The sequence below is a fragment of the Falco cherrug genome, chromosome 5 (assembly GCF_023634085.1).
Source record: "Falco cherrug isolate bFalChe1 chromosome 5, bFalChe1.pri, whole genome shotgun sequence".
NCBI lineage: Eukaryota > Metazoa > Chordata > Aves > Falconiformes > Falconidae > Falco > Falco cherrug.
Genome location: NC_073701.1, coordinates 26,612,347 through 26,684,435, shown reverse-complemented (window position 1 = coordinate 26,684,435; position 72,089 = coordinate 26,612,347). Strand labels below are relative to the sequence as shown.

The following is a 72,089-nucleotide window of genomic DNA, read 5'->3' as shown; positions in this document are numbered from 1 at the left end:
AATTGCCAATAAAAAAACAGAGTAGGACACTGAGAAATAAAAAACAAATCTTGAAACACCTTGCCTCCACCCCTCCCTTCTTCCTGGGCTTAACTTCACTCCTGATTTCTCTACCTCCTCTCCACCAGTGGCGCAGGGAGATGGGGAATGGGGGTTGCGGTCAGTTCGTTACACGCTGTCTCTGCCACTCCTTCCTCCTCACATTCTTCCCCTTCATATTCTTCCCCTGCTCCAGCGCGGGTTCCCTCCCACAGGAGACAGTTCTCCACAAAGTTCTCCAACGTGGGTCCTTCCCACAGGCTGCAGATCTCCATGAACTGCTCAGATGTAGGTCCTTTCCATGTGTTCTTTCCACAGGTTGCAGTCCTTCAGGCACAGACTGCTTCAGCATGGGTCTCCCATGGGGTCACAGGTCCTGCCAGAAGCCTGTTCCAGTGTGGGCTCTCTATGGGCTGCCTCCTTTGGGCACATCCACCTGCTCTGCCATGGGCTCCTCCATGGGCTGCAGGTGGGGATCTGCTCCACCATTAGCCTCCATGGGCTGCAGGGGGGCAGCCTGCCTCACCATGGGCTTCACCACGGACTGCAGGGGAAACTCTGCTCCAGCACCTGGAGCACCTCCTGCCTCCTTCTGCACTGACCTGGGTGTATGCAGAGTTGTTGCTCTCAGGTAGCCTCACTCCTCTCTTCCAGCTGCTGTTGGGCAGCAGGTTTTTTGCTTCTTCTTAAGTATGTTATCCCAGAAATGCTACCACTGTCACTGATGGGCTCAGCCTTGGCCAGCAGCAGGTCCATCTTGGAGCCTGCTAGCATTGGCTCCAATTGACATAGGAGAAGCTTCCAGTACCTACCTTCTCACAGAAGCCACCCCTGTAGCTCTCTTAATGTAAGATTTATTTACTTTTAAAAGTAAAAAGAGAAAAAAGTAAGTATTAATAGTGAAAAACAAGAAGAATTTGAAAAATAGATGTTAGTTAAATCCTTACAAACAGTAAACAAAACATGGCCTTAGGAGAAGGAACAGACTATAAATATGTCAAGCTCAGGCACAAGAAGATAAGCTCATGGAGAACCAAATGGCTGATGAGACTAAACAGATAATTGCTACAACTATGCGTGAACTAGCCTAATTAGCATACTGAAAAGATCCATCCTGGAGCAAAGACAGCCTTCTACTAACAAAGCCCCCTCCCCACAGAATATGCATGGTGAAAAAAAAGAACACTACTTTTACATGGAGATGAGACTTGTAAGAACCAATGAGAATTAAGTGTGACTAAATATAATTGTAAATAATTGTTCAAAGTGTATAAAAACTTTTGTTATGTGTTAAAAGGTATGCTAGTTTTGTGGATTACCACTGAGCACCCACCTCTGCACAGAAATGCAATAACCAAATATCTTGACTCTGTGTGGATCAGCTCCTGCACACTGGGTGAAGAACCTGGATTTGGGATAATACTGCTGCCAAAACTTTACCATGCAAAGCCAATACACATGGGAATATATGGCTCTGTTAAGCATTTCATACCCAAATTTACTCTGCATTTTATCCCACTTGTTCAATGTTGTTGACCTGTAATTTACTGCCAAATCCTGCATGTCTTGGCCAGATTAAGGCAAACTCATTCTCACTAAAACAGGACATTGCTCTCAAAATGGCCACATTGATTGCCTCATTGCCAAATCTGTACGTACTTACAGAGTGACAGAATCTGGTGCTTCAAATGTATAACCAGAAATACCTTTTGCAGTAATCATGTAGAACGGATCAATCTTACTCTTCCAGTTTGGGGCAAAACATTGGTGCTAAAGATCAGTAGTGGAAAGCTGTTGCTAATGAACAGGTTAGTGATAGATTGATTTTGCAGTGTTATTTAGCAGAGATTGCATCTGGATGGACCTAAATTTGGGGCAAAAATTGTATAGCTCTAGGATTAAAATCACTGCCCTGGGATAAGTAGTTCTAGCCCCCAAACAGAGGTGTAAATAACAGGGCATCAAGGTCTCTGCTGGGCTCCTTGCAGTTGGTCTCAAAGCTCGTTGCAGAGCACCCTACCACCTTTCAAAAATAAGAAGACAGGTTCAGATTTTTACTCTCTTACTTGATTGGTATTATGTATTTGTGACTGGATTATTCACTGCAGAATATTTTCTGTTCTGTAGCTGGAGTATTATAACAATGTCCTATTTTCTAGCCACCGACAATTAGCAGTTTAGTTAATTTTGCTAAACTAGCATTCAGCTAGGTAGCCAGAGAGCTCATGTAACAACTGTTGCCAGTCCCCTTCAGTGTTTACTTCAACTGCAAAATCCTTCATGTGATTTGTTTTTTGTTCCAAAAACTGGTCAAGGAAATAATTTGCTTCAGTTTAATAATTGGAGGATAAGAAGCCTTCAAAAGCCACTCATTTGCTTGCTCTCATTGTCCTCTCCTTGTTAATAACACTTTGCATATGGAGCCAGGTCTACAGAGTTCTGATCACTGCATGGCTCAGTACGTCCATACTGTCATCATTTTGGGACTTGGACTACAATGAAGAGTCAACAGTCCTGACTTAGACCCTGAGATCCATTTTTGACAGAAAAGGAGGATAAACTACAACATCTTTAATTTAAATAATACCATACATGTGCAAGTAAAGAAAATGCAAGTATAAAGAAAACCTTCATTTTCCTTTTTTTGTGATGCATTTATATTATGGCCCAGTTTCATGGGAACAATATCTTCTGTGAAAGAGCAGGAGCTGAAATAAATGTTATTTTTGAAGTGCTACATTTTAGGCAACCTTCACTTTCTTTACATTCTGAAGAAATGCACTAGACTCCTGTATATGTCCGTACTTCAGAAAGTGGTGGAGGAAGGCACTATTAATAGAGCTGAAAGTCTCCATATAAAGAAGCAAGCTTCAAAAGCAGAAGCTCTGCAAACTTTCTGCCTGCATAGTGATATGTACCAGTAAAAGGCTGGATCAGATTGCTTTGATGCTGTGATTTAAAGTTCTATTTAGGAAATACATAAAAACATGTATGTACTATAGATTCTGATTCTAAGCCTAAAATATGACCTTCTGAAGAAAAAGTTCTTACTTTCTCACTCTTTAATTTCTCTTTTTTTTTTTTTTTTTTCTTATCTCACACTAGATATGGTTTGGAAAAATTTAAGGACAGAGAGGTCCTTGTGTAGCTAGTAACAGAGTTATTTGGATGCAAACTTCAATCAGGAAGGTGGTTAGAAGCTGGTAGATGGAGAATGCACATTCTGCTCTTGCCATGTTTCTTGAACTCTTTCCCAAAGCATCAAATACTGGCTGCTGTCAGAAGGTAGACACGGAGCTAGATGGACACTGGTATTAAGCAGTTTGACAGTGCTGTGATTACATTCTTTTGTTATCCTTATCATGCCTGTACGGGCATCATTAGGCTAATATGAGTATGCACAAATAATGTGCTTTTTTTTTTTTTTCCTGCTGAAATGTTTGGAGTGATTTGTAGCAATAAAGGCATGTACAATGCCACAGTGTAGTCAGATATAATTCAAACATAGGAAAGATTACACATGCCTAATATCTATTCTGGAGGTGTAAAAATCAGCTCAACCCAATTCTTTTCTCTCCAGAGCCTGGAAAAAGCATAACCTATTCTAGAATCAATGTTATTTTAGTTCTGTTCTAGGAAATAGGGAACAGGAAGACTGGTTTCCTATGGAACTGTCAGATAGAATTGAAACTCCAAGTATTTATTAGGATAAATCTAATGTTTATGACCTGTGGAAACATCTTAAAAAGCTTTCCTCCAGAAAGTATTATTTCAAGGCAAGCTCTAAACAGAAAAATAAAAGATAAGAAAATGTGTGTGTGAGTAACAGACATATTTATTCATTATACAAGAACTTAAGACATATATTCTTGAGGTACATGTCAGCAAAAAGTTGATGCTACCAAAAATTCTGCCTGAGCACTGGGAAATAAAAGGTGCCAGACTTAACACAAGACTGATTTGATATAGCTTGGTAATTGTTCTGCTATATGCTTACCACTGATAAACTGAGCCATTCAATCGCTAAATCTCTTGAATATGGACTGGATAAAAAGCTTACTTTTTTTTAAAGCAGTGCAAAGGCCATAGTTCTGCAAATAGCTTTGTGCTGATGAGCTACTGTACCTATGCAGAAATACAGCATCAAAGCATCATGTAGAAAAATTTGCAGGGTAAGTTCTCTGCTCTTTTGCCAATACATTTTGCTTAAGAATTAAGATTAAATTAAAATTTATCCATATAATGAATGTCGTTTCCAACTTCTATAATTCCTTGTGACACCTAAAAAACCCATGCTGTTGTGGTATCCATCAAAGCTTGGGCACATTTGGAAACTTTTATGGGAGCAGGCAGTTACAGTTTCTTCTGCATTCCCACTTTTATTCATTTATCTAAGTAGGTATGGCACCTTAATCAAAAAATCCACATAAGACAGTTTACAGCTACATAAGAGAGTTTACAGCTGCGTTTGGATGAGGGCAATGACATTCAAAGTTAAATAGGAACAGATATTTTGAAAAATAATATTTTCAACAGTGTAAAATGTGTTGTATTAAAAAAAAGAAAGATAAAATCTTCTTCTTTGGTATTTTATTGTGTGGCTACAGTGCATGCCATTATGAAAAGGACAATGATTCCTCCAGCCATTATTAACATTTTATTTTTCAAGTAAAAATAATCACTTTTCCTGTGGTTATTAATATTTTAGCATTATAAATGTTTATTAAAACAATCAAAACCTGTGTTTTCTGTTGCTGAAAAAGTATGCAGATCAAATTAGTCCTGGGCAAAGAGTGTAAAACCATTTCTAAGAAGGTTAATTTGTTCTCACAGTGCTTATAATCATGAACCTTTTTGTGTCTGACTTTTACAGCAAACTTGCTTTTTGACAGAAATATATAAATCATTGAATTTTCAATGACCACTGGAGAATATGTGTGGAATACAAACTGTGAATTTATAAACATAAATATTCCATTCCCATCATCAGTTAATCAGGATATGAAGCTTACCATCTGATCCAAGACACATTTTAAATCAACCAACACAGCACAAATTGCAACTTTCAAATGCTTCTGATAAACTGCTTCTGCATAGTTTATGGACCAAGAAATACTAATGAGAATTTTTAAGATGTCTGAAGTATATAGATTTTGGGTTGTTTTGGCACTGCTTATATTGCAAGCAATACAGCACACTAGGAGAGCCCCACGGGGTGAAACCATTGGTGCTGAGAACCAGTACCTCACATCACATTTTTCAGGTTTAAGCTGGCCTCCTGGTGAATGAATGACTAATGAGTACTCATTAGTGGCTGCAGCATGTTAAGCACACTCCTGGATCTCTTCTTCCAGGTTCTTTTCTTTAGGAAGGAATACAAATCTTAGCTCTCAGACCACCCCAAGATGCAAACCAAGGCACAGAGGAAGGGGACAGCTGAAATTGCACTCCCAATCTGAAACAAAGACAGGGCTGTAGGTGCACCTTATGTGGGCATTGTTTGTTGTCAGAATTCATAATGTAAGATGCTTCTATGCAAAATAGAACCACAAATACTCAGAATTTCTATTTAGTATTTTAGTACTCTGAAGTATCATTGTGGGAGTCTAAAATACTAGCACATATACATAAAATACTACACACACATATATATTTCAAAGAGCGTAACCATGTAGATGTATTCCTTTTCAGTTCAGTTTTCTTCAAACATAACACATATATTTCCTTTTCAGTTCAGTTTTCTTCAAACATAACACATATATTTATAAAACATTAAAATGATTTTGTGATAAAGACTTTTTTCCCCCAATAAAGCTAGAGCACAGACCGGCTTCCTTTTCTGAGAAATGGTGTGTTACTTTAATTTCACAGTATGTACTTTTTTGACATGGAGGAGAGATTATATAATAAACTTTCTTCTAGGAAGATCTTTAAAGTCAATATCTAAATCACCAGGGTTATACATTTAAAAAAATAAAAGCCTTGAATTATGTCACACAGATACAGGACTGGTTAAACCTCTGGAGTTAGCAGTATAGTAGATTAGCTTTCTAGCTTTTTACCCCTACAGAAGTAGCTTCAGATCCTGGTGCCAGTTTAGCTCAGAAATAAAATGAGTTTGCAATCTTCCTGTTAATACCTAGTGGTTAGTCTCAAGGAACTGGTGCCTGGTTCTGGATGATTACCCGTTCTAGTTTAATAGAAACTTATCACTAGCATAGCAGGGGTAGTGCAGTATTAGTGAAGTGCATTACATGGCAAAATAAATTCACAGCATCTATAGCTAAAGTCAATACTTCTAGTCACAGAGTCTCAAAAATGGTGTGCTAATGATTCACCTCAGCATGGCCATTTTTCAAGAAGTCATGCCCAGTAAAGAATTTGCATGCAGATGGAATTTCTTCCTCCTCCAGCAGATCAAATTTGAATCATGCTTTGGGAAACGTAGAAGAAAATTTACTGTCTTGATGTACCTCTTCTGTAGATGAACAGTAACAGTTTTAGCATTCCACAAGGATAGAAAATGTATTAAACGGTATAAAACTATAATTTGAAGAAATAATTTAAAATCTGTGAGTGATGTTTCTTTTTACTTAGATACAGACAGACCAACACACCTTATTTTCTATATTTAATCCAGACACTAATCTCCATGTAAGCATGGAAGCCCTTCCTCAACAAAAACTAAACCGTATGTTCATGGAACACTTGTGCACACACGAAGGCTGTGGGCTTAGGTAAGTACTAATTTGCAGAGCATTCGTTTTATCAGCTACAGATACATCTTCCAAGTTCAGATATTTGTAGCTGATAAAATAAAATTAAAAAAAAAAAGAACCAAACACCAAAAAAACCCAAAAAAACACAGCTTCCATTTTCTATTTATAGAACAAAATGGATCTCTTACATAACAATTGTATGAAAGGCATCAGAAGTTTTCATTCCTTAAATTTGTTACGTTTCACATCCCCTTGGAAGTGTCTTCTAAGTGACAAAGGTCACTTCTTTTCTTGAATGTTATTTAAAATATTAGCATTTTTATAAAAGCTCATTTGAATTGGCAGTATTTCTTCATGAAATGTAATATAATCAAATTGCTTATCCAGATCTACACTTCATCACTCTTTTTATACTGGTGCGATAGCTGCATTCATTAGAGTTATACTAGTACAAAGGCTAGACAAAAACAGTGAGGAATCAGGACCCTATCCTCTATTAACAGATCAGGTTTTGCTGGAAACAAAGCCTGAATGTTTTCTACTTTGCATATTTTAAATTATCTGTACCAAAAAAGGGAATAATGTCTATTGCCAAGACCTATACACACTATTCATTATGTCAGGAAAGAGAGGACAGGCTTAGTTCATTAAAAAGTTGTTAAATTTTTTATTAGGCCCTGGCTAGTTAATCCATAAAAATGAAAAAAACATTTTTTCTCAAAGTTTAATAGCTTGCTTGTATCATGCTGTGAAAAACGTAAGAAGGTGCACAAGAGACAGCTCAAGTTTTGAAAAGTTTTTTCTTTCCATACAGTTGCTTATCATATGAAACAGATGTAAATATATAGTAGTCTTGCTTAAGACACAGGAGTATTTTTAATGAATAACTTTTATTATGTTTAGTGTCTTTTATATATTATTTTGATCTATGATTTGTTCTGAGTGCCCTCTACTGAAAAGTAAGATGAAGTGATTAATTATTTAGCACCCAAAGATACAATGCCTACAAAACACATTAGACAGTTGTACATTATTAAAAGGCATATGTAGCGATATATGAAAGGCTTTAGAGCAAATTTACTATTTCAAAGATTAGTGCTTTGTGCATATGTGTACATACATACATTAAAAAAGTAATGTTTGTTCCTTCTGCTTCCAATTTTCTAAAAATATTTTTAAAATTATTTAGGATTATATAACAGCAGAAATCAAGTACATTTGTTGAGTAACAGGCATTTCTTGAGAGCTTGCTCCAAAAGCCCTGGAAGTCCGTAAGAATCTTCTCATTAGTTCAAGTGGCTTTGGATTGGTCCTGAGTAGGTATTGTATAATATTAATCAGTTACACAGACAACTTCAGGACTGTTCTGCTACTACAATAATACATTAAAGAAAGCAAAAGCAGCAGGTGGTTGAAATTAGGACACTGAGAAACCAGTTATAGATACATATATGGATGTTATGTGTACATATATATAAAATATGCATATATCTCTCTCTACAAGAGTTAAAATAAGATGTTCATCTTGAATGTTAATTGAATTCTTACTATTCAACAAGACTCCCATCAACTATGAACTGTCGTGGTTCCACTCAATCAAGAGTAAACAAAATTCATACTTTAAAGTGTTGTATTACTGTATTTTCTTAAGTGTTGAATGCATCATTTTGTATAGTGTTTACTTCAGTATTTTTAAAAAACTCTCAGAACCTATAGGCATATACAATGTTTTATTGGGATAGTATAGATATGCATTCCCAGTACGTGTTTTAAAGGAGCCAAGTCATCTATGATACAGCCTAACATTGCTCCCAGCCAAAGGACACACAGATTTTTGGTTGAGATGATTGATAAAAGTGCAAATTATGATGCTTCCTCAGCCTACTGTTTACTAAGTGTGGGTAAGAGTCAAAGCTATCTGGTACTGCCAATCACAATGAATGGGCTAGAGATCCTCTGCCAACAGAACGTAATCCCAAACTCTCTCCATCATACTGTAATAATTATGACATGTTACCAGCTCTTGAATCAAAACTAAATGCCTCTGAACCTTATCAGCCAACTTCATTAATTCTCTCTCTACTCAATACACTGTTCACCAATATGTTGGTGTCAATTTCAGCCTCCTGTTCTAGCCAGCTTTTATACTTTAGCTCCTGTATTATAATTACCTTTTAAGCAAAGTCTGCTGCTTATTTTGGTGTTTTGGGTTTTTTACTAGTCAGAGCAGGCATAACTTCATGCATTCATTTATCTTTTATTTCCCCAGTTTACATACCTTTTCTTTGATTCTATCATTTCAAATGTTTTTTTCTTAGTTCCCCTAAAGAACTTCTTCTGGTTGGTAATTCTCACTTAAGTAGATGATTGACTGCAACTCATATTCATGCCTGTCTTTTTTCTATTTTACACTTTATTTTAATTAGATTTTAATTTTATTTACCAAATATCACATAAGTATTGGGTATTGCAAATTTTTCTAAATATTTTATAATAGAAACTTCAAATGTCAGTCTCCATTACATCTGCATGCTGGTGTTTCCATGAAAACCACTTTCAGTTCATGAGTTTCAGCATCACTTCCACAAAAAAAGCCAGTCTAAAATGATTAGTCCACTAACTCCCAGTCTTACTGTTCTCTCTAATGAGCTCAAATTACGTTACTATTTAGAATTTATATAATGTTATCTTATTTATGATGTGGAAAAATTGTTACAAAGATAATTACTGTTTTTTTCCTCATACACAACATGTATCATATATATATAAATGCATTTGAAGTGTGCAGATACATTCGTTTTATTCTTTTATTAAGGCTGTTCCAGTCCAGCCTATTCCAGTTCATTCTTTGAACAGAGTTACCGCTTCTTAGAGGGCATCTCCATATTAATTATAAGTAATTCCACATAACCACACAGCAATACCAGCTGGATACATGGATATGCTTTGTGGGTCAGATTCTCACCTTCAGTCCAAACTGTCTGTTATTCAGGTAGCTTAACAGACTATGGAATTTTTGGTTCTTTCTAATTGCTCTAACACACTGCCATGTAAGACCATGCAACACTTAGAATAGGTTCAGGGAAAAGAACAGGCTCCCAAAGAAGATTTGCCATGCAATTACAAAGCAATGAATGGTGGGCACTCTACACGTCTCAGAGCTTCCAATTTTAACATGTGCTGCCCACAGGGGCCTGTGCATATGCAGGAAATTATTACTTTTTGACTGTAGGCTCATGAGACCTGCATGAATCAACTGTTCATCACATAGACAGCTATTCATTGCCAGGGAGCTTTAGAAGGTTTGTGGTCTCAGTCACGTTTTGTAAGAGACCAAACCCTGGTCGTGTATGACAGAGCTACCAGAGCATGTTTTCTCTTACATTAGCTCTCTCAAGCAACTTAGAGAGTGTCTGTTTCCTGGTGAGGATGGGCAGTATGCAAATACCATGTCAGGACTTAATAATCTAGTTGCTGTGTCAATCTTATGACCCACAATGTAGTCTCTGCATATTCTTTTGAGTCCCAGTCACACCGTCCTGGACTGAGGTACGGCTGCTTCAGAGGAGGGGAAGTTAGATAAAGAAAACATAAATGGTTTTAGTCCTCCCTCCCAAATCAGTCCCATTCCTACCCCATTTCCAGCCCTACCACCAATCTGCTATTCTGCCTTTCTATGGTGGTCTGCCAAAGCAGAAGTTGTGTGCAGGAGGTGACTGGAAGTGTTCTAGCTTCCCAGAAGATAAGTAGCTGAAGGAGGAGGTTGTGCAAGGGGCTTTAGAACTATGTTGGCCTGTGGCTTCCATCACAGGTGATGTTCATCAGGGAACAAATCCAAGCATTTCCATGAGATCAGACTGTGTGAAAAACCGGGATGCTAGTGAAAGGGAAATTGTTTTCCCCAGAACCTGTTGGCTATATAGTTTCATGGAATACTGCAACATCTTGATGCTTTCTACAGGTGCCATTATCTTAAAAGACTGAAATTCTAAATCACTGCATTGGACTTATTGTCCTGCACTGGAATTCATATGCCTGTCTGACCAGGTCATTCCTTCACCATCAGAGGAGAAGAATAGGTATGCTAAGGGACAAATTTATCTCATCTTGAGATAAAAAAGAAGGCACAGATAAATTGCAGTATGGTACCCACTTCTGTCCATAAGCTATAAACAGATGACAGTTGACATGCATCTATACTACAGCTATCTAAATACAGGTAAGATGAACCCTACCCATAAATTCTCCTACAGTCTTCTTTTACAGGCCTAGGTCTTAAGCATTCACGAGCTGTGATTTCTATCTTTAGGTGATGGACTGGCACAATGGAGTCACAATCTGTTAATGTATTTTTAAAAAGCTTTTAGGCTGCTCTGAAATAGAGCAACCTCAAAACCTCACGACAACCTGAACAGAGTACCGGTCTCACAACTAGACCTACAAGCAAATTATTTGCAGGCTTCTTTCCATTAAATCAAGTGATGACTAGATACAGAGAAGAGTTTGGCCATATTTTTATCTTTATATCTTTTACTGATGTCTACAGTGGCAGACTCAGAATTTGTGTAGAAGCTTTTAAGTTTATGAAAAAGCTTGCTTTTAACTTTTTCTCCTTTTGCTTTAAAACCTGAATTTTTAAAGTTCATCTTCTGAGAGTTTTCTCCCCAAGGGCATCATTCACTGTTAAGAAAGGAACACTAAACACTCAGCTTCACAGTTACTTGGCACTGATTGTACCCTAAAACTGTGGCTTGATTTCTGAATTTTACAGTGAATGGGAGGATGCTGTAATTAGAGTACTCCAGAGGTTTTTTTCTCAGTCAGTTAATATATGACTGATTCAAATCATCATTACATTGTTTTATCATTATATTTATTGCCTTTGAGTGTGTGCATTGTAAACCACTTGGGAAAAACTTACATTTTTAAGATAAAAAGTACTAGTGACAACTAATTTGGAAAAAATGTAGGAGTCCTCTACACCCTCTGCAACTCTGTCATGTTCCTTCTGAAATAGGTATTTTGTGAATGAAATACATATTACGAAACCTTCCTGTAAGGACACAGAGACCAGATATTAGGAGAAGCTGCTTGTACAGGTTAGTGAACCACATGCTTTAGAGGCTCAGAATGTTTGGCTCTGCTCCCACCCTTTTAAATATATGCCTCACCATATATGTTCCTATATATACACAGTGATTGAATGACAAGCTTGAAATCCTGATATGAAGTCTTTATAAGACTATTCATGATTCAGCCACATCTGAAACATGTTGGTTTACATGCTTGAATTGTTACTATGGGTATACTGTCCTATATCCTGATCCATTCCGACATTTGCATATGCATCACTGGACTCCATCCGTGTCATGGACTAGTGTAACAGTGTATTCAAACAAGCTGAAAAAATCAAATTTTTCCATAAATATAAAAAAAAAAAATACCCATAGTGCACGTAAAATAAAATAGCCTTGATAAAGCCTTCACAATTACTAATAGCTGTGACCCGTAGGCAGGTTCTGCTGCTGTCAGTGTCCTCAGTGCTCACACACTAGATCAAGAAATTTTAAAATATTGTACATTGCAACATGATAGTTAATTCAAGATGGGTAACCAGAGTTTTGGGTGGGATGGAAGAAATCAGCATTCCTGTCATTTATTTATGCCACTTGCAAAACCTCAGCTGGTGTATGAGGAGGAGTCCACTATGAAATCTGACTCCTCTCAGGCCAGGTGAAAGAGAAAATGCAACCCTTCAAAGAGGTGCAGCACACTTCTTCCAGTGCACCAAGCTTGCCCGTTTTGTCAGTCAGTGCTGGAAGAAAAACTGATACCATGGCCCTACCTGCTCTCTTCCCATCCCTTCTGGGAACCCATGTGCACTGCCAGCCCCCATCCCTACCAAAGCCTTCAGTCACTAGCAACTGTACCCTGCTTGCTAATGAAAGACCCTATAAACAGGTCTCTGCATGTCTTTGAGCATTATTTCTGGCTTATCCCCCTGACTGTAAACTAAAGGGAGAGCAGTGATTAAGGGTTAGGAAGAAATCCCTGAAATGAATGATTACACAAAAATGAAGTTGTGTCAATTAGAATTACCAGAGATTAGTTCTTTTCTCTCACTGAAAATAATTAAATTACAAACTATTAGAGAATAGAAAACATCCTTCTGAGCCTAACAGAATTTATTTACCATTACCTAGGTGGAAAACAGGCTGTCTCAGAATCAGCACATGATATGTCACTTTAGGATTAGGCACATTACTACAGTCCCATGGTCTAGCCAAGTATAATGCAGCAGTTTGTTAAAGCACAAAAGATTTTAACAACACAGCAGGGAAAATCTGATTAATTTCAATTACTTAAGGGGACCATTTTTGTTGACGATGGCCAAGGAGTACTGCATGTCTGCAACCACCTCCAGAACTTCAAAAAGCATATCTCACTATGCAAATAGCAAACCTGGTTTGTAGGATGTGTCTGACACCCTGTTAGGGTAGCTCTCCTTTTTCCCCAGAAGAATAAGGGCAGGTGGCAAGGAGAGGAGGAACACGGCAGGGTGAAACTGATCCACAGCGGTGTATTGAATGGCACCATCTTGTAAAAATTGTTTTTCTGAGTTCATTTTCCAGCATCTGTTGTGAACAGGAAAGTAAATCGTGAGCCATTGGTTAAAAGCTGAGAACTAAGCTCAGTTCTGACACAAATGGACACAATTTCTGTTGTGAGTAAATGGCATTGTACCCACTGAAGTCAAAGCTGAATTTGGCCAGTAACATATACCACGCTCAGAACTAGTGATGACAGAGATAATTAAGAAATAATGACAATGGAATAGAACAATGTCACAGGATAAAGGTCTCCTGCACCCAACAAATGCTGAAATGAGGCTCATTTATCACAAATGTATGTCGAGGCAGAGCTGGTGTCTTTTAAAGGCACGAAGCTTTACTCTTTTGACAAGGCTGAGTAGTAATTATTTGTTTCTATTATGTGGAACTAAATGATTGATATAGATGTAATAATTTTATTCAGTGGCTATTGACAGTGTAGATGAACAGGTGTTCATTTCATAAATAGTTGATCTATTTTATTCTAATTAGCTTAGGAGATGTAGCAAGAGAGTGCAGTCCTTCAAAACAAATGTGTTTGCTGTATTTGCACTACCACAATTTATTTCAGTGAGTTTTGTACTGCTCCATTAGGACCTAATCATAAATTCATCAAATAGTGTTGCTGTCAGAGGGGGATACAACATAATGGGCCACAAAATCCTTAATTTATTAGGCTTTATAATGAAATATTTTGGAAGCAAAATTTGGAGCTGTTATAGGAGGCACTCTACCATGAAACGATCAAGTACAGAGGAACAAAACTGGAACAAAAATTATCATCAACAAACAAACTACTTCTGTCTGGGTTCAGGTTGATAATAGGTTTTGGAAATCAATAAGGCTCGTAGCCATCTCACTAGAAGGCACACAGAGGCATAAATTCATTAGATGCAGGTGAACAGCCCAAATTCATCAGTAAAATCCGGCTGCATTGAGCTATTCTAGTAGCAAAACATACCTTGTTTCACCAAAGCTTATGGTTGGCTTGTATTACCAGAAACAGAGTATTCTGAGGAAGCTGGCTTTGAGGAAAAAATCTGAAAAGTCTGCCGAGAAAGAAAAAAATCATTATTCTATTATTCTGAGTTTGTCAAACCCACCTACTTCGCAAATCATGAAATTATTTCAGCATGACTTCTTACCCACAGTTGAAGAAACCTCTCTAATGCTAGTCACAACCTCATTCCTCAGTAAGTGAAGCTAAGAGAAAGAAGTGAAGGTATTAGGAAGACAAAAGGCGACAGAGATTGTTAACTTGCTGCCATTCGATAGAGTATGTCCTTTTGAGGCACCATGTCACACACACATGCTCAAGCACTTTGCTTCTCTGGGACCTTGCCTTTCTTCTGTTTCAACAAGTAGGTGAAAAATGATAAAAATGAGAGGCTATGTGATTCAGGTAATACAGCCAGCTGTCACAGAGTGGTGACAAGGAAGCCCTTCAACTGAGGAATGGCAGATATAAAAGGCTTATTAGCCTCAGAAATACTTTATTTGGTAAAAAACAATATCAGAGGAGGAAACGCTCCAGACCACTCTTCTCACCTTATCCAACATGTAATTAGCCCTCACACAACAGGAGTCACTGCTACCTTTCTGCACTGTCTGTCACCAACCCGGAGCCACCTCCTCACAGCTCAAAACATCTCCAACGACTGTCTCACCCCATTTAGGACTGAAGATTAGCCTGATGAGGTTTTCTAAGCACCCTCTACTTCTGTCTATTAATAATTATGACCTTTTATGACCAACTTGTCAGGGCCCCAAAGGTACTTCCAGGACAGACCACCCCATCATGCTCTGGAGATCCCCTCACCCTGCCCATGGCCCAGGACCCCATCTCAGCCCCCCAGGCTGTCATCCCATGCCCATCTCCAGCTCCCCAGAGCCCTGCCCTACCTGGCCATGGGCCACACAAGCTGGGCCCTGCTGTGGGGCCGTGTCCTGGCCAGGCCTCAAACCATCCCCATCCCCAGGGAGGTGCCGTATGCCCGGGTCTGGGGCTGCCCCCAGTGCCCCCCACCTCCCCTCCTCCTGGCTGGGGACTGGGACAGGCCTTGGCTGCCAGGCCCTGCCCTGCTGCCACCCACATCCAGAACCACCATCACTCCTGGCTCCATGGTCCTCAGGGAGATGCTGACCCTTCCCACAGCCTGGCAGCTGCACACTAGTTCATTTTCTGGCCATTAATCAACGAATGTTCACAGCTCCTTTGCACGTAACTGATTAGGTAGGCCTAAAAAGCATCATAGGGAACAAATGGTGTGCCAGGCCATCCCCAGACAGCCAAGATGAGCACTCAGGATCTGCTGGCTTCCTGATCAAGTGCTTCACTATTCTGCTGAAATAGCCACAGAAAAGATCATACCACATATTTATGACTTTGCGGGGGGTGTGGGGTGAGGAAGAAGTATGTTATTTAATTACCAGTGGTAGCTGAAAAGAAAATAATTCACAGTTGATTCAGGACTCCGAGACATCAAAAACTTTCCCATTCCTCACATCACTTACAAAGCATTAGTTGGAATAAAATAGAATAGTAATCGCTTTGTTCTCTTTCCCTAACCAATTATTCTTGAGGAATTCTAACATCTTATATCTCCATAAATTATTCCATTCCATACATCTTTCAAAAAATATTTCCACGAAACTGCAAATGTTATTTGCCACCGACTCTCAGAAGTTGCTTCAGCTATCTGTAGGACTCTTTTTGCTCAAATTTGTAGTCTTAAGTATCAACTACACCAAATGTGTGTGTGGGGAAAAGTAATGGTTACTCACTTTTCTGATAATCATGGAAGCATCTGTTTGGACCAAATGTGGGGGGCTTTCTTTACATTTTTTATTCATAGTGAATTAGAAGTAGGAAAAAGCAACCCAGATGAGGGTTCGATTGTACCAGGTACTATGAAAGTATGGAATTGAGAAGAGCAAATTGAGAAGAATGGGGAAATTTAAACTTTTTTGTCTTACTTCTAAAACTAAGATGGTGTTCCCATTCGTGCGGCCAAACCTTACGTAGGCAAGAGAAGTAAAGAATACCAGAAAGAGTTACTGTCCTCATGTTATAGTTTGTAACTCAGAGAAGTTAAAGGTCTCCATCAAAGTCACAGGGACAGCCTGAAGACTGTTGGAAAATGAAAAGGGCCCTTCATTGCTGTAGCCATGAGGCCTCAGTCATCTTCCAAGGAGGCAGTTCTGAATATTCAAAAAGCTGGAAGCTCTCTCTCAGCCTATTCAATATTCGCTCTGTTGACAAAATTATGCCAAGCATTTACCTTTTCACGTTACAAGAGGGAAGGGTGTGATTTAATGCATTAGCCTTTCACCTCATGAGTGGAGGCCCAGTTCCGAACAATATGATCTCATCTTCATTCATTCAGAATGCAAAGAACAGCAGCATTCCCATATCCAGCTGACATAATGTTTCAGTCTGTTATTACAGGCACCTTTACATAGCTCATGGCACCCTTCCTCTCTAATTTGCAGGTTAGGAATGTTCCTCCTTGACTGTCTCCTGGATTGCTGTATAACTGTAATAATGCCTGTCAGACAGCTCTTTTTTTCTTCTTCTTTTTTTTTTTTTTTTTTGTTACATTAGAAGTGAAAGGCACTTCTTACTCAAAATTAGAGGGTTAAAAATATGCAGCTAGAGTAAAGCAATCTTTAATGTTTCCAGATTTATTTTGCTGTTTAAAATGGATTTTAATGTTAAGGAGATGCTATCAGGGAAAAAATGTATTTCTAACTGTTACAAACAAAAACTGGTTAGGCCTACCTAACCAGTTACATGCAAAGGAGCTGTGAACATTCATTGATTTGTATTTGTAATTTGTTTCCAAAAGCTGAATGCTGAAATGTTTCTTTTCCCCTACCTCTGTTGTTTTTTTGTATCCTTATTTAATTCTAAATCAAGACACCAAGGCAAAACTCTCAGCTGAAGTAAAAAGAAATACTTGAAAGTTCCAGCTAAGACTAGGGTGCCACTTTACTAAAAATAGAGTAAGTGCTTATGAAAAAAAGTGAACAGGTACAATGTACAAGAAGCACAGAGGGGAGCTGTGGAAGACTGCGCAAGTGAAGAGCAAATCATGGTTCTCCCTGGGGATACCTACAAAGCCTCCATTTGGCCATGCCCAGCAGTACCCTCAGAGCCAGTCTCTCCTTGCAAGCATGGCTACAGAGACTATTTTCTTTCACAGACATCTTGGCATTGTACATTGCCACTCTAGCTGAATTTCAGACAGAAATTCACTTCAGAAAGTGGTCAAAACCTATGAACTGTGCAGTATACCATTACTACATCTGTTCTTACACCTGCTTATCAACACCTGCAGCAAAGAGTACTTTTGACTCCATAGTCACAAGACCAGCCCTTCCTCTTTTGCAAATTACTAGGTCTTCACTCATTTACATCACATAGTTTGTGGCCTTACACTTAATAATGCAGCTTAACTCTGAAAGACATCTGAACCTTGTCTGCTTTTAGGCTACCCATATTGACTAAACTTCAGAAATCCTAACACAGCATTTGTTAAAGAATACATCTTGCAAAACCAGGTATTTATCCCATGTTTTCCCAGTCCAAAGAGTAGTACCCTAATCACTGGTTGGATATTGCACAGACAATATGAGCATGTGAATACATGCAATGAATGTGAAAAAGGAAATTTTCTCCCTTAGTCAACATGAATCAAGAAAAAGCAGTCAAGCCAGTTTGAACTTGGTAATGACCAGCAGTCAGCAGAGCAAGTGTGGGTAAGCTCTGGTGTGGTCCCAGCAGCTGGAACCCACGAGGCATGAGTCTGCTGTGTCCTAACAGAACACATGCAGTGAGATAGCCTGAGAGCACTTCCAAAGGGGAAATGGTCTTTGTGGATAAAAGGGCACATGATGCAACTGCATATTCATTTAAAAACTGCCAGGCCATTGAAAATCCAGGCAGTAGGAGAAGAAGCTAGAAAAAAAACTTTAATATCCTTTCATATGCAGAAAAAGTAGTTTTCCACTGAAAGAACACATTGGATTCTGAATTCACATTTCAGACCAAACTCCTCAAAAAAAAAAAAAAAAAAAAGTGAAGAATTTCCTTCATCAATAACTTGACCCCAGCAACAAAAGATATATCTGGATCTCGTTTTGGACAGAATTGTCAGCATATCTCACCAGCAGAATCATTAATCTCCTAGTGAAACTCATCTCATTGTACTTAGGATGAGAAAAAGCATTCTTGTTGATGAATTAAAGTTTATATCCATGCCACTTACTGAAGAACAGGGTGATGGTGATGCATTTGATGAAGATTCAATGATACTGCTCACTGTGGCTGGTATTTTTTGTATACCTAAAACCGTTTTTTAAAGTACTTAGGACAGCTAAAAGAGATACAACCTGGGTACCTGTCTCCAGACATCTACCTGAAAATCTCAGTCTTCAATTATTTATTTTTTATTATTATTAATGTAGAATATATCTGTTTGTGCTTTTCTATGTCTATGTACTCATCAATACTATCAATAATAATATCAATAAGGTTGCATGATCTTCACTGAACTGAAGTTCTTGTGTGCAAAGGTGGACAGTATAAGAATGCACCAAAGTCTTACTACGTAAGTAAACAAGCAGGGTAGCAAACTGATTTATGTGTAGAACTTTGGCTCTTATAATAAATGGCAAAACTGCCAGTAACTTCAGAGACAAAAAGATAAAAACTCACTCATGGACTGCATGACACATCCATGGGCACAAAGACAGTCTGCAGGAAGGTTCAGAAATAGAAGAGCTTAGGTCTTAGCCTTTAAATGAAGGCCTCACTTTCATTAAAATTAATTTCTGTTTAAGATCCTTCCTTCATCAGTCTGTACATGTATCTCCTGTTAGCTTCTGCTAGAGCTCTGAGTGTCTCAAAGATAAACAGACTGCTTAATTATTAGTTGGTGGTGCATGACAGAATTTTGGGAACAGGACTGTAAATGTCACACAAACAGTAAATATGTTCATATTTTGAAGTTTGGAAGTAAGCATCAGTAGCCTTCACTGTAAGGAAAATATGTACATACCTTTTTATTGCTAGCAAGCCTAATTTAATGAGATCATTATACAGATTTAAGTCCCTGTGAGGGTTAAATGAGTCTTCCAACAGTACTACAACACAGCTGTGTGCCCTGACTAGTTACAGTCTAAACATTCTAGGATGTGCCAGAATATTTTGCAGAAATAACACAGTTTTGACAATGCAAGTCTCAGGAAATGCACTGAATAGTGTATGATTTCTTTGGTAGCATCTTATGTTTCTGAAATACCTGCTGTATCTGTGAAAAACCTTTATGGAACACAATGTCTGTTGATGTTACAGTTTGTATACAAGAGTCTATTACTTTCCTAAGATTCTAAAAAATACATGTGCATGAATTCACATGCATAAATGCATGAGCTTTCAAAATGCCAAGAGGATGCTTTTTAGAACTATCATCTTGTGGTTTTTACAAGCATCTATACCATATGAAGTATCTAACTTCAGAATTAAAACTGGGATAAACATTTCTGTATTATTTCATAATTTACAGGTATTGATTGATGGTTACAAAGTTTTCAAATGTTCAATTTTGTGGTTTGTTAGAGAGTTATTAATTTTCAGGTAACAGATAAAACATTTGAAATCTGGAGGAAAAAAAGCACAGCACTACACAAGTTAACTTCTCATGCTTATGAAACCAAGACACCCTGGCAGCAGACTACAGGCAGTGCTGTTAAGCAAACTGCTAGCAGACTGCCTTTCAACTATGTCTAATTAGAATGAAGCATTGGAAGACATACATATGCTGTAAAAGTAGATGCATTTTTCTTCACAAACATGAAAATGTATCAGAATTTCAGTAGGTATACGAACAAAGCAACAGCTTAAGTCTTGCTCGGCTATGCAGCTGACAATTGAAACAACCACTAGCAGTAGCATACACTGCACTGAAATTTAGAAGTATGTTCACGCACACGCAGTACCCGTAAGTTTTCTATCTCAGAAAATAACCAACAAAAAACTCCAAACCAAACAAAACCAACTTTAGAGAACTTGTTGAGGAAACAGACCGGACAGTCGTAAGGTTACTCTAAGGCCTGTACAATTTACAGAAATACTCGAGGTAAACTACTCCCTAACTCCTGCGGAAAGGTGCAGTGGGGACGGTGGTTTGGCTAACGGAGTTATCCGACTTTGCTCGGCAGACCCGTACTGAAGATTGCACTGCCCAGGTCACCTCAGAAACCACGTTCCGGGAACAACGACCGGAGCGGTGGGGAATAAACCCTGCTCCGTGCCTCCGGCGCGGTGAGCGAGCGGGGAGCCCCGCACGGAGCGCACCGCTGCTCAGCGGGGCGCGGGGCTCCTGCCGGGGGCGGAGGGCAGGACCCCGCCGGCCGGCACCCGCGCAGTCCCCGCTCTGCCTCGCTCGCCCCCGAGCAGCCTCCGACCGAGGCCGCCGCGCCGCGCTCCCGGCGGGGCCCTCACCCCGGGAGCCGTCCCGGCGCCGCCGCCCCTCGCCTGGCCGCGGGGCGGGGGAAGAAAAAGTTTCCCCGGGGGACGCGAGTCGTGTGTCCCCCCCGCGCCCGCTGCCATTGGCCGAGCCGCCTACCGAAGCCCGCTAGGCACAAAAGGCGTTGCTAAGTGGATGCTTATATCCCCCCCCCCCCCTTTTTTATTTTCTCCCCTCCCCCCCCTTTTTTGTCTTCCCCCCCCCCCCCCTCCCCCTTCACTACTTCTGCGGTTCACTCGCACCGCGCCGCCGCTCCGCCCCGCTCCGCTCCCCGCGGGAGGCTGCGCGGGTCGGGCGCGGAGCCGTCCCGCGCCGGCCATGGCCTAGCGGGCGGCCGGGGCAGAAGATGAGTTTCCCCGCGGAGGACGGCGTGGGCAGCCTCTGCCACAAGGCGCTGCAGATCATCTCGGAGCTCTGCCTGGGCGGGCAGGTGGAGCGGGAGAAGTGCGCCGGCATCTTCCCCCTGGAGACCGCCCGCCAGGGCATCGGCGGCACAGGTACCGACCCCGGCCCCGCCGCCGCGGGGCTCGTCCTGCCGCCGCCGCGGGGCGGACAGCGCCGTCGTGGGCGGCCGGAGAGCGCAACTTTTTCCTTTGCCTTCCCTGCGTGCGGAGGGGGCGGAGGGGGGGGCAGTCACGCAGCCCGCTTTAATATCCTCTCCCTCTCGCAGCCCGCGCAGGCTCCCGGGAAGCAGCGAGGGAAGCGCCGGGACCGCCGAGCCGCCGCCTGGGGTGGGGGCCAGCGACCCGGGGGCGACGGGGCGAAACGTGGGGCCGCGGGCGGGGGTGCAGGAGTGGGGACGGGGAGATCCGGGAGGCGCCGAGGGGAGAGGGGTCGCCGCCGACGTGCGAGCTCTGCCGTCGGCTGGAGCCGCGCCGCCGGAGCCGGCCCCGTTCCCCCGCTGCTCGTGCGTTTGCCCCCCGCAGCCCCGCTCCGACAAAGTTGTCCCCGCGGTGGGAGTTCTTCTGCATGCGACGCGCGGACCCCTGCTGTTGCATGCGTCTGTGGGGCCGCGCGTGCGGCGAGCGGGGCAGAGGGTTGTGCGTGGTAGTCTTGTCACGGGTGGGCAGCGTTTCCGCGCGACGGGTGGCCCACGCGTGGGCTGCGCCGGCCGCCCCTCGGCTCCCCCCGGCCGCCCCAGCGCGCGGCCGGCGGGGCCGCGGCAACAGGTTGCGCGGAGGCGCGGGCGGCTCCGCGGGGGGCGGTGGGGCTGGCGGGGGGCTGCTGGGGGGCGGCCGCCGCTGCTCGGCGCGCAGCCCGGGCTCGGGGCGCAGGTCACCGAGCCCCAGGTCCGAGTAGCCCGACATGGAACCTGACGGAGCGCCCGGCGCTCCCTGAGCAGGGTTTGCGGCGTTCCGCATCCCCTCCGCTGATGCCTGCGGCGGCGGGAGAGCGCTCTGCCGGGCGGTGGGAACTTATAGAGTCAGGGCAGCCGTCCGGTCCAGGACCGTCCGGGAAAATTGCATGTGTCTGTGTGTGTGTGTGTGTGGAGTCGAAACGAAGATTTTGACTCCTAACGGTGGTACCTTTGGTCTGTGATTCCTGGCTTGTCTGGATTTCGGAACCGGCGCTGCGCCTCGGCGGAACTCGTACGGCACTCGGCACTCTTCGCTCTCCGTGGTACTTGTTTTTAGGACGGGGCTTGAAAATTAGTCCAGGTTCAGTGCTTAATTTCTGCCAGAAGGGGTTGGTAGCCTGTTCTGTCTGCCCATAAATACAAATGGACAGCTTGCATTATGGCCAACAAAGAAATACCAAGCGTACAGTGCAAATTAAATACATTAACACCAAGTCCTGAAAAGCCGCAGGTCCTCAGCATGGGACCCAGCGGCGCTGTAGCTGTTGCCGCAGCTGCTGCGTTTTTTCCTTTTCCCTTTCTTCCAATGTCCACAGATGTTACGGCAAATTCCGGGTTACTTGTAGTACCTTAGAACAAAAACCTGTTGTCTGAAAGGGGAGCGATTTTTCTTTCAGACCCGGGTACCCGCACGGTTCTCCCAGGGCTTTGCGCTTGAGGCCGGAGCCGAGTTTGCAGCCGGTGAAGGCGGGCGCGGCCCGGGGCGGCAGGGCGGGGGGGAGGGGGGGGCGGCCAGGGGGGCTCGGTCCGCCGCGGGCGCCGCTTGCCCCGCGTCCCTGCCGCCGGCGCAGCCGGCGGGCGAGGGGTTTGCAGCCTGCTCCCACCGGAACGGGTCGCGGGTTTGTAAATGACGGCTACGGGGGACCTTCCGACCGCGCACTGCGTTGGTTGGCTTGGTCCGAATCGTAGAAGGTTGCATAGAAATAAATTGCCCTACGGAGCCTGAAAATTTGGCTCCGAAAAGATTAGTTTACATGATTTTTAGGGAGTACTGTACAGGGAGTCAGTATTAGGTGTCATATAAAACCAAAGTTGATGTATAAGCACGTGAGGTGTGTAGGATACAGAAGAGTCCCACGAGGTAAACGAAAGTTTGCTGTTTAGAAAATGTGAATCTTCAGCACTTGCCTTGCACCATGTACAGTAACGGGAGCTTCTTTTTAAACATTTCTTCAGTCAACAATCATCTTGGTTTATTTGTAAACCCTAACGACCTTGCAATTGTTGGATTAGAAAAAAACCTGATAGTTAACAGACCGGGGGCTTGAACCACTGCATCCCACATCTCAGCTGAGTTCCTAAATCTCACTGTTTTCCCCCTTAGAATGAAACCATTCTTAGATGATGCATGTCAACTTCATCAGCACACTCATATTAAACATTGTCTCATTAGTAACACTGCTAATAAGCATATATTAATGGTTTCTGATTCTGGAGGAGGAACACACTGTCATTGTTGATAATTTACAATATTTTAATATGTAAACACTTGGATAAACAAGATATAAATATCACTTGCCTTAATTTTATGAACTGAAAGATTGTAAATACTGTTTAGGTCGAGAGAAATGTGGTCATTGAAAGGTGAACCGTGCCATGTCTCTTCTCCTCTTCTTCTGTTCTTCAAATGCACATAGAGTTCATTTTAACATCTCTATGAATAATGTGGTCCACAGTGTTGAACATCCATAGTCCCTGTTTATCAATGGTAGAAATGTTAAGCGCTCTTCAACATCATTCTGAGTATGAAGCCACAAATGTTTGTGTTTTTCTGAAATATGTGTGTCTCATATGTAGGGTGGTAGTATTGGCATGAGAATCCATGTCATGTAGCTGTATCCTTCTATGACTGAGTAAATTCTGCACAGTTGTGGCATCATGAAGCTGTAGCTGTATTGTAGAGAGGAGGAATGGCTAATTTAGCCCTATTGGTTCTGCTGTGTGTCCCAAACAATGATGCGGGAAGCATATGCCTACACTGGGTGATACGCATCATGGAACCAGTTCGGTTATTTCTCCCTGGGGCTCCAGCCATAGAAGTGTGCTGGGAATGAGTTCCTGCAACAAGCTCTGAAGAGTGTGAAGAAGAAACTACTGTAGTAAGTGTAAGAAGAAACTTGAGTTGTGAGGAGGACTTCTGGAAGATGTGGAGAAGCTAAAAGATTGTGAGTGGGCTATTACAGAGTAATGGTTGATCATTGTATCTTGTTATGTTGCAGAATGACAGCTAAACTTCCAATGAAAATCTAAACAGCAAATAGTCCAGGAGGCAGTATAAAGAGGAGAGAAAAGACAAAAAAAAAAAAAAAAAAAGTTGACTATATAATGATAGCGTATTCTCTCTTTAAATGGTGGGTTCATTCAGTACCTAAAAGTGCCACAAAGGTAGCATAGGTAAAAATCATTATTGAGATTTCATTGGAGGACATCTAAAATATGAGGAGACCCATATTTGGAAAGGAAAGAATACCGCATGAAAAAAAAAATCAGAAAATAAAAGAGTATATGGTAAAAAGGAAAGCAGACCAGTTTTATTTAATATAAGAATAAAAATGTGCCCTAGAAGTTGAAAACAGTAACAAGGGCAACTAAAACTGCCTGTGATGTGGTTATACTGGTGGGTGTGATGATTGCTTTCTGTTCAGCTAGACTGTGAAAAGCAGCCAAGCTTCTCAGAGGAATCAACTACTTGAGACAAAAGATGCACCACCCAGTCACAGGCTTAATGCAAAATATGAGGCAATATTGACCCCGTGACCCAAGAAGTTTCACTGGCAAGCAGAGAAGCTGGGTACTGATTTTTTTGATAGAGTCCATGTCTAGGTATGAGAATGAAGTATATATAACAAGGACAACAGAATCAAACACAAAGAAGAGGGGGCCAGAAACACAGAATAAAAAATGGAGAGCATGGCTTTGGGAAGGCAGAATGCAACAAAATGAAACAACAAAGCAGAAAGGAGAGCTTTTCAGATTTGCTGCTAACAAAATAACAACAAAAAACCCCAACCCTCCATGTGTTTGATTCCTCTTATTCTCAGAGAAATTAAGAGTTTGGACATTCTTTGTGGAAAAACAGTATTACATCAAAGAAATGGCTGATTATTCAATACTTTTTTCCTTCTCAGTGTCAACGCTGTCACCTTAGGACCCTCAATTACTGCTCACTGCTTAGGTCGAGAAGGGGTAATCATGGTTAGTGTAATGGATAATTAATCTATGGAACTCAAGCAAAGAATCTTAGTGAGGTGAACAATTTCATAAATTTCTAAGAGCTTTAGACAATTAGTGAAGATAGACATCTGCTGTTATTTTCTGTCCTGGTAATTATAAGGACTATTAATTCTCTCTTCTCAGAAGAATGCTCAAGTGAAAAGATTAGGAAGCTGTTTACATTTATGGTACCTTTATATAGTTAGATGACTATGCAAGCCTTCTTTTGAAGGGCATAACATTTATGGCAAAATGCTGAATCAGATGTGCAACTGTTGTTTCTTTTTTATTTTACACCTCCTTTATTTCCAGCAGATTTGAGCGAAATGATTAAGATGTTTGTCAACTAATAGGAAGAGTGCAGGTGGAAAATAAATGGGAGCTGGATGTGCAAGATTGCACCTAACAATTTATCTCTAATCCAAGTAAATTATTTTCTAGAAGTGTCCAAAATTCATATATGCAGCTTCGTTATACCTCTATTTTGAATCAGGTTATCTGATTAATAAATGACTCTTAATTCATTTCTGCCAGTTAAGCATCCCTCCTCATTTTCAAAGGAACCAAGCACATCAAAGTCCCAGTTGCGAGCATTTCTGAACATTAAGTGAATTGCATAAAGTGTAGTGAGAGGGTGAGAGGAGGTTTGGCATCCTGCCCTAGGGACACGTTTAAAATTCATTGCATGTCCTCTGCAAATGGTGGGCACTTTCTGCTGTCTTTGTGGTTTTTTTTAGTCCTGCTGGTCCTGCAGAACTGCACTCTCTCATTGTCAGTTCTGATGGGGAACCAGTGTTTCCAACAGAGCTGGTATCCTGGTTGCTTCCCTGGCAGGAGGGTGTATTTTAGCTGTCTAGAGTGGGTAGAAAGCTCTAGAGAGTGATGTTTGCTCTTGCTCTTTTGCTTGTCAGGCAATGATTATTTTTAAGTTGACCATGCAAAGAGCATCAGCTTCTACAGGATCGTTTGTTATTCATCTAAATATTCTATTCAAATTTATTTTATTATCAAAAAAGTGTAACATACCAAGTTTCTTACCCTACCCCTGATTGACAGTTTGCTTTAGAAGTATAGGGGTAGTAAGAAGACACTGGAGCATCCTGCACATGGCCATTCTATAATACAATCACATTGTTCCCTGAAGAGCAATGTCTTGGGTTCTCCTGACATAGCTGGCATGAATCTACTGTTGGCTGTCAGCTGCTTTCCTGATACCTCTCAACCTGCTGATGGTGGCTGATGGTTTACGTTTAGTCCTGGTTTCTTTAAACATGCATGTGTGCATGCACACATCACATACACACGCATGCAAACACACACACACAGAATATAAGCTGTAGGTATACTTACACTGCCTGCATACATTCAGGCGGGAGAAAGAACAGATTTACCCAGTAGTGTGCTTGCAAATGCTTCTCAGCTGTGCCAAAGCAAGCATGAAAGGGACCAGAAATGGCTTGAACGAATATGAAGATTATTGCGGTCAGTGTAGGACTGTCATACAGGAAAGGACCATTTTTCTTCATGAGAAAGTATCTGCTGTGTGAAACAATTGAATGTTCTGTTACAGAGAACTGATAAAATTAAATAATAAACATTTGAACAGTTAACAGACCAATCCAATTATTAATGTTACAGATTATCACCTGGTCAGAACAAATTTATTATCAGAGAGAAATATGGTTTAAGAGAAAAAAGTACAGATTTACTGAAAAATATGCTTTACAAAATCAGTGTTAACGAGCTGTGAAAACCAGAAATGCATCTAATTCAGAAGTGTAAATGCAGAACAGAGGGGCAGACATACCACAGAGACCAGATTTATTTACAGTAAATGTGAACGCAGTCACAACAATGCAGAAGTGCTCAACATACAGACAGCAGCAATACACAGTAAAAAGGAGTTTTATGAAAGAATCTTCCTCCATATGCATTTTGCAAAGAAATACAGAAGAAAAATACAGAAACTTTTATAACAGCTGGAGGGCAAACCTGTAATGATGAAGATAAGGAGACACAGTGTTTTGCTGGGTCTCGTCATATGTGTGAGGTGTTCATTATATGATGCTGAGTAAGAATAAACATAACCATGACAGTTCAAAAATGATACTTGAGCTGCTTTAACTTTGTTACAGCTATGGTATGCATATGATTAATGACAGTCCAGTGGGCTTATGATATTTTAATTTTGTTTTCTTGTCTGAAAGAGGGTAATGAGGGTTTCTTGCAGATGCTCACAGAGACATCCTTGCAAGTGTGAGAGTAGTATGGGACCAAAGTTAGTTTTATGTTTAATAGAAGGCAAGGCAGGCAGACATGGGTTGAGCAGAGGTGGGAGTTACCTCCTGTTGAGGTTAAGTGAGAGTTAACAAGTAGAAAAGTAGGTAGGCTAGAAAAAGCCTTGAAAGTAGAGACAGTTTACATTTGGTGTGTTAGAAAGGAGGGGCCAATGTTCAGTGCAACATCTTTTGCTTCCTACACTGCAGGCAAAACACAATGACCCAGTCAGGCAAGAGTGAGAGCCGTCTCCTCTGGTTACATACAGCACACATATCATGTACTGAGGCTCATGAAGAGACAGCTGTTGTGGCAAATTCCTTCTGATTTCTGGAAAGCAGAAAGTAATGTGGGCTAGGAGAAGGCTAATAAGCTTTTGGAAAATACCCTGTATCTGCTGTATGTCATGTAATCTAAAGTCCTGTACATGGCGTTTGAAATGGCAAAAGAGGGCATTCCATTTGTGGTTGGACAGATACAGATTGACAGAGGTATTGATAGATAATAATTAAGATAAAATGATTTTGAGAGATTAATATTTTATGCACTGTAATTGTGTAGTAAATCACAGTGATACCTGAGTTCATTTGATTCCCTTACTGTCAAAAGACATACTACCACAGAGCTCTGTTAGCATTAAGTGATGTACCAGTCAGTAGATAGTGATGGCTGTTTTGAACAAATTCTTACATCAGACTGAGAGAAGATCACGTGTAGATGTTTAAGTGAAAGGCTATTTTTGCCATTTGAAATTTAAGTTGGGTGTTTTAACAGGTTCCAGTTATGAAAGAAAATACAAGACTCTGCACCTGCCACTTTGAGGCACGCTAAAGCATTATATCCCCATCTGCAGGGATTTGGATGAGACAGAGGTAATTGTGGAAGATCTGCTAATGCCAAATAAAAATGAACACCAGCAACTTTTTATGTTCTTCAAATATCCCCAAGGAAAACTGAACAGCAGAAATGATGAGTTGGACCAATTAGTTCATATACATGGGGATAAGAGAGATTTATTAGACCCAGACCTTTTATTTGATAAAGCTCCTGCTTTCCTTCAAATCCTAGAAAATGAGAGACATATTAATTTATCTGATTGAGCTGACTCCAAATATTCCAGACACAAGAGTTCCCTTTACAGTGGTCATATGGAAAGGGTGAAGTTCCTTATGGCTGAAGAACAAGAGAACAAATTACAAGTTAAAGAAAAATGTGTTTGAAAAAAGTTACAGAGACATTGTACTTAACAATTTAACAGAACCAAGATCAGATATAGACCAACAGGTGGGTCAAAAAGGAATATAACCCTCTCTTTTTCCAGGCGTTCCTTTCCCCCTGTTCCTTTGCTGGCAAGAGTATGCTGTCCTTAGTGTGGTCCATACTAGATGTTTACCTGCACCTTATACACATGGGCAGCTACATCACAGCACTATGTGGTCTTTCTCCATTCAGGATCATGGGTTTGTGGAGTATGCTTTTCCAGAGTTAAGCATCAAGGGGCATATGGTGTCAAGCCACTGACTAAAATGTTTGTGGATGTTTGTGAATGCATTCATAGGCAGAACTGTTCTGAGGCAAGTTTCAAACAACAAATTGTTGGAAGACGTAGGACAGAAACCATTGCTTAAAACATTCCCCAGCATCCAGAAAAAAAGGTGATGTTTCTGAAATACTTGCCTGATATGAAAGACTGGCTGTCAAGGAGCCTTTTATGGGGGAAACATTTCTGAGGATATTTATTAAAAATGCAGAGAGATTTGGAGGTAAATAGAATTCACACACTTCCCAAATATACATGCCTTTCTCAAACGAGAAATATAAAATTGTCCAAAATTCCATATCTTGAAAGAGTAGTTTTAAATATAAAACCATGAGGAAATAGGATACTTTCTTTCAGTTATGAAATTTTATCAGGACTATGAAGATGACATTAAGGACAGAGGTCAGTAAAAGAAGATCATCAGGAGTGAAATGGTAACTCCATTGAAATCACTGGAAGCTTTCCCATTGATCAGAAGGAGGTGTGTGAGAAAGAGGATTTTCTTCAATTTCCTGAGTTTACCCAGCATGAGAATTGGAATGGCAAAACCATAATGCTTCATGTCCAAATGAATATTCAGAAAGATGTCCTGTTCCGTGCAAATGTGTAGCATTGAAGACAAGCTGTAATTACCAGTTCAGAAAAAGAGTTGTCAAACAAACTGCTTGTAGTTTGAGATGCTTTTTCTCTTCCTTCATACCAGAGACCAGCTAAAACATTGTTTACAATGTTGGCAATTAATGCTGTCCCAGCAGAGTGAGTATATCTCCTTCTGTCTCTAAAAACTTAGGCAGTCTTTGAATTTGTCGCCAGTTCTGCATCTTTAAATAATAGATATGTGAAGTGCAACTCTGGCCTGATAATGTGTCCATCCTTCAGTACTCATTTTCCTTCCCACCAGGTTTCCTTGGCAGCAGTGTGAAGAAACTCGAAGTCTGCAGAACTGTCTCTTAATGTTTTGTATTCTTAAACCAAACTTCCTATAAGAAGGTAATACAGGAGGCATATCCAGTCTAACATGCAAAGAGTCTGTGAAGCTCCATTTGAATGCTCGTGTACAGATGATTTTAGTGTTCACGTGACAGCAAATCTCTTGTAATTGCTCAGCTGAGTGGCTGTCAGAAGTGACGAAATGAAGCAATATGCTTCTTATATCAATATATATGGCATACTGACTGATAGCTTTTTAGCAATTCTGGCAGTAAATGTAATTAAATACTTTTTTTCTTTAAATGAACTATTCTTTAGTTGAATTCCTGGCAATTAAAATATTTAATGATTCTGCTTAGGTATTTGTTGTGTAATGAAGTACAATATGTGAGGTTGTTTAATAGTAAAATAGCAAAAATGGAGGCTATAATTTGTATAACTGTAGAATTAGATCTTTTTCTCTGCCCTTGAGACTTAAAAAGTTTCACGTGATTATTTTAAGGCTATAAAGAATATATTTTCTGTAATGATCTTGGGAGTGACTTAGAATTTGAAATAGTTTAATTGAAGTCCAGAAAAAAAGCTTAGAGAAAGTTAAAGTGTGGGAGTAGGTGTTGAAAGGACACACAAGTTATTTGAAGGCTTGAAGAATGTCTTGCAGTGAAACACTTAGAATTGGCTAGAAATGCTCTGATGGTATGTTTTTCAGCTGATAGTATCTATTCATCAAATTGAAACTCTGCTAGAAGGGATCAATTTTCATATTTCTAGTTTTGAAATGTTTCCAGCAGTTACAAAGTTGTTAAAACAACCAGTTTCAACATTCTTCTAATGAAAAAAAATACAATTTCCAGTTCTAAAAGCTTTCCTCTCAAAATGTAACCTAATTATGCCAACCATCTACAAACTGAGCTGGAAATATTGCAAATTACCCAAAATTTAATTGCTTTTTGTTTCCTTTTTCTTATATCTCATAGATCATCAACGTTTTAGAGAGTTCTATTTTTTTTTCAGGGTTTGAGAATGGGAAAATATTTTGTCCAGCTTGATTGAAAATTTAGCTTGTTCAATTTAACAAAAAAGTTCCTTCAGTGGGGCAAGCCTCTGTATTATTATATTAAATTAATTTATGACCATGTATTGGGTTTCCATGGCAAGGTTTTGGTAGCAGGGGGGCTATGGGAAGTGGCTTCTGTGAGAAGGTAGGTACTGGAAGCTTCTCCTATGTCAATTGGAGCCAATGCTAGCAGGCTCCAAGATGGACCTGCTGCTGGCCAAGGCTGAGCCCATCAGTGACAGTGGTAGCATTTCTGGGATAACATACTTAAGAAGAAGCAAAAAACCTGCTGCCCAACAGCAGCTGGAAGAGAGGAGTGAGGCTACCTGAGAGCAACAACTCTGCATACACCCAGGTCAGTGCAGAAGGAGGCAGGAGGTGCTCCAGGTGCTGGAGCAGAGTTTCCCCTGCAGTCCGTGGTGAAGCCCATGGTGAGGCAGGCTGCCCCCCTGCAGCCCATGGAGGCTAATGGTGGAGTAGATCCCCACCTGCAGCCCATGGAGGAGCCCATGGCAGAGCAGGTGGATGTGCCCAAAGGAGGCAGCCCATAGAGAGCCCACACTGGAACAGGCTTCTGGCAGGACCTGCGACCCCATGGGAGACCCATGCTGAAGCAGTCTGTGCCTGAAGGACTGCAACCTGTGGAAAGAACACATGGAAGGGACCCACATCTGAGCAGTTCATGGAGATCTGCAGCCTGTGGGAAGGACCCACGTTGGAGAACTTTGTGGAGAACTGTCTCCTGTGGGAGGGAACCCGCGCTGGAGCAGGGGAAGAATATGAAGGGGAAGAATGTGAGGAGGAAGGAGTGGCAGAGACAGCGTGTAACGAACTGACCGCAACCCCCATTCCCCATCTCCCTGCGCCACTGGCGGAGAGGAGGTAGAGAAATCAGGAGTGAAGTTAAGCCCAGGAAGAAGGGAGGGGTGGAGGCAAGGTGTTTCAAGATTTGTTTTTTATTTCTCAGTGTCCTACTCTGGTTTTTTATTGGCAATTAATTTCCCCAAGCTGAGTCTGTTTTGCCCATGATGGTAACTGATGAGTGATGTCTCCCTTTCCTTGTCTTGACCCAGGAGCCTTTGGTTATATTTTCTCTCTCTTGTCCCACTGAGGAAGGGGTGTGATAGAGCAGCTTTGGTGGCCATGTGGCATCCAGCCAGGGTCCACCCACTGCAGACCATTCTTTGGCACTGAGGCCAGCTCACATGTAAAAGCCTCTCTCCATGCTGTTAGAATCTGTCATCTGCTTAAACAAAAGGCCCTTATCCAAGCCACCTATTAAGAATGATCATTGTCCTACCCTAAATCCTGATCCATGTCCTGGAATTGGCTGGGAGGGTATGAACTGGCCCAGTTTAGAACCATTCCAGGGATTGGTATAGGTAATTGAGTTTCAAGTCATGGGTTCGTTTCCTGGCACAGTTTACTTTATGTGTATTTTGTATAGGCATGTCTTATGAAGCATATCATCTCCTTTAATCTCTCATACAAAGACATGAAAGAATAAATGCCTGCAAATTAGAACTACAAAAATACAAATCAGAAGTACAAATTTGCAAGGAAGTTATTAACCATTGAAACAAGCTGTAAACTCAACGCATCTTAGTATCTTCTCTTGTTGTCAAGATAGGACAGTCTGCTGCAGAACATGCACAAGCTAAATAAAAATTACTGGGCTCAGGAAGGATGTCAGGGTAAGCAGCAGAACAGACCAAATAGCCTAATGATCCTACTGAAGCGGAATTATCTAGAAAAATGAAATGCAAAAGTATATTTGCTTCTTGTGTTATGCAGCCATTCATTTTATGGAAACAACCTAAATAAGAATTTGCCATATGACTTTCTCAGTAAGCTGACATGCATATTCGAAGGGCTAGATGTTGACATTTAACTACAGACAGAAAAGGAGGACACCTTTCTCAGGTCTAGTGGGAAATGGTTGAAGAGGCATACCTCGGTTCAAGGCAGGGCAGCAACTTGTACCAAACTCTTTAAATCAAGAAGGACATCCTCTGCCAATTCCAGACTATAAACATTTTCTATTTGCTTTTGCTATTCTCATGTATCTTCACATTGAATGGGCCGTATTGTGTTTGCTGCTGAGAGATGTATCTGGATTTTATATAGTATTAAAGAAAACGTTCCCAAATTTTCTACTAGAATCTTCATCTTTCAAAGGGACCTGTGAGGTACACACTGTTCCATGGAGCTAATACATACCTAGAGGACTATTTTTCTTCCTGTGATCCTTCAGAAAAAATGTGCTCAAACTCTTGTTGCACTTTTCCACTGTTTAGTTTAGTAGCCTGGAGCTATGGATACAAAATATTAGCTGTTAAACTGTCAAAACTTGTTGTAACAAGCAGCAGCAGCCATTACCTGAGGGACATTTAGGCAGGGTTTATTGAATACTTTTAAAGTACACAGAAGGCTTTTTTTTCAAAAAGAAATGGATTTTTTTAGTTATATTTTGTATTACATAATTTTGGAAAAATCAAAGTGAAACATGTCACATAGAATAAAACTCCTAATTAGTGCTCAACTGGCATTTCTGCTGATCCACCATCTCCTAAAATATAAGTCTGTTCACAGAATTTCGTTGGTATGAATTCTGTCCTCGTATCTTTGGCCATGCTATTGGATACGCTAACTAATAGTGGCAGATAAGGTCAGATACAGGGCAGCAGGGTAAAGTGCACCATGTGGTCTCTGTACAACTCAGGGAATTGCATAGTGTACTCTGAAGCCAACTGCATTTTCAGAGTGGAATTTCAGATATCAATATATATGTGCTGTCTTGATCTAACACAGTCTTAGTCCAGAGCTTAAGATTTAACCTTAGAAATTTCTTATTTATGACAGACCATATCTGTCCCTGTTTATCCCACTTAAACATTAGGATTTAACATGCTTCTGAAGCAGTTAGCACACAGACTCAAAAGCTTAGCAAGTCCTGAAGAAATTTGTGTATCATCCTGGTGGTTTAGAACTGGTCTGTCTTCATGTGCGCTTACAGAAAATGTTGACTGTGGTTTACATTTTTCAGCAGGATGTGTTCCTGGGACATCCTTTGACAGCACAATTTTGGAACCGTTTGGGTACCCCCTTCCTGAGAAGTCTGACTGAGTGCACGGGTAGTGGTACAGATACTGGCCCCTGGCCTGAACAACAATTAATGGAGCATTTGTGAAATAGGTATTAGGGAATGATAGCATTTTAAAGATACAGGTTTAGATATCAAGAAGAAAAAAAAATAAATAGGACTTTAAAGCTCTATGCAAGATAATGATTGAAAAGCTTCTGTCTCCTAACCTGTGTAATTTTAATTTTTTTTTCTCCGTGTTTGTCTGTCATTATGATCTTTGTTTCTAATTCTTTGCAGACATCTCAGTCAGTCTGTTAGCAGTAGTCGTCAGCTTCTGCGGGCTCGCCTTGCTGGTAGTCTCCCTTTTTGTCTTTTGGAAGTTGTGTTGGCCCTGCTGGAGAAGTAAACCTCTCACTTCCAATGCCAGTAATGTCCCTCAGAGCAACTCCAGTGCTCCCACAGAGGTTTTTGAGACCAGTGAGAAAAAGGAAGTTAAAGAAAATGGGAAACCTACAACAAAGGTACTTGAAGCTGCATTGAAAATTAGCCACACTTCACCTGATATACCAGCAGAGGTCCAGAACGCACTGAAAGAGCATTTGATCAGACATGCACGCATGCAGAGGCAGATCACTGAGCCCACATCATCATCAAGGTAAGTCAGGGGCACTCACATTTGTGGCATGTTTCCTGGGAACAGGTAGAGCCAGAACACTCTGCTGAGTATTTCCAGGATCCTGGATTATTTAAAGACTTCTTAGATATTATGGGTGAAAGAGCAGTCACGTGAAGGGAAAGCCTCAGTGTCCTTTGAACTGAGTATTCTGAAATGTACAATGTACCTTCAGTTACATCAGTATTTTAACATATGAAGATCAAATCTGTGTCTTCTACTACTTTGTAAATACATATGTTGCAACTTTTAAGCGTTTCCATTTTAGGTTTTGCCTATAGGAAAATCTATTTCAGGGTTATTTTTTAAAGTACTGCACGTCTCACTTTTCACAGATATTTTTATAGATACAGCAGTTGCTTTTGCAGAGGAAAGTTTCCCTCTCCACTAAATATATGACAGATTTGTTGTTGATGGCACATTTCTTTAAGACATGGTTTGCCACTTATAAAGGAACTAAAATCCCAGCCTAAGGATATATATTCTTATGGACTGATCTTAAAGCACTACAGATTCTATAAGATCTTTAAATAAATGACAAGCATGTAGTGTTTCTGAAGTGATTTTTTTTTTATTAAAGTGGAGGACAAACTTTTATTTTGTCATAGGTACTGCTTTATATTGAAAAGTAGTGAAGACATGTGCAGTGACCTATAGTTTCAAAGGAGATTTTCTTCAAATACTGTCAGCAAATTTAACGCATGGAAAACAAACAGTGAAGTGGAAAGTTCACTTTCTACATTAAAAAAAAAAAGGGAATGTTTTATAAACAAAGAATGGCAAAATGAAGGCTAAAGGAGGCACCTAAAGTATTGCATAATGCCTTAAGTTAGAATACAAATACTGTATAGGAAGTAGCTTTCCCTCAATAAACCATTTGCTAAATGAATGCATGCTACTAAAGAAAAACAAAACAAAACAAAAATACCCAAACCAAGACCCCAAAGGCTCACATTCACAATAATTTTTGGAGGCACAAGGATGGAGAAGACACGTGCTTTAAATTTAGGTGGGCACATACTTTGCTGGCCTTCTGTGAGTCCCTAAAACAGCATTTTGCCAGTTCAGTGTGCTCATTGCAGTGGTGAGCGCTGAAGTGCTTTTTTCCAGCTCTTCCAACAGTGTGGAACAGCCAACAGACAACCACAGGAGGCTCCCGTAAATGAGAGCACTCCAGCCAGGGGAGGTCTAACTGACTTCAGCAGCTGAACCATCTCCTGAATTACGAGACTGTATAGCTGGCTTTAAGCCACATTGCCCTGGCTATGCCTGGCTCCAGCTACTGTGTCCATCTGCTAAGACAGGGAGCACAGTATCCAAGCCACTCTGACCAAGATTTTCAAAATACTGGGATGTTATCTTTGAAATTGTAACTGTCATATTAAAAAAAGAGGGACTGAGGTTGATACAGCTGAGCATGACAAGGGTATTACACAACTAACTAACAGGATATTAATTGGAAGAGTTTTGTCCATCATGTAAACCTGTAGGTAATCAGACTGTCTGACTTCCTGAACAGACAGAAGAAATAGCTGGCTGGCAAATGGACTTGAATACTCCCTGTGGTACTATAGGGGAAGAAAGACATTCCAGGGACATTATCCAGAGCTACTTCAGGTTGTGACAATATTCCCACAGACCTCTAGAGTGATTTGGACTGGGGTATAAATGCATTTAAAGTATCTGTGAAGCCAAGGACAATTTTACAAAATTAAAGCCTGCCATCAATCCTACTCTTTCTGCATGTGTTTGTAACTTTGTAAGGCAGCTTTTTGTTTTTATCATCTCTAGATTATCAGGGTTAAAGCTCTCCTGAGAGGGACAGTTCCTTTGCTTTGAGTCACTCCAATTGTTCCACCTTAGCCAGTTAATAGCAGGATGTTTGGAGACATCATCTTCCTTTACAGTTTGCTGAACAGCTCTGCACCCTTGCTACAAAACATGTTTAGAATAAGATGTGTCTCTAAAATTCTCCAGAAATAGTAATTTCTGTGCTTGTAAATGCATTTTTTTCTATATCCCTGGCGACCTTAAGGGAGTCTTAACCTTCTGACAGCCCATATTAATTATTGCTACCAAGAATATCATGTATGAGAAGAAGGCTGGATATTTAGACATCTTTCTGGATTACTCCTCCATTGTGTTGCAGAATGTGGATCACAAAACAACTAAAACCTGACTCCGGTGTCCTTCATTGGGGACCTCTGAATGAAGGGGAGCTATTAGCAGACACAGCAGTAGCATGACTTTCTCTTGCATCACCTTTGACACAGCACTGCTTCGTTGCACTCAGTTCTGAGTGATCCAAATGCACCATATCCTAAATGTATTCCATTGATAAAGGATCTGCAAGAAATATTTGCTGTCTGGATTGTCTCCTCTACACTGACCTCACCTGAGCTGGTGCAGATAAAAAGGTTGTAACCAGTTCTGTCATAGGTTAATGCAGCCATCAGCTGTTAATAAAAGAAATGGGCTCATATTAAGTCATTGTAATTGAAGCATAAGGATTTTAAGAAGCTGTTCACAGCAATAATAAAATGTGCCTGAACACTTTTCTAGACTGTACATTTAACATGGAGACATGTTAGTGTAGGGAAATGATGCATTTCTGCTTAATTAGAACTACATCATTTTCATAGTTTCAATAACATGAAAAGACCTGCCTATAAAAAAAAAACAACCAAACCCCAAACTTTATGAAAGTATTCTGTAATATAGTTTATTGCCTCTATGGTATTCTTTTCTTAAAATGTTCACCTGTATTTTTGAGGGACACGCTTTTTGCTCTTGAGCATTACGTGAGAGATGGTCTTGTCATTCAGCTCTGCAAAGAGTAAGTTGGATCCCAAGAGGCACAAAAGCAAAAGTGAGGTGCTTGGCAACATTAAGGTTAAAGAAAAACAAGCAGATCTATTGACTTTATAATTGCAAGGAGGAGAAGCAGCCTCTGTTCTGTCTAAATACCACAAGTGCTGGTGTACATTCCTGGATTTGGTCCAAAAGATTGGTCTAATGTCATCTAGGAAAGCTAGACCAGAGCCACCCCTCATAAATCTCAAGTCATATCATAAATCAGCATCCCATCCTTCTCTTTTGTCATACATATAGCAGTATTACTGAGTTAGAAATCAACTTCATACTATCATTCCTATGCAAGCACAATTTTATATTAGAGATTTACATACAGATTTACTGTCACTAAAAATGTATGTGTTCTAAGTTATGGAAGGCATGTCTGCTATAGGAGTGCTATATATAAAAGCCAGTAGAGGCTGAAGTACCCTGGACTTGCACATTAGTAGCTTCGCAGCATTTTCACAGCCTGGTTGCCTGACTTCCTGGTACTTCGTTATCACAGTCATTAATTCCTTTGTTATTGCAGAACAAAGGAAGATAAATATGTTACTATGACAACAGTGAAGCATCTTAATAATTAACAGACCAATTAGCTATCTTGGTGAAATGCTGTGACTCAGAGCAGATACTAGGTGCTGTGTAATTAGGACTTTGGCTTACTAGAGCAAAAGCACTGCTGGTTCCCACAGGGAACAACCAGCCATACAGCTGCACTGTTTTACTCAGTGACATCTTGCAACAGTGATGACATTCACAAGAGGATCTTACCTGCATAAAGTTTGAAAATTTGAAAGAAGGTTGGTACCTTAAAAATCATAGATTTGGGGGTTTATATGTTACTTTTACAAGTATTAACCCAAATCTTCATAAATGCAAGAGAATTCAAGGAAAAGAGAATTTGTCATGTGTCTGTTTTCACTCAGACTGGCAATGTCATACAGCTGGCTTCACTGCTTTCCCTGCACAGGCAGTTTTCTTCACTGCTTGTCTATGGCAGGGTTTGAACACGATTATCTGGGCATCTCAGTACTACAGCTGCAGGTGTGGGGAGCACTCGGGAAAGCCTACCTGTCCAGGTTTCATTAGCGCTGGGAGAAGCAGCAGTAACATAGGTCTTCCTCGACTTCACTGAGTCAAAAATACTTAGAAAGCTAGTGCCTAAACTGCTGCGTGCCGGAACATTTCCTGCCACTACCTTTTGAGTGGAGTTCATTTCCTTCCCTGTGTTTAGCACACCTGCGAGGCTGGACTTCTGAGGACAAAGGCACAGGGACAGCCCTGAAACTCCCTGAGGACAATACTGTATTTTCCTGACTAGTTAGGGCCTTCCCCCTCCTCACTCCATGCAATGTGGACATTGTATACTATGAATTCAGGGAGTTCTAGCATTTAAGAGAAAAGTAAATCTTTCAACTTGTCTGTCTGTGAAAAAAGGTAGAATGTGTTGTGAGGGGGCTGTATTGTTCATCTAAATTTGAGATCAAAACACCTGGATTTTTTGGAGCCACTTCAAATCTAGACAATGAAGTTCTCCCTCTGCTATTCTTGTGTCATGCTAGGGTTGCTCCCTGCACCTAGCAGTACTGAAACGGCTGAAAGGGGAAATGTTCTTGTCTATTATTTAATGGCTGCAGATTACCCTTTTGTATCTCTGCTCAGCTGAACTGCAGTAGTTTTGTGCTTCATGCCTTCTGCAACCACTTCACTTACAGCAAAAAATACAAATAATATCTATGAAATGAGCCCTGGTTGCTTTCAAATGGACAATTTGCATTCCTGATTTAAGAAAAGAAACACACAGCTGTGACACCTCTTGTTTTCAGAACACAACACCACCGGGAAACCAAGCAATAAGGCAAGGCTGCATTTGGCATTAATAAGCAATTGATTGCAAAAAGCAGAGGAAATTCTGACAATTAAATTGTTTTTTAATGGCAACTAAGTATGCTCACAGGAGGAAGTAGTGAGCTTTTCCAGTACAGAATTTTGGATTAGTGAAGTACCAAGGAAATGTGGAAATGTCCAAAAATGTAAACTGGACAGTGTGATCATAATGGAATCTGCTGATGATTCATTCTATGAAGCTTTTTGACCAGTGTTTTTGTACTACTGTGCAAGGCTGTTATGGTGTGCCAGGGGTTTGATTGCACTTCTAGTAGGAAAGGCACAAATTTCCATTGATGTTCAGGAGTCAAGATAAGCTCATAAATACATATGCTTATGCAACACTGCATTCAGAATTACAAGGATTTAAACATTGTGTCTTGCTAGGAGTACAGGAATTGGCTTTCCAATACATTATACATCAGAGTGTGAGAACAGAAGGGAAAAACCCATCACAGAAAAATGTTGACCAAAACTTTGATGTGTATTGCAGCCAGAACAAAGTATTCTCAGTATGAGTGGAGAAAGCAGCCTGTACCTCAGTGTAGCAAATGCCAAGCAGGAGTACATAAACCACTGTAGGATGGCAAAGCACTATGCAAACCCTCAGACATAGCTCTGCATGGCCTTTTCAGGCACCTTTCACAGTCATCACTGTGAAGCCTGGTAAACGTGTAATTGGAAAATCACCACAGAATGTCTCCAAAACCCAACAATTACTGATGACCATTCTGCAAGTGATTTTTTTTTCTGCCTGACTATACTCAGGCCCTAGCACAGTGGGACCGAGCAATGTTGGAACTGTCAGCTTGTTCTGTGAAAGAACCTGAATTTGGTTTTAGCTGCACAGCCTGAAAACAAGGTTATAAATATATGTATTACCAGCACACTGGGTGTCTTTAGGGCCAAGAAGTACATTTTGAATGATCATTTCCTCTCAAGGATGTTTTAACACTTGCAAAACATTTTGGGGGGATTATTTTACAATTATTTTAAAGAGAGGAACCCTTACTAATGTCATGGTCTTGTATTTCCTACTTAGTAGTAGCCAGGTCTTTTCCCAGAGATAACCGTGGCTCATTTTGTGTGTGTGTGTGTGTGTGTGCAGGCACAATTCTTTCAGGAGGCACTTGCCAAGGCAGATGCAAGTGTCCAGTGTTGATTTTAACATGAGGACAGATCCGATTTTGCAAAGGGGAGAGACAACAACCAGCATTGGGAGAATAAAACCAGAACTCTACAAACAGAAGTCTGTGGATTCTGATGGGCAACAAGAAGATGTGAAAACATGTGGAAAACTTAACTTCACTCTCCGGTATGATTATGAGAATGAACTTCTGGCTGTCACAATTGTCAAAGCCTTAGATCTGCCTGCTAAAGACTTCACAGGAACATCTGATCCCTACGTTAAGATTTATCTGCTTCCAGATAGGAAAAAGAAGTTCCAGACACGAGTTCACAGAAAGACATTAAATCCTGTCTTTGATGAAACCTTTCAGTTTCCTGTAGCCTATGATCAACTCAGCAACAGGAAATTGCATTTCAGTGTTTATGATTTTGACAGATTTTCTAGACATGACATGATTGGGGAAGTTATTCTTGATAACCTGTTTGAAGTCTCAGATCTCTCCAGGGAAGCCAATGTATGGAAAGACATCCACTGTGCTACCACAGTAAGTAGTGCGTTCCAAAAGCATTAATGTGATATTTTCGTTTCTCTTTGTAGTTTGTGGCACAGCATCCTGTTTATCAGCAGAGTCTGGAAGAAAAGAAAAAAAAAAGTTGTCAATATTTTCCTTTGAGCATAGAGAATAAGGTGCTTAGGAAGCTATAAAATATAATAACTACAAATCTTCTGGGAACATACCATCACCCATATAGTTTACTGCAAATATAAATTAGATTTATTAATTAAATAGTAGATCATGAAGGTCACTGCTTAATAAGAACAACTAATGTTTTCCTGTTAGCAAAATACCCTCTCCTTCAAAATGACCATCTATTAAGGAGCAAGCCCTGTCCTGCTCTTGTTAGCAGGTTTTCATCGACTGGAATTTTGTGAAGAGAGAGAGAGGCTAAAAATGCTTGAAGTCTAAAATGTTCTTTGCTGGCTGCCCTGTGCTTAGGGTCCCCAGTAGACAAATCTGTGTTGCTGCTGGTTACTAGCAAAACTCAAGAGGCACAACCAGGAGGAATTAGGAAACAGAAATTATTTGTTTGCTGTTGCAAGCAAGAAGAGGAAGCCTATGCATGGATGACAGAATGGATGACAGGCTACCAGCAGGAAAGCCATCAGTCTCCAAACGTTGTCTTTATTAACCTTGAAATCCAAACTCATCTTTCCTGGCTGGAATTTGAGGGGTAAAAAAAAATGAAATTATGGGAGGTATGTGGGGGTTATTTTATCTAGTATGCTATTTATATGGAAGTTTTCCCATTCTTTGGTCTCGGGAGATATCCAAAACAATCTGAGTCACCCCTGGATTTGAGCATGGCCTCCTGACAGTCATAGTGGGGATGAACAGAGGACAGAGCGGTACTAGACACTGTTTCAGACACAGAAGCTTTATACCATCCCTTCAATAGAGCCAGAGACTTCCCATGCCTCTTTTCCCAAATATTTTCATGCTATTCATACCTGCTAGACCGGGAAGTCTAGGTCTGCATGACTAAAAGGACAAAGAGTATTTCCTCACTGGTTTGAGCATGAGCATTGTGTTTCCTGAGAAAGGAGAGCATAGTGAGGAGCATAGTGGAGACAGTTTTTGAATGTGAATTCACAAAACCAGCTACTTATTTAACTGCCGGCTCTACCAAACTGGTCTGAGCAGCCTTCAGCACACTTCCAGAAAACCACATCTGTGGATGCTTAGTTTGATCAAGCTCAGATTTCAGGTAAACTTAAGCACTGTGTTCTCAAGCTTAAAATTGAATCTGTGTTTAAGGTCTTGGAATAATAGTCCAGTAATCATTTTTACAATTTCTTCTAGCTTTGATATTATCTTTAATACTTTAGTAATGATTTAAATGCTCACCGTTCCTTTGCAACAGGTATGTCTGGAGATTTTTAGCTGATAACTAGAATGGTTTCAGCAAATTAGAATCCCTGGACTGTTCACCACTTAGTTTTGAGCAGATTAAAATGCCGTAGCAATTTTTGGAGCTGGGAGAGATACTAATATACTGGATTAAAACGGTTGCTATCTGGGTGCTGAATTCTCATTCGAGTTTCTTCCTCACTAAGGGTTAGTACATGCAGTCATAGTGTTTAATTCACTCTGCTGGTGTTTTACTGTGTATGAAGTTTAAGAGAAAGCATGAAGTTCTTGGATTTCAGCCTTTCAGCCAGTATATTTTGCAGTATTCAATGTGTATAAATAAGTTGTCTCCAACTAAATCACTAACAATAAACACAAAATTGAGATATCTTCTAGTATTGGGTCACCACACTGGCTTTCATAAGCCTTACACTAGTCACAGAAAATTATGTAAGAAATTGATTGAATTTATTTTTTCCTGGCAAAATAAAACCCTCTTATAAGATGTCCTGTTACTATATGTGCAATGTGCTGCCTTGTGTTTTACTTCAGCTGTTTCATGTGAATTAAAATTTTAATAGGTTAGTAATAAAGATTTCCAATTCTGCCATTTCAGAAACTGTTAAGATGAGGGAGCCAATCCTGCACAGGAATAAATAGCGCATAAGATGTTAATCAATGGGAATTATAGTCTTAAGCCCCAGATCTAAAGTTTACCAAAGTCACTAACTAGCAATTAAAACTAACTAATGCTTGTCAGAGTCAACTGAACTTGGATTAAGCCTTGGAAAAAAAGACCCAGCTGGTTCTACAGTGAGTGAAAAATAACTGTACTCCAGGCAAGCATGCTTTGGTGTTCATGAAGAACCTTTAAAAAACAAACTGGCTGTCTCAGTGGGAAGGTCCATCCTTACACAGTAGAGCACAGGAACCAAGGTGCCGTTCTGCAAGTATATTTCTCTCATGCTTTTTCCTTCTTCACCTCCGCTCTGTTTTGTTGTATGTAATGTGGAGTTTTTCAGCCCTTGGTTCAGACATGCTTCCTAAGTGGTTTGTTCATGCTGTTGCTCAATGATAGATAGCAGAAGATGGGAGAAGTAATAGATCATAGGGTTGGAGGGTTGGTCCAGAACTTAAAAAACCACAGCAACAGTAGCCTCTCCTTAGCTTTGAGTCTTTTACAACTCTTCTGTAGTCAAGAATTTTCTATTCAGAAGGTAGAGTAAGGATAAAAAACATGCCTATTGCCCACTTGGAAAGAACCTGTTTTTATGACACAAGGCTCTGCAGTGTCGAGTTGAACACCTACTAGATAGATTTACCAAGGAAATTAACTGCAACATTTTACCAATGAAGAAAGTTACCAGAGGAGATCAGGAGTTTCTCTGCTGTGCAAAGACTCTCTGTTAGCAGTTAATGTTATTTTTAGAAGATTTGTTTGCACATCCATAAAGAGTTTTTATTTGGTATAGGAAATACACAGTCTGGAGAAAATCAGACTGGATGGTTACACTGAGTCCTTTTGGCCATAAAACCAATGACTCTGTGGGAATCTACAGTTTGAATACTTTTTTTTTTGCTTGTAATAGTGATTCAAAACTATTTTATAGAAGTGCAGGATTGGCCCCCGCACACACTCATTTCTCTTATGGTTTTCAACTGTTAATATTTATTCATCTTTTGTAGTTTGTATTTTGTTCCTTTAATTTTTCATCCATATCATTGTTTCTCTGTTATATGTTATGTTGAAAACCTACAGCTATTGTATAATATGTAGCTTGTACCTGTTGTAAGTGCTAAAGCATTTTCGTTTCTCAATGTTAAATTATCAAGGTAAATTTGGTGTAAAATTGGTTGTGGAAAAGAAGTGTCCCAGGTATCTGATGATATTAATATCCCCAAATTTTGCTTATACGTGGGTGATTAAATATTCAATAAATAATCCATCATTTACTTCTGTTCGTTTGATTAATTAAAAAAAAAAGAAAGTCAAGAGGCAGCTTTGGACCACCTGTGAAGGTTGCTCAGTATATCAGAGTACTGTCACTCTTAATACACTTTAGGAAATTAATGCATAATATCAGAGGCAAACATAATATCAAATGGATTGTTTAGTCAACATATCTAGGGTCTGTTTTTGCAAAATGCTTGTGAGTTTTGCATATATTTCTGAGATTTTGTTACTATCGAAATATACTGCATACTTTAAAAAAAATAAAACTAATTTATTGGAATTGCTAACAAGCACTTAAGTCAAATATACAGTGTCGTAAAACTGTGTAGGCAAAAAGACCACCTGTCGTCATCTAACACTTTCTGAATGTCAAAGCTTATTAACTTCCTGTTATACTTTTTTAAACAATTGATTGCTTTGGAAATCTCTGCCTCTAACATTGCCTAAAGAAAATTGGCAAGTGACTGTCAGAAAACACTTTTTTTCCAAAGCTGTTCTATGAACTCTGTCAGTGTAACCAGCTATAGGAAACTATGCAGTTGGGGAAAGAAAAAATGGGGCTCAGAATTTAGATGAAAACCATTTCCAGGATAGTGGTAGTCTCTTGCAGATGTTAGTCATGGAGCTATCATATATTTGTTGACTCTTGAATTATCTCATGTAGACAGACAGAACTTGATTTTTATTTAGTTTTCTGACACCAGGCGTGTCAGTGCTGCAGTTTTCTCATTTGTGAAGTGGGATATATAAGAAAGTTTTGTAAGAACACAGACTTCATGTGCTGCCCATGAGGTGCAACTACTGTTTCTAAAGCACTTGGAATCTAAGTGAATAGCCTTCCTGGAAAAGACAGAAGTTCTTAAATACCTTTTTTAATAAGCAGGGCAGTAACATTTGTCTCAGTTAATTTATCTCAAACACTTGCCAGAGTAAGATGTCACACATAATCCTGCTAGCTATTGGCCTGTTAAGGAAAGAGGTTCTTCTGACTGATTAAATGAGAATGAAGCCCACATCTGCAGTTGACCCAGAGCAGTTGCAGGCATTATCTTTGCTTAGTTTTCTCCGTAGTTCACTATTTAATAAGTGGGCAAAAAATGGCACAACAGACCTTGCTCTGAGTAAGGCAGTAGTGGTATAGAGCTGACAAAGAATATGTCTTACAGTAGTCAGACTTTGAGGCCACATGTGAAGGATTGTCCTATTAGTGTTTAAAGAGCAGCAGTACCAGGAAATGTTTTATCTCCAGCAACGTAGTGGGCTGTGCCCTACAGTTAGCCACCCTCATCAGAATGGACGTAGACTATTAGTGTTTCTGGAAATGCACATAAAAGCTTTAACATTATGTTAAACAGCTGTGATAGAGTAAAGACTTACCGGTATAGAAACATTTATCATCTCTGTAATGGGAACAGCCCCTTTAAAGCCAAGTATAGTGGGCACTTGTTATTTCTGTTCAGGGCCAGTGATGTAAAGGATTCATATGATCACTGGCTGCTGAGTAGATGAGAGAACACTCTGGGTCAGTCTTTACAGGAAAGATGTTGAGGTTCTTTATTTGGGTTTGGAACACTGCTTTAGGTCTGGGTGATAACTTGAAAAGGCGATCAGAAACAGTGCATTTCTGTCCAGTTACTGAAAACAGGGAAGGTTTGTATTATTACCAAATGTTTCTTTTCATTTGAAATGACAAATTATTTTAATATTCTGCTTTGCTAGAGGCAAACTGCTACTTTCAGCCTACCTTAAAAGTAAGAAATATTTGATGAATGAAAACTATGGTTTCCACAAGGGAAGTTAGTATCTCTGCATCCCAGTGGTACCATGGTAGCTAAACAAAGGTGCACGGCTTGACTGACCTGCTGTGCCCTAAGTGCTCTCTGAGTTTCTCACTGCAAATAATCTTTGCAGTCAATGCATTGCTGCTTCGGAAGTGCATCTTTATGTGGGAAGCCACATACGATTTGATTCGTTCACATGCCAGTAGATGCCACGGTTAGTTCACAGAAGTACCTCTGTTCTCAGCTGTTCTGAAGCAGGAACGGGCTTGCTTTCTGCCTGGCAAGATGAAACTACTCCCCTGGTGCACAAGACAGATGGCTATGTACACAGGGAGAGACAAAAGAGGCACGGGGGAGGCTTCCCAGGGTGCTATTGAGAGCGTTTAGCCTGCTGGACCCAGTGTGCTATCTCTGGGAGTCCTCTCTATGCAATCAGGACTGCAATCAGCAGCTGCACTTACCCAGAGCAATCAGGGTGTCAGTAGAAAACGAGCATTAGGCCTCACAAGCAGAAGCCACAGTCATGATAGAGCAGCAGCCCCCACTGCTTCCATACTGTCTTCCACAGAGGCAAGAAAAAATACAAACCTCCTTGATTAACTTCCCAGGACAACAGTTCAATCAGTGGTGCTGGGAGGAAGAAAAAGAGCTGGTTTTAATATGCAAAGAATAACAGGAGAGGAAAATAAATATTAGCTGTGGGGACAAGGTTTCCAAGGTAAAGTCCCCTTGAGAGGCGGTAGAATTAGCTCTCCAGTTTGACCTTTATGTAACTTTTGATGATTTCTGTGATAGTATAAATACCATCAAATTCTAAACGCATAGATGAGAAAGCAGACCGACTGGTAGATTTCTGTATTGGTCTTTCTGATCATTCTTTTAACTCTTGATCTATACCTTGAAACGAGAAATGTCTTAATACATTCTCAGATAACTGTCTGAGGGGACAGGTTTCCCTCTTTTCACCCAGCCCCCAACATTTATCGTTGTGATTTATTTTATACCTGATTCTTGAAGCTTGAAGTCAGTCATTTTTACTGTAAAGAAGGAATATATATATAATGTTTCTAAACACAACAAGAAAAAAGAGAGAAATCTGTCCTTTGGGGGACTTACCTTCCTGCAGTATTCAAGTAAACCAAAGCTCTAGTTCTACCACTACATTTTTTGTTAAATTTATGTACTGTACAGAAAAGCAATTTTCAGTGTGACTAAAGGAAGCAGTCTAGGAATGTAAATGCTTAAATAACTTCTTTGGTTTCTGGGAAATTACTGTTAGTTAGTAAGGATGCTTACTCAAAATACAGCAGAAAAATGAAGAGAAAAAAGATTGTGAAGCACATGTTTAGGAATCAAATACAAAATGAATTCACACCACCCTTAGTATTTTTGCTGTGCTACTCTCACATGCAGTCTTTGAATCATCATTTAAATTACAATTAATAGGAAAGTAGTTCTGGATATTAAAATAAAGATTAAGATTTAAAATTATTACGGTGGATTATGATAATCTGAATGATAACGAAAGTAACAACAAGAAGGTTTTGAGGGAATTTAATTTCTAATGCAGTATTAACTACACAAATACTTGTTATTTTAACCGTGGAAATTAATGACACACTAATAACAGCAAAAGTGTATAAAATTTTTTGTTCTAGTAACATTTAAATAGCTCATTGTAAGAATCCATAGTGAGTTGCTCTTTTAAGACTTTGCTTGAGTTGCAAAACTTGAAAAACTAGGGCAAAAGAAGAAGAAACAAACATCAGTAAAAAATGGCCCAGTGTTCATTTCACATATCAGCTGCCTATCTTTTCACACCTGCTAGCATAGGAAACAAGAACTTGGATCATAGGACGGAGACTACAGAAGTTCTTACATTTTTAGTATAGTTAGTAAATAATTTTTCCAGTCCAGTTCTGTGTTATGAGTTGTGATGTGAGAAGAAACTACCCTGAATGTGGAAGGATGTCTGTCTAGCTTTCTTACTGAATCTGTAGAGGTTCCTAGCTAAAAGTTGTCTCTAATGTTGAATTTAATGGAGACAATTGGAAAAATTAATCGGTTTAAAAGACAGCAAAGCTTTCACCAGCAACAATGGTTCTGAGAAAATGATCAGGCTAATCGATGTTACCCTACAAGGGATTCAAGTTCCCTCTGACACCCCTCCGCTGTTTATCCATGTTGCAAGTAGGGACCACAGCCTCCGTAGAAATGCTGCTAACTTCTACAGGCGTAAGTGTGAAAATGAGGGCACTGGTGTCCATTGGGTCTGATGACAAAAATAATAGAATAAGCACCTTTTTCCATTTGACTTTGCCAACCCCTGAACTGATTTCCCAAAGGCCCCTAAAGCAGGGAATGCGGACAGATCCCTGGTAACCTTACGGAAAAAATGATTGGCACGTCCATTCAGGTGTGATTGCTTGTGTAGGATGAGAGCTATGCAATTTGAAGAATCTGTGTTCTTTAGCTAAAAAAAACCCCAAGTTCATCTGAATAGCTGACATATGCATTTGAGATCGGTGTTTTCTTTGTTTTATTTTGTTCTAGCACCACTGTAGCAGAAAATGGATTGGATAGTGAAGTAAACTGGGAGCTATAAAAACAACTGGAGCTAGTATAGCACTTACCATCCTTCCAGTTTCGTAGTACGGTATGATGGCTTGTGTACACAACAGGGAAATAAGTGAGTTAGAGATAGAGAGTCCCACTAATGCTTCCTTTTGCATTAGCACAGCTGTGCTTAATGCTGTTTTTTCTGTACCTGTTATTGGGAGTCGGGGGGGGGGGGGGGAATCATTACAAGCATCTGTAAAGCTAACTGTTAATTGAAATCTAAGTTTAATTTAAGAAGAAAAAGAAAAACTCAAAGCAGACCTAGGAAATAGATAAAATTTCATGGGATGTACCTAAGTAATGTCCAGTTCTAGGCAAATATATGATACCTGTAAGGCAATCTAAAGCATAGTTAAAAATTTTCATGAATGTCAACCACTGGGTCCAGGCTTGTGTCTTCTGAGCTGTTTTTTTTTGAGGTGGACTGTAACACAGTGATTGTTGAGGCTAGTCTGTGCCTTGGCTCTCTCAGATTTGCTTATACTAAGAGGCTCCTGTCCAATGAATTGTGTGAACTTAATTATTTAGTGTATTATGAAGTGAGAAAAATACAAATTTTCTAGACCACTGCAGTTCTGAAGTAATTTAAATCCTATTTTTAAATCTCAATTAAAATCAATAATACTTAAGGATCCAGGGCATTTATTGTTACTCATTATAATCACTGTGGTAGACAAAGACTGCCATGAGAAGTTTAAATGCTGAGCCTTACTTTATTTGTTATCTAGGTCTGAACCTGTGTTTTCAGCTCAAAATTCATGAATCTCTAGTCCTCAAGTCAACAAATAAAGTGTGTATGGGGGAAATGGTGATATCCCAGACATTTTATCCAATACCAAGTCTCTGATGCTAGCATATGTATATACACATGCAATTTTAATCGTAATTCTTCAAAAGAACATTTAAAAGTTCATAAGTCTGGGGCTCCACCATGTGTGACTGATTTCCAAATAATATTTATTTTTGTGATGCATTTTAATATCTTAATGTCCAGTTGCCCCATGACTTGTAGAAGTCCTAACAAAATATAGTCAGTTCACTCAAGTATGAAGAAAGAGCCCCAGTCTCAGCAGATACTCAGAGTAGAAACTCAGTAAAAGTACTCTGACTTTCTATTCCTTACTAACCAAAAAGACACTGTCTACAGAACTGTCAGAAAATGTTTCTAGATACCACAACTAGTGGAAGTAAAAAATTAAAAGTCATCAGAGTTGTTTAAAGGATTTCGAAAGAACATGTTTTTAACTTGACCTGAGGACCGTAAGAACTCCTGGTCTGTGGTAGAAATCTATGACAACCAGTTCTCTCTACCAGGAGAAGAATTAAATGGTGTCTGTGGACTAGTGCAGGGTAACAACTAATTTTATTTCTGGCCCTTTGGCCTTATAATGAGCAACTTGTAAATGTCTTTGATATAGGCAAGATGGTTTATTTGAAAGAATATCTATTCTAGCCTACTGCAGAATTTATCTATTCAAATAGTGCACAGAGTAACATGAGCGTTATTCCACAGTAAGAAAATCAGACCTGTCAGGACAACACAAGCCACATTTTTTCCAGATATAGAGCACAGGCATCATAAAGTGCCTGCATAAACAGTGGAGTGGAAGAGAGCTTTTCCCCAATCCTAAAACCATCATTTACCAGTTCAAACTGAGTAGTCATTACAGTCATTACAGTGCTCTGGTAACTTAGTACATCTGCCCTTTGGACAGTCTGCTGTGTGAAGCAAAAAGATTCCCCTCATTTGTTGTCTAAGCATTTCTGTTTGCATTAAGGCATCTTGCCTATTCATTGCATAGTCAAAAAAAAAAATGGGGTTTGATTGCAGGGGATTTTCCAAGCTCTTTTTCAATATAACTTCAGTACATGGTGTTCAGAAAGGAAAGAAAAAAGACTGAGCATAAGCTTCAAATGGTTGCCATTTTGTTAAACACTGATGTTTTTCTCTGCTTTTCCAAAAAGTACTGTAGAGTAACCACCATATGGAGTTTTGCAAGTATTTTGAGCAATGCTTCTTTTAAAGTATTTAAGTCATGGTAAATAGTCCTGTCTGTATTCTTATCCTCTGAGCTCACCAAACCTTTGAGTGTGTATCTAATTTATCTTCAAAACCAAATAACACAATACTCAAGTTCACAGTCCCATCTTGCAAAAAATGATTTTTTTCTCTATTCACCTATACAAATCTCTCGGAAGAAGGAAGAATTAGTCCTTTTCACAAGCTGCCCAGTGTGTTTGATGATCCAACCCATCTTCATCATCTCTCTCAACAGAGACATTAAACTTTGAAGTACTGGATGTGGGGGATGTATATTTGCTTTTCAAACAAAAGACTGAGATCTCTTTGACATATGGATATGAGGAACAACAATCAGACTCTGAATTCAGAAAGTAATGCTAGTAACAGAAGCTGTGCTTAAAACAGATTTCAGATATGACAAAAGCTAAAATATAACAGAGCGCACTTGCTACTTTAACAAATGAGTGACAAGAATAACACTTCATTTGTTCAAGTTTTATTTATTTCTTCTGAAATAAAAAAGTGAGTTTGTTAATGTACTCTGTGGCACAAAATTCTGTGCTCTGTGTGGTAAAGTAAGGGCTTGGGCTAAGGAGATGTCAGATAGCTTTATTTATCTTATGTGGACTGAATGAGCTAAATAATTTTGAAATCCCAAGAAATCTGAAATACTGAAATACTGACAAGCATGAAATTTCCCCACAGTGCATGTTCCCATGCTTATCAATCTATTAATTCTCAGAACAGAATCCCAGCAAAACGACTGAACATGTGAATTCACCAACCTACACAAATGTAAATATTTTATTAACAGTGCAACAGAGAATTTAAAGCTATTCTAAAACTACATTCTTCAATCTAAAATCTGCAATGCAGGGGAAAAAACCAAACACACAAACAAACCCCTGAAGCATGTGGTTAAGTCCATCTTTACTCAAGAAGGATCTGAAGTACCTATTTCAATTTAGGCAGAGTATTAACCTGAGGGAAGTCAATATAACTGTTCATATCAGAAACTGAAAAATGTGAACAAGAAGCCTCAGTCTGTCTAATAACTATAAGCAATGTAAGTCATCTACACTGCAGTCATTATTTTAGTATGTGTAATTTAAAAATATATCATGCTTGCCCAGCTGATGCTAGAACAGCTGTACCATAAAGCCAGCAGTTCTCAAAGAAATTGTACTCTCAGGGTAACTGTAGGTTTGACAGATAAAATGTTGAAGCTGAGATATTAAAAATAAGCCTTTTAGTAACAGTCAAAAAAGCCCTTTGAGATCGCATGAGCATGCTTGAGAGTGGCTGCCTTACAGAAGTAACTTCCTTACAAGCTCATATTTGAAACTTCTGAGTTGTTCTTAATATGCAGCTTTCTTTGGGCCTTTTTTGGGGGTGTATTTAAAATTTTAGAACAGGAACAATTCAGAACATAACATCTCAACAACTAAGCTTTTGTGGTGTTAAATAATTAAATGACTGAGAAAAGAAAAAATAAGAACTGATGGAACCTGTCTTCCTTAGATTACATTTCTCAAGTGTTGTAGCATCTGAACTGTATCACAACATCATATTACATGAATCCACAGCACATTGTCTCAACATAGAAACTATCTTTGTGAGGATTATTAAGTTCCATATGGACCTCTTCTATCTTTCTGAGTATATTACCCTCCAAAAATCTGCTGTTGAGACAAGTTGTTGGTACAACTCCTTTACTTTGCTTTTCTTCTAGAATAGAACAACCCCTCAAAGCACAGTAAGAGCAATAAAGCTAGCAACTTTTACAAGCACATTCTTCTTTTCAAAGCACTTAGGATAAACTTTTCATATGCATACATGTGTGCAGAAATAAATTTCCTATGTAAACTCCAGCAGCTAAAAGTCATGTAAATGTGTGTGACCTAAATATCCCACCAGAGTTCTTTCTACTGTGGTTGATGGAGTCTGAGTATTTTCAAGAGCAGAACTCAGCATTCTACATTCAGCACCTTTCCATTTGTATGAATGCAACACAAACATATCAGGAATCCAGAGATTTTGGCTCTGCTTTTGTTCTAATTTCTCAGTTTTGTAATTCTAGATCCTGTAGCTAAAATATTATCCTGTTGGTATCCTTTCTGTATTTTATAGAAATAATTGCTGAAAATTGTTTGTGACCTCTTCAAAAGCATCTGAGGCTGCAAAAGAAGTTCCTCCATGTGAAAAAAAATCTAAATTTTTGCATGATCTGAATGAATTGTTGGCAGTATGATCAGATTTCTAATCATTGCTTTTCTTTTTCAGGAAAGCATAGATTTGGGTGAGATCATGTTTTCCCTTTGTTATTTGCCTACTGCTGGGAGAATGACATTAACAGTCATCAAATGTAGGAATCTCAAAGCAATGGATATAACTGGCGCATCAGGTGAATCTACTTATTTTTAAATAACAGGGCAGAGTCTACTCAGGAAGGGGACAAATAGGAACTCAGGGTTTATTTCTGTGTTTAATATGGTTGTGAAATGGAAGTAGCAGGAGAATGGGTATAGGCCCTGTTCAGATCCACTGGCTACCTTTGGTCTGGCAGACGGTATGACTGTTTAGAAGGCCCATACCTTTCCTTTGCATTGACAGTATATTGAAAGCAGTGTTTGCCAGAGTCACTGAAATCTTTGTAATATATTTTTTTCTTAGCAATGACATTCCTACAAAAAATATTGCTTTTGTGTTACACATTTGAATGACTTTGAGTCCAAATACACACAATTGATTATCTGTTACTCAGATCCATATGTCAAAGTGTCACTGATGTGTGAGGGCCGAAGACTGAAAAAGCGGAAAACGACCACAAAAAAGAACACGCTCAATCCCATTTATAACGAGGCCATCATCTTTGATATCCCTCCAGAGAATGTGGACCAGGTCAGCCTCTCCATTGCAGTCATGGATTACGATCGGTAAGCACAGTTTGCTTTCTGACCTTTAAACTTCAGGGAGAAGTTAACGTGATCGTTGCAAGCAACTGCTTTCTACCTCCTTGAACTTTCAAGTAGGTTCAGTGTCACAAAAGATAAAGCCCTGGGGTCTTTTCCTGAAGAAGTTTAAAGCTTCCACACCTTTTACAGCTCAGACCATTTAATCTGTGTCACCAGTAACTGTGATGAGGAAGAAACATGGCTCAATCTTCTTAGGGGTTACTAGTCTTGGTATATATTTCTGTCCCCATCTGGTTGCTGGACTATGTAAAAGCTTTATAAATCAGGTATGTCTCCCAGTTTAAAAAAGGCCCTCACACCTCTGGTTTCTATTTAAATGGCAGTTATTTCAAAGCAAAGAAAATCTGGATGACTAAAAAAGAATTAGATGCTAATTACCTCATTGAATTAAGTCATAATTAATTCTTCGGTTGACTCAATAAAGAAGCTTTGTAACCTTTGGGTTCAGCCCTCGCTGATAACATATCTAAGCCTCAGTTATCTATGTCCTCACCAAGAACTGACAGGAAGAGACTCCTACTTGGAGTGGCTCAAGGACTGCAGGTTAAACCAAACAGTGACTGAAGAATCATGCCTGAGCCAAGTTTGATTCATTTAAGTGCTATTAATAATAAGCTCTTGAGACTGCAGGGCAAATAAAAAGTAAAAGTCAAATTTAGTAACACAAAAATTCAGATTGTTTTTCTTTGCCATCAGATTTCTGATTGTCCTCCAACTTCTGCCAGGAAGACTTTCTCAGTCAGATGTGAAAGGGACACTATGGTGCCATTAAGGTTGCACACTTTCAGTCCTTTTCAGCTGCTCCTTTCGAAGTGTTTGCTAAGAGGAAGTTAGGAAACATTATTCTAAGGCACATATAAGGAGTTCTGGAGTCCCTCAGAAAGTCTATGGCATTGCCTGCAGTATGAACTATTAAGGTATAGCCTATTACAGCTATGGATCTTTTCTTTCACAATTTTGGCTGAAGTTCCAATGACCACAACAATTAAAGCTGGGAAATACAGTATGAAATGATGTCTGAAGGATTTGCAGCAGGAAATGTATGCCCTTCCATTTTCCTTCACCTTCTTCTCCCACAAAATTGAAGCATTCCTTCTAGATCATTTGGTATATTATGGTCCTTTTCTGTCCTTGTGTCTTTTGGACTGTAACCTTTTAATGGTGAGGGTTAAGTCTTCATTACTAATTTTATAGCTGCTAGAAGCATTCTGGTAGTGGCTGGAGGTTTTTGATGCTAGCATTACAGAACTTAATATTACTATATTACCACTAAAACTAATATCTGTAAAAAATAATGTGAAAACTTTGGGCATGTATTCTGTGCTGCACTAAACCAGTAAACAGAATTATAAATCAAATGTTATTAAAACTATTTTTTTTAAAAAAATTTCTGCCTCTCTGCAATTCTTAGAGTAGGGCACAATGAGGTCATTGGGGTATGTCGGACAGGAATTGACGCTGAAGGGCTTGGAAGAGATCATTGGAATGAAATGCTGGCTTACCCCCGTAAACCAATAACTCACTGGCATCCACTAGTAGAGGTAAGAAGTAGCAAAATTTCCTCCTTCTCAGTATATTGAATGTTTTTGTCTTCCTCAGACTTTATGTGGTTCTGAGAATCATGAAAATCAGTGCAGCATCTGTGGAACAGCTAAAAGATCCTTAGCACAACCTAAATCTAGTTGCAAGGGTTTATTGATTACTTAAATGTGCCATTTCAAAAGTTTCCATGATGCGCTGGTGGATATTGTAAGATTAAATTAAGACATTCAAAATTCTCAGAGATGATGATAAAGGAGCTTACATCCACTTAAAAGAGATCATTTGCAAGTAATTCAAAAGCAATCATTTCCTATTCAAAAATCTTTAGCTTGAACAGTTATGTTGCTAAAACATTAATCTGAAACTGGCCTGCTAATTAGGCTAAATTGAGGCATCATACCAGCAGCTACCTACAGAGTTACTCAAACAGACACTTATTGGAAGCTTATGCAAATGCACAGGTGATTATACCTACAAGTCCCTGGGCTTCCCTCTTCAAGATGCTGCAGCCACCTCACTGGTTTTCTGTATGTAAAATGCTCACAGCTTTGGGCTCAGAAAAATTCATATTGAAGCCTCAAGAAGCCACAGGCCCTGTTTTGGGACACAGAGGACACACTGTTCAGACCTTCCCAAAAGCAGACTCTGTAGAATAATGAGTTGCTCTCTGAGGCGTCACACACCACTTGGTTTCCCCACTGTGCAGGACATGGCTGCACAGCGTATCCGGTGACAAGTAGGAAAAGCCCAACAGCAAGGCCTCAGGAGAACACCTGCTAGAAGAGTGTGAGGGCAGAGAAACAGAGTCAGTGCAGTAGAGAAGCCTCTTTTCAGGGGTTTGTGGCTCTCCCTGGATCATGTAAGTTTGGAGACAGAGGTACCACCCCTGCTTGGTGAAATGAACCCACTCCTGTGAAATGAGTCAGAGGCATTTTTAGGAGATCACTTGAGGAATTTTCTTTCCATTATTAGTTCTGCTAGAGACTTTGATCCGGAAAGGGTCTAGGTGCGATTTGGGTTCTTTGAGGGAGTCTCTCATCCTCTGAAATAAGTGTGATGCACAGCCACATGTGATCACATTTGTAAAACTAACACTTTTCTTGCAGTTACCTGGCCGAGCAACCAGTTTTGATAGCCAGGGATCTTGTTCATCACCAAAACCACCGCTTACGCCCTAGGGAACAGGAATGGATTCACCGTGTTCAGTGTCCAAAGCTCCCTTGTAGCTCATATCTACGTAAACAGAAGGTTCGGCTTCCGCAGATGAACTGTATCCATATTTTTTATTCAAATACATTTTTCCTATTCTAAGTCTTATATTACAGTTTATAATCATTTCTTAATGTATGAATGAAGTTGACTTGAGCCACATATAACCCTTCCTCATACAAATTCATTCACTTGTTTTCTCACTGGCATATATCCAGTGTCATATCCAAGTAGTATTTTGATATGACCTCTATCTTTGCATAGAGAAAGAAAAAAAAAAATCCCCAATAAATCCCTTAAGCAATTCAAACCACTGCAGCTTGTAATGCCTAATTCTTTTGCAGGAGAGCAAATAGTCATACATAGCTCATGCAGTGAGTTTCTTCTAAATTGCACTAAATCCTCTATGACTTCTCAAGAAAACACTTCAAGCTGAATGTTGCATGAAAAAACAACTGTTGTCATGCTTTGGGCGTTTGGAAAATCAGTTCATTCCTTGGGCAGGGAGGAAGGGTTGATCAAAAGCCCACTGAAGCCGATGAGAAGGACCCTACTGGCTTCACTGGGTTTTAGTTCAGCCTTTATGAAACAGGTCTCACAACTGGATCTATGCAGTTATAATCTTCCAGCAATCGAGATGCCGGCTGCCCCTACAGGAACTCTTTATCCTGTCCGGGAAAACAACCAGACACGTGCAGCCAGGCAGGTGGCTGTACCTCAGCAGCTGGTTTGCTTCAACGATCCACCGGCTGATGAAGAGCTAGCTCAGATGTCTCTGCATGGCACTGGACAGCGCATGTACAGGTATTGTTGTGGAAAGCTAATGTTGCTGCAGTGAGTTGTGTAGAAGTGGATGTAGCTCCACAGAGGTGTAGCTGTCTCCTGATGAGGTGCATCCAGCCCCTTCAAAGCAGCTCATTTGCTGCTGGCATCATGCAGTCTTTACTTGGTCTTCACACAGGTCAAACTGTAGATGAGAGAATGCTCTGAAGTAAAGGAACTGATTTAATATGTTTAAGCTGTTCAAAAAAAATGAAAAAAACCTGCAGTTATGCACAACATTTTTCTGATTCTTGATTTAACATGACAATATTAGGTTTCTTTGAAGATATTTTGAGTAAGTGCATAACTCACATCAAATAGTTCCTGGTCCCTGACTGGGTATCTCTAGGATTACATGCTAAATATGATTTTGAGATATGTTTTCTGTCAATATATGGAGAGAGAAATTGAAATGTAAGAATTTTATAAACTAGTAAACTCATGTATTAGAATACACAGTGACAGCAAATGCAAAAATTATTGGCTGAAGTGAGCTGCTTTAAAAACAAAAGAGAACTACATATTATTTTGTGCGTTTAGCTCTTTTTAACGCTGCAGTTGACCTCAGTCCATTATTTTTTTTTTCTGTTTTTCTTTTTTCTTTCTGCGAAGAACGTGTCAAAGACTGCATGACTGGGACTGAGATTAAGTTGAACTGCAACTAGGAAAAAGTTGAGGTGGTGGCTCTTTTTGTATGTTTGTAATGTATAAAGAAAACTAAGAAGATAATGTTTTCCAAAATAGTGTTTTTACAGAAGTAAAGTGTCATACATGAGAAAAACGCTAATGGAAGTTTGATTTATGATAATGGAAGCATTTCTGAGAATTAATCTGTTTATGAAATGAAAAGGCAGTTTACACAGACTTCTGAAGAACCATTTTGGCTTGATTACTTTGGCCGGGTAGATACAGAATATGTTTATGAAGATCCAGTCCCTCCATTCCATTAACTAATCTCTAAGACAGTCAAATATGCCTTGATGTGTCTTAACTACTCCAGTAAAGTTAGGGAGGCTGGTCTTCACATTACAGTGTTTCTAAGGCAAAAAAAGGAGGCAGGTTTCCTACCTTGCTTTCTGTGCCTACAAACACAGCAAGCAAGCAAGCAAATAAATACATCTTTCAGACATTCTTTACAAACTAAAAAGAAAAAAAAAAAAAAAGGCTCCAGCCCAACGTTTTGAATGTCTGTTCCAGGTTGCTATTCATGGCTTCTGGTCAGAAATAGTTTTTCACAGAGAGGGTTAGTAACGCTGAACACTGATCCTCCCTGCTCAAGATTGTATTTTCATAACCATAAATACAGAGCAGCCTTGCAGAATTTCATTTCTTTGCTCTGGGTGAGTAATTTTTTAAATAGGAGAACAAGCTCTCCTCTGTGGGTGTTTTTTCCTCCCATCATTGTTGTCATCATGAGATTCTGTGGCCTAGATAATTTTCATCATGATTTTGCAAGGTTGATATAGAAACAGAGATATATGTATGTGGAAATGGAAAAATATTTTGTGTATACATTTATCTTAATATAAATTATATCAGCAGTGGCCTTTGTGGCCTAGAAAATACTTTTTGTAATGTGGTACTGTAACAGTTAACTAAATATTCTTTGCACTTTTTTGCACCTAATATCCAAAAAGCTAACAATTTCACAATCAAATGTAGCATAAGTGTTCAGCAATGAGCAACACCTTTTTAACTATTTCATTGTTCTCTGTGAGTATCCTGTATGTTTCATTATAAGTAGTAAGGTATTTTGAGATTCATTTTCTTGAATTTAAATTGTTGTCAAACACCAAAGGAATAATAGCTCAGTTTGTGCCCTCTTGTTGTGTTATTTTTGGTATTGTTAATAACAATAGTGATTTACTTCTGTATCTAAACTTGATTTATGGGTGCTCTGCATCTAGGAAAAAACAGGTTGCAAAATTATAAGGACATCGAACTTCCAAAATGATCTGCTAATTAATTATTTGTAGTCCTGTATCAGTGATTAATAGAATTAAAGCAAAAACTTCTATTTTTAACTTTTTTTCCCCACTGCTTTCTTAGCTATCTCACAAGGCAGGGTATAGATTTAGTATGACCAACCCATTGGCTTACAGAGCCTGGTTCATAAGTTACTCTCTGAGTGTATTCACAGAAGCACCAAGTAAAAACTTAGCACAGTGAATATATTGCTTTTTGTATCTCTTTATTAAGATATTGAAAATATTGTCATTTGGAGAAGTTGTAAGCTCCCTGCTTCCTTCCTGATTTTTTTTTTTTTTTTTTTTTTTTTTTTTGCTTACTCACATTTCTGCCATATCACAAAAATTAGCCTAATTTGAGCAAAATCAAATCTGGCAAATGCTTGGCGTAAAATACATTATAGAAATTTTATAACAGTTTGAAAAACTCACATTCCTAAAAGCCTGATTTATTTTTATTGAAATAATTTACTGGAAACAGTAACAGTACTTAAAAAGAATTGCATTTTGCACTGCAGAGCTTTTTTATACTTTCACACTGCAGACAGTAGCGTAGGTGAGCACATGCTCAGTAGGATGTAAGTCATGTATTGCCCTCCGTGATCTCAACTTTAGAGCACTGTATTGTATACATCTGCCGGTATGGCCCTTCCTCTCACTCTCCCAGCACACAACCATCTTTTTCCCCACCACCTTTTGTCTATATTGGGCTTCTGCTCAAGCAGTAGAGACCTGACCCTTACTTTTCTCTGCAGCACCGAAAGCTGCCTCCTGGCCTTACAAAAATAGTAACATGAAACTTGTGGGGTCTTTACCAAAAGGTGTAGCTACATCGCTCATTTTCATTCTATGAAGAGTTGTCAGGGAAGTAACTTCCCATCTCCACAGTCCCTTATGATAATCAGACATTCAGAAATCAGTAGTCCTGTCCTGGGTTTTTTGGCTTCTAGCAAGCACTGAAAGAGCAATATACATATCTCAGGGATACGTATATTGGTCAGGGACAGAGAAAGTGGCAAGAACCAATAAGATAAGACAAAACTTTGTCTATCAGGACAAAAGTTCCCATCCAGATTTTCTTCTTTAATATATTGAATTGTTTTGACTTCTTATGTTTAAGTAATAAAACCGTACATTTTTCTTAATGAATCACAACTCCATTCAATATTTTTGAAGAAAATGTTGAGCAGACATGGAATGTCTTCACTGGGTTGATTTTATTCCAAGGGAAAAAGCAAATACTTCCTAATTTCTTTCTATGGATGCATTTTTGGAGCAATACTAAGAAAACTTTAAGTTCCAAAAAAAGGCTTTTCTTGTCCCATTGTCCTGTTTCTCAGTTTTTTAACTGGCATCAATGTAATCCTTTTGAAAGTTTTAACATGATGATGCAAAACAAATACATGGTAGTCTAGTTCCAAGATTATTTTGCTCTGTCTTTTTAATCAGTTAATTGCTTGTATCTTACAAACTTTTAATGTACTAACTTTTTATTACACTCCATTAATTTAACAAGCTTTATACATCTGAAATCAAATTTGGCTATATTTTTTAAGTGTGTAAACATTCAAAAGAAAGGTGAGTGACAATTGTAGAACTCTTATAGAATTCTTCTCTTACTAAAAATGTCATATTTTTCAGAGACCCATAAATGTGCCTGCAAAATTTGAAAACCACCTTGTTAGAGCATGCAAAAGCCTAGATTCGCACATACAAGTATTTGCACTTGCAAAATGTATAACCATTATTAATTAGCACTTCTATTACAACAGAACTCCTGTGCCTAATCAGAAATATGTTTTGGTTTGTGATAAATACTGGACAAATCTGTACTGCGTGACAGCTCTTTGACCTGAAAAGTTCATATGGCTTTATTTCTACAAATGATTATGCTTGAAAATTCTGTCGTTTTTTTAGTATGACTTATATGTTAATTAGACAGTGAGACAAAACCCATATAATATCTGTTAGACCATCCAAAATATGGATGTATAGTATATATGATAGGACTATTAGCGCATGTTTTGGTGGAAAACTTTCTCTCTCATTCACACTACAGCTGAGTGCCAGTTTAATCCTTTGCTCAGGATTCACTTTCACTTAGCTTCTGAGGCTTTTCAGTCTAAACTGAGCTCTCTGGTGTCAGAAAATCATGGCGCAGAGCTGAGAAAGACAAAGGAAAATGTGACAGTAGTCACAGAGCTACTCAAGGCAACTGCAAACAGTTTGAAATGAAAAACCTCCTTTCAAAATTGATAATCATTACAAAATTGATATCACTTGTCCTTTCTATACTGTAAAGCGGGAAGAGAGACGTTCTTGAAGAAGAGTCAGCATTAGGCATAGGAGTTAATTGAGGTGCTGGTCTCAATCATTTGACATTTCCAAGGCAAATAATACCTTAGCTTCAAAAAGTATCTTTTGTTTACTCATCCAAATGAATAAATATCTCCTGCACAATTCCCCTTTTCCTTAGCCCCAGCTGGAAACTGGCAGGTTTTTAACAGCATGCAAGAAACCAAGAGCTGAAACTCAGAGAAAGTGAAGCTGCAGGTGGGATTTAAATAGCACAGCGGAATCTGGCCAGGAAAATGGAACTAACACCTTCAATCTTGTGCTGTGTGCTAGGGGATGCTTGATGATAACAAGTGCTCAGGGCTGTGATTTTATGTTTTATCTGATAGTACCTCTAGAATTTTGCTGTTGCTGGGAAACCTCGTCTTTAGTGGCTTAGAGAGGAGAAAGCCTCTGGTATTGCTATGTAAAAATTTTCCACCTGAATATAGACTGTAACTCTTATGTTACATGGGACTTAGTCCTCTGGAAGGGGATGTTGAATTTGCAGGACAGGAAAAATCAAGGCTTTGCACTGTACCGTCATGAAGTACCACTCGCTTTGTAGATACTAAGGACAAGCATTGGTGCCTTACTGAGCCAAGGGAGGTCATTTAGGACAGTACTCTATTGCTAAGCCTGTGTTGGTGAACCATGTTAGCACAGTTGAAGACCCTCGGTACCAACATTGTCAAAATGTAACTAATACATATAAATACAGGTTATATAGGTTATCAGAGTACCAAAGCTCTTTCCGGTGGGAAAGACCTACCAACTCCCTGATACATAAGACAATGTGCTCTGAAAGTTGGATCTGCAGGAAGTCACGTAGCTGCTGTGATGAAAGTGGAGCTGCTCTGTAATAATTTATGAATACAAGATGTTGACTTGGCTATTGGTTTCAAATTAGGCGAGTTCCTTAAGTAGGCCTTCTGGGAAAAAAGAACAGTAGGCAGAAAATGTTTGATGAGGGAATGCCTTTTAGAAGAAAATTATATTTACAGAACTTTAATGTCCATCCTGGTGGCCCAGGAGATTCTACCAATGCTACAGCCAGCGTGAAAAATGTATCTCATCTAAAACAGTGAAAACCCAAGCAGGCATAGGAAAAAGAACCCATAGGAAAGATCAAGAGATCTGTTTCAGAACAGACAATATTTATGTCTGATCAGGCTGGGATGCAAGATGTTGCTATAGTTTACAAAGATAATAGTCTGGGTTACTCTCGCATTAATGGATGGGAAAATTTGAGGCTGGACAGTTATACATATAAGACTGTTATTTTCAAATCCATTTATTTGAAATATTTAGGTTTATATTTTAAGCTTAGATATTTAAATAGTATCCTATTTTAAATTAAATGGAGTATTCACAGATTCCCTGAAAGAAAAGTTGCAAATCCACTCAGACTGTCTGGGTTGACACAGCATAACTTAGGAGAATTTTGAGATCCTGCCTCTCCCCTGGATAAGTGAAGTCAGGAAGCTTGACATGAAAAGAGAACTCGAGACAGCCAAAGAAAGGAGGAGGGTACAGCTATTTCGTGACAACTTCAGAGCTCACGGAGAGCTTTACCACACACTTATTACACAGGGCATAGCAAGAGTGCCAGCAACATGTTTTCATGACAGCGGCCTACCCTGTATACAGTTTTCCTCTCCCTCAAAATACAAGCATATAAATGTTTTTGAGAGATTTCTTCTTGGGATCTTATCATACCTTAGAAATTCAAACCCGTGAAGTAAGGCAAGTCTATTTGTACATCTACCCATGAGGAAATTAAAAGGGTGGGGAAATCAAAACCTCAGTAAAAATCAAGAGAGCTCTAGAACATAGCTAAAGTTGCCTTCCTGTATAGAATAATGGTATAGTGTTGAGACCTGTTATCTTGAAACCTCTTCGGGCTGAAAGGAAAGGCTGTGTTTCCTATTATAAAACAGTATTTTTCTGCAGGTACAGAATTCCTTCTTGCCTAGGCCCTAATTAGATTCCTAATATCAGAGATGTTCTAACAAAGGCTTGTTAACATAACAGACAGGCATTTTAGGCACTTAAGATTAACATCATTAGAAAGGAGTTTGGGTTTTTTTGCGATGGTTTCTAGGTTAACTTCACAGAGGAGCAGTTGTGGGCTGTTAGCTGTTTTTGTGAAGCAGATACATTACAGTCTGCAAAAGGAAAGAAATAAAGGTTAGAGTCGTGTGGGGTTTTTTTCCAATATACTATGAGTCGAGATTGATAATTGCAACAGAAGTGAAGAGGACAACAAGATGTTTAATTTTTTTTGTGGCACCTGAGCCATGAACATGAGAGAAGTGAGAAGGGGAAACACTGAGCATATAAAGAGCTCTTTAGAAAAGAACTGTTAAAAAGTGGAAAGCATAAGAAGAGGGTGAATTTACAGTATTTTCAATAGTCAAAAATGTCTGTGTAGCAAACAAAAAAAAAAAAGGTGATTTTTTTATGTAATTCCCAACTTCATATCTTGTATAGCCATTTGCATGCCTACAAGGGTATCAGCAGCCACGTTACAGAACTTGGGTCTGTTCTTAAAATAAAAAGCAGCCCTCCACCCCACAGAACCCGATCCCACAGGATTTACAATGCAAAGAGCACTGGTAGTTGCTCATGGCACATCCTGCCCCTCCAATCTTTCTCTTGCATCATAAGTGAGGCAAAAAAGGCACATTGCTGGCACATGCTCAGGCACATTCCTCTCCAGATGCTGTAATGGCCTCCTATTTATTCGCACCTGGCATAGGCTGGAAAATCTCCAACAGGTGAAAATCATTTTTATATAATGTCGCCTCTTCACATTTTCAAAGCTTCTGACAATCAGTACTTGAATTGCCAACAGGAAACACCTCTGAAAATGCTGCTGTGATACACAGGTACTGGGGTACTGGTTTTATTTACAAGTTAAGCCTAAACTAAAGTCACACAATGGGGGACGAGTCATTGGGCTGTTGCAGGTGCTAATTCTCTGATGACTCACAAAACTGAAGTCATAATTATGGTGTATTTCTCACTTAATATCCCACAGGTCTTTGTGTATGAATAGGGTCCTGGAACTCATGTTGCAGACAAATCCCCTCTCCTCCTGCTCTATCTGTTCATGGAGGTTCAGCTGAATAATGAATTTTTACTCCTTTGTCCTAAATTGTCACACAGTACTGAGTGTACTGTGATTGTTTCACCCTGGGAGTGGCTGCCTCTAACTGAAAATCAGAGAGATCAATAGAGGACCATTACTTCCCTCACTAGGATTTTCTGAGGCTTAATTGCAAAATAACAGTTATGAGAGAAATGACTGCATAGCTGAACAATACGTAGAATTGCCAGCTGTAATTATTTTTGGCAAATGGGTATGTGTGGATGGGTGTGTCTTTCTTCTTTAAGTAAATTGAGATTTGGCTACCGCAGAAAATGAACGAGGACATTTCATAGACTCACCAAAAAGCACTTTACACTCTTATATTTGTTCCTTTCAGGCTTTATGTACTGTAAGTGTTTAATGATCTTAATTATCCTTATAGCACAAGAACTTGATTCATTTATTTAAACCTTCAACCTTTTCAGTTCTTAGTTCATCAAGGTAACTTTGGGCCAGAGAATCAAACTCACTAAGGAAAAGGTACAGCTTTATCTTAGCCAGCAACTGAATCTGCACAGCTCGACCTTTTCCATATTCCCCTGAAAGGGAGCCTGGCACTGTTGCACTTTAGCTACTTGCTAGTAGCCGACAGACAATTGTAGGTCATAGCCAAGTGTCAGAGAAGCTCTGAGGATTAACCTCTAAAATCCTGGATCCGATTCTGCATGCCCTCCAGAAACAGGGCAGCCTGTGAAGTCAAAGAGCAGCCCTACCTAAAGAGGGCTTGATAATGAGCAATCTGTGCTCAGAAAAGAGAGTTCATTCAAATTGTTCCAAGGCATCTTTTAGATTTTTTTTTGCCTTGTTTTCTGTACTGGTGTTAAAAATGAACTTTTTCTCAAGACAACTTTAATCTCTAGCAGGGCAAAAAGTGGTACTAAAGTACCAATCTACTCACGCACTGAAATGATTTTCACGCAAAAAAAAAAAAAAAAAAATTAAATGCCTTTTATAAAAGATATCTGTGGCAGCAAACCAGGAAGATGCTGAAAAAAATACATTTTGCTTTTTCTGTGATTTTTTTTTTTTTAATAGAATACTTCGCTTTCCTTTTTTTGAGCTATCTCAAGAAAAATACAAAATGGTAAATGTCTCTAATGTAGCTTTAATATTTATTGAAATAATATAGCACAAAAAAGTGATACAATTCAGCCTTTTCAAATGTAGTTTTAACAATACACATTTTTATATTTTACATTGCTACAATCCTTACCGAAATCTATTCATTACCTTATTGCCAATATACAAGAACTGTAAAATTCTTTCAAAAGGAATTTTCTTTTAGGTCTATATCTGGCTACTTTATATGGCAATTGTTCTTCTGTTAATTAAAATGAAAATATTTTTTTAATGTCATGGCAATAGACCATTAAATATATCCAGCAAAATTACTCTGTAAGTCTTTTTAATATGTCAATCCATTTCAAAGCACAGCATTACCTACTTGATCAGCCCACTGCTGAAATCAAGCAGAAACACTGCTATTGATTTCAGTTGGCTTTGCATCAGGTTGCATGTGATGATGTACTATAGCATCTTATGAAATGAACCCAATAAGGAGTCTCAAGGCAAGTGAATGAATTCTCTCATATCCACCATGGATGTTTGTGGCTTGTTGACAGTTTGGACTACATTAAAAGTCTTCAGTGCATCTCTAGGGTATGAACTGTTATTGAAAATGCTGATTTACTAATAATAGCAAGAAATATGAGCCTCAGCTGCCTGATTTGGTAAATAAAAATGTCTGGTCTCTGTAGTCAGGCATGGAGGTCAGGTGTATTTTTACTGGATTTTTTCCTTTTTAATAGTGGCCTACAGTTTTCCACATGATGCCATCTTGCTATTAAAGCTCAGAGGGTGTCTGTATAGGCTAAACCTTTAATAAGTAACATTTAGATAGTCCTGTTGCACATCAGATATAAAGCACTTCTTTTCACTCTATATTTCTATGGAAAAATATAGAACAAAATTTACTTTTGTTAAATAAATAGAAAACTATTTCTCAAGAAAAGGAAAAAAGTTTCGATATATCTTTCATATTTTTTCTTGTTTCTTTTTCTTCCAAGTGTGAGTCTAAATTCTTTCCATTCTCCGTTTCGGTGAGTAGTTTCAGTAGGATATTGGACTTAAATGCAGATGTCTAAGGATGGGATATGGCTAGTTCTCTACCCTACAAGTGGGCACTGCTGGTGTCCTGATTTGGAGACAAGCTTCTGACTTGTGCTTTCTCCCACTTCTGGTGGAGATCATGAGGGCCTTTGTTCAGCAAACCATGTGAAATATTTTTTAAATATGACCTGCAAATCAAATCCCTGTGAATTCACGACAGCTCGGACACACGCCCTGAGCAGATCAGCCGCTCAGGTGCTTTGCTGGCTAGGAACGGAGTGATGCGGGGAGTCTCACGGCTCATTTATGCTAAAAGCCTATCTCAGCTCCCTCCACGCTAGTGTAGCCATGCTAGCCAGGGTGAGAGTGGGCAAAGCCAAACTGCATTTCTTCATTGTCCTGCTCTGCCCAGTCCTCACCACCTTGGGCAGCAGGACCGCAGCACTGGCTCCTCTGCACACCAGCCAGGCGCTCCTCTAGCCACTGTAAGGGGAGTCCCAGAAAGCTTCTGCTTTCTTCTCATGAGCTTCTAGTCACACCACGTTCAAGACAACTGGCTTCAGTACGCTCCTCATGAGAACTGAAGTGAGGGGAGTAGAATACAGAAATTAGCCACATCTTTTCTTCAGCACACAACATTATGTTTTTCTAGTATATGCTTGTTTGTGGGGAAGGCATTCTCCAGAGTGTATGCTTCAAAAGGTAGGAAGTTAAATTGGAGTTCCTGGCCAGAGGAAGCACTGACAGCTAAAAAGAAATGCCACTCAATATTTAAACGGTATTTTGGAATATTCAAAGGAATCACCCAAGACAATGCCTGTCAGAATAAGCGTCTTTGCTGTGACAGTGTGGGGTTCTGGATTAGGCCCTAACTGGCCCAGACTCTAACAGAACTCCCTACCTTTAAAATAACCTTTATGATTAGATCAGAAATGTTGCCAAGTCTATGTAGCTTACAAAGAACTGCAGAGTTCTTCTAAGATTTTGTCTCTTCTTGCTATGTGGTGTTGGCTGACCAAGATCTAATATTAAATACCTGACTGCTTTAGTACCCTTTATTCAGTGTTCATGATGTGACTTTTTAAATGAAGTCTGTGGTTTGATACCTAGCCATTGTTCAGGTCAATATCCTTGGCTTCTGCGTTATAGAGACAAGAAAACAAAACTTTTTGAACTTGTGTTGCTGGCTTTTTGTATGCGCTAAATGGCCATTTGTGAAACTTGACAGCATAAAATTGTACTACTGATAGTAAATGTCTTTTTTTGCACTAGCCTTTGAGAGCTGTAACACATTTCAGTATTTTTACAATGTATTCTCTAGAAAGTGTGAATCTCTTTGTCAGTTCTGAAAAATATATGTAACAATGAAACCTCAAAAGATGTTATGAAGTGTACAGTTTGTGATAATTTTATATTTAAAAAGACAAGAAAAAGAACTCATTTGAAATAATTTTATTCTAATTGTTTCATATGTATTTTGAACAAGAAATAAAGTGATTAAAATCATTAATGTTTTTGCTTTCTTACAAGGGTAAACTTTTCAAAAGCAAATAGTGATCAGTGGGTTATAATTGCAGAGATCATCTTTTCCTATTTATTCTCTCCCTTTCCCATGCTGGAATTAATTCTTTGTGTACCTGCAGCATATTCCCATTGACTTGATGTCTTAAGATCAACTCAACCTCCAAATCAGTTCATTTTCATTTCCACGGGTGGGAAGATCAGCCTTCGTAACCTTTTGGCTTCAGGTTGAGCACTCCTGTATCCAAGTATCGTTACAAAATGTGTTATTCTCATGAATCTGTTACTTTAAAATTCTACACCATGAAGAGGTACAGGCCATTTTTGCCACCAGGTTTGCAGGGCTGGAGACAAAATGTCTTAGAATGAAAACAATTAAATCAAGCAGCTCCATTATTAACTAGTACTTTGTGTAATGCTTTTCACATTATCTTCCATTTCCTGCTATGATATTGTTTACTGTAATCTTCAAAGTCATTAATCCATATTTTAAATAATGGGTTAATTATTCAATTTAAGGCTTTTAAAGTATTCAAGATTATTGAAGCAGCTCACTTAAGAGACACAAGCCTGATTTCCACCTTCCTTGTTCCTAGTTACCTAGTCGTTTAGATCAAACAGAAAAGAACCCTACCACCATGAAAAGGATAAAAAAGGCAGATTTGGGCAGGCTTAACTTATGTTTAAGTTGAATTGGTGCTAATGACAAGACGTTATGAAGCAATGATAATCCATGGTAGACAGGCTCAAGCATGTCAGATACTTTGTCGGCACTGAGCCGGACAGCACTGCTTAAAAACAGGAAACCTAAGCTGCAAGTGTTCAGTTTCAGCTGGTTGTGACCTCTTTTCATTCTACCAGCTGCTTAATTCCATCTGATTAAAGCTGGGGGGAAATCACCACTGTAGTATATCTGCAGCACTGGAGAATATTGTCTGGACAAAAATAGTATCCAAGTTCAACATACAAGCAATTGTCCCTTGGCAGGCATTTGTAATTTTCCTGAAGTGAAATGAGATCTATAGTATTGAGGTTCCAATCCTGTTTCTGATATCTGCTGGCTGAACATTAATCTAAAGTCAAATTTCTGTGAAGATATAAATGCAGTTCTGTTCTCTGCTTCAATACAGGGCCTTGGTTTACATCTGTGATTGAAAGATTCAGTTTTCTTTGAAAAACTGCTTGATTTTATCTAGCAAAGGTAATGTATTTCTAGTTTGCCATTATCTCTAATCTTACAATTTCCTTTAATATATAAAATACTCATTTTCATTAGAAGGATGGGTTCTGATAGTTATGAGTAGTATAGTTAATTTTGGAAAATTAGCTGTAATTTGTGTAGAAGCAATACCACCTTCTCTAAGACTTTGTTGCAGTCTGTGCAATATAATTTCCTCTTAAAGTCCTAATTCTTCTATTTCACTCATTCCTGAATGTTTCTGCATTCCTTACAATAAGCAAATTTACTAGCCCACAGAGGAGCTGGAGAACATGCAGCTTAAAAGGCTGCAAGAACCAGAAGGGAAACCAGGAGCAGATTTTTCAGAAGAGAAGAAAGGAGGGCAAACAGCTCTCAGAGATTTAGCCTTTGTATTAGTTCTGCTCCAACCAATAAGCAAGAAATGGGTATTCTCCAAGGCAGTGTGGTGGCTGGGGTGGCAGGTGTCCCCCTCTTCTGCAGTGCCATGTCCCCAGCCTGGCCCCAGCGCAAGGCTCAGGTCAGGCTGCATGGTGGGAGGCTTTGCCCCTTACCCCTCTCCTGCACCTGCTTCTGCAAGTTGAAAGGGCTCAGGATGCACCATGTTGTTTCCAGACTTCCACGTGGTTTTGGACAACCTTATGGTTTGGGGAAACTTTTGGTGGCTTTCCAGCTTGCCTCAGAAAAACACTAAAACAGTTCTGTCTGATTGACCTCAGGAGAGGAGAATGGCTCCTGTAAAAATCCACACTGCTCTACTCTCTAGACCACTGAAAAATAAATACTATATTATTTCACAAATTATTAAATGTTCTTACATGCAGAGAAGGGTACTGTCTCAGCCAGTGCACACTATTATGACAACATTAAAAGTGATGCAGAGAAAATCAGGGATCAGAACTGAATCCAGATCTCCTGTCTTCTAGGTCACTACCATTTCTCTAAGTGGATTTGTACTTTGAACGAATTACATGAGAGTCTCCCAAAGGAAAAGTTATGCATAGGGAGGCAGAAAATTAATTTTAAAAAAATTATTTATATAGTGTCCTCTTATCCTGCTAAAACACATTGGTTCAGATAAGGAAGCAGAAATATTTTCTCACAGTAGTGCCTACTATGTCATTCTGAAAGTTGAATAAAAGCCCTCCTGCTGCTACTGTTGTAGATAACAGAACTGGGTTTTTAACTCAAATGACAGACACATGTATTTTTAGAACAAAAGGTCTTGCATGAACTTCATTCTCTGTGCTGCTTCTATGCAGTTTGGTTGATTGCAATGCTGGTTACAGTCATACAAAACAGATTTTTTCAAACCTTTAAGACTATGGCAGTATAAAGACAGAAATCTTTATCACTTGTCACAATCTGAAGGTGGCATTTTAGGAGCAGTGCAAGTGCTCTGATTTGCACATGCACTGATTTTGCTTAACATGTCCACCGTGCTCAAATTGCTCAATTACTCTCCCCTTTGGAATTTCAGAATGCAGCAATCACAGCCTAAGCTTTTGTGCTGAAGTGGTGAGCATACTCCCACTCAGGTGCTTTTTTGCCTTCTCCAGCATGTGTCTTTTATGTCCTCAGGCTTCATAATACACCTCTTGAAAAAACAGCCGTTGTCTTTGTGTCAGTGTCATACACCACACGGAGTAGTGCATTTCCAGTTAAGATGACTAGTCACAGTTTCCCATAGCTTTCATAGCTTTTCAAAGTAAATTCCCTTTGCTCTAGTGCTGCTTCTTAAGGGAAATGGTGAAGAAAATTGCTCTGGTCCAAAGAGTAAGTGAGATTGACAAGATTTTGTTGCCTGTCCCAACTCTAACAGAATTTGAAACATAGAGTCTTTGAGGATCAAAATTTTCTTTGAGTGACTGAAGACAACTTTCTGTAAGGTTGGCTGTTATGAAGCACTCACTGAAATTCAAGAATCAAGTCAAGACCTGAGATTTTACATACTAAATACCATCTGTGATGTTACATAAACCCAAAGTATTCGTAAAGTCTTTGCAAAGTAGAATTGGATAGATGTTTTATGCAAGGCTGATTGTGCTTTACTCAATAGTACATAAA

The 72,089-nt window shown here is 39.5% G+C and overlaps 1 protein-coding gene across 1 annotated transcript; it reads left to right on the top strand.

Moving 5' to 3' along the window:
- Positions 1-21,181: 21,181 nt before the first annotated feature.
- Positions 21,182-57,215, top strand: SYT10 (synaptotagmin 10). The gene is made up of 7 exons (XM_055712928.1): positions 21,182-21,398; positions 34,658-35,015; positions 40,885-41,449; positions 53,475-53,595; positions 53,956-54,127; positions 55,578-55,707; positions 56,815-57,215. Exons 1-7 carry the CDS (start codon positions 21,248-21,250, stop codon positions 56,884-56,886), a joined length of 1,569 nt encoding a protein of 522 aa, XP_055568903.1. The 5' UTR covers positions 21,182-21,247; the 3' UTR covers positions 56,887-57,215.
- The last annotated feature ends 14,874 nt before the right edge of the window (positions 57,216-72,089 follow it).

Excerpts from the sequence above, each read along its gene's own strand:
- SYT10 (XM_055712928.1), top strand. The coding sequence starts at position 21,248 with ATGAGTTTCCCCGCGGAGGACGGCGTGGGCAGCCTCTGCCACAAGGCG. Across the intron at positions 41,450-53,474 it reads ACATCCACTGTGCTACCACA|GAAAGCATAGATTTGGGTGA; the intron begins GTAAGTAGTGCG and ends TTTCTTTTTCAG. Across the intron at positions 53,596-53,955 it reads GGATATAACTGGCGCATCAG|ATCCATATGTCAAAGTGTCA; the intron begins GTGAATCTACTT and ends TCTGTTACTCAG.